Genomic DNA, 61,664 nt, shown 5'->3' with positions numbered 1-61,664 from the left:
AGTTCAATTTTACTGATTTCTAACACATAAATTATGTAAAATCAAATGAATCTTTCTCGTAAATTTTGTTTTCCAAAATTACCTTGGAAGTTAATAACATGTAACTAGGAAATTTATTCGAAAATATTAGAACAGCCTTTATTATGTCTATTTTCTAGACAGGGTGCGTAGCCAAATCTTTGAATCAAAAATAAGCACTTTTTAAAAACTTTTCTAGCACTTTACAAAAATTTTTAAGCACTCAAGAAATTCATATTCAATGATATTGAAAAACAAAAACTTTTTATAAACAGTTTCAGCGTTAAAAAAAAAACCAAAAAGAAACGGGCGTAAATCGAAACAATCAGTACTTTCCCACATCACCGAGTGAATTCAACTTGACCCTGAACTCAGAACAAAAGTACCCTTACCCCCTACGTCAAAAAAAGTAAGTAAAATAAACAAGAACAAAATTAAAAAGAAAAACATTTCATAAGGATCCGATATTTTCTATCCGAATTGGAGCACTCGGGTTTCAGTTTCAAGTATGCGCAAGTCATAACGTGGGTACGACATGAAGTTCGCGTGAATGATTACATAGCTAACTCTCCATTTTTCGTGAAATGCATGGGATCCACCAGATATCACTGAAGGGAAGGAAAAAAAATTATTCGGAAAAAAAAAGCACTTTTAAAAACGAAATTCCAAAAACACCTTTAAGTACTTCTTACAAACGTTACGCACCCTGCTAGACTATGGAGTTCAGCATTGATCGAAAGTACAGTTTCGATTTTTGTTCTTATTCACACAAAACTGAAAAATTACCTTAAAGGCTTCAGCACTCCTATTTTTTTTGTAATTGCATGATTTAGGGAAAGGAGGAAGATAATGTTTTTCTTATAAGCTGATAGTTTTTACGTTTTTAATTACAGATAAGATACATTTGTATTTTGCACATTTTTCATTCCCCCACAAATGTTACTTAAAAAATGACAAGCAAAATTGGTCATTCCTCTTGGAAGAAATGCAAATTTTCCCTCTTTGTATATTAAATCTGTTTAATTGGACCACCCAAGAAGGAATCTTTTCACTGAGCTTGTGGTTTTAACACTAGACCTAGACATTTCAGTTAATGACCATGAGCTATAAAAAATGAAACAAATTTTGAGTTAATTTTGTTTATTGCAAAAACATTGAATTAATACAATCTGACAGGTGGTCCCATTGTTGTCTTGACTGTAAGGGAGCGAATATTTTGCCAATTTTTCTTCAACAAGGAGACTAAGAAATTAATAGCCAAGTTCAAATTTTGGGCCAACTCCTCAGAAGTCATCTTAACGTGACCAATGGCAACAGCTAAACACAACACCTAGAAAAAGAAATATATATTTAGCCTATTTCAGACATTGCATTGAGTAGTAAAGTAGGTAGCAGAAATTAAATCCAGTAAATTCTAAAAATCAAAACCAAAGCTATTTCTATAATATTCAGAATTTCTGATCAAACGAGAGCCCAGTTGAGTTGACAGCATCAATACTCTAGGACTGTAACCAAAACTCTAAGAGTTACAATGGTAATTAATATAGGGATATATCCACAGTTCATTGCACACACAACACAATGACCTTGGTAAATATCCCAACATAAAAGTTTAGCTCATATATATTCTGACATCTCATGATAGAAACAGGCACTAGCTAACAAAAATAACACATGAATAATAAAACTATTCCTACAACATTTAAATATTAGTGTCAAACAGAGCTATAAATACTAACAACTCTTTTCTCAACACTTAAAATGGCGAATATAATGGGAGCTCAGAAACAGCCTCTAATTTTCTTCATGAAACTAAGACATTTAGAGATCATCACAGCAGCAAAATTGTTTTATTACACTAAAACAAGCTCAGAATATTTTTTCTCAACACTAAACTCAGACTATTGAGCATTCATCAGAGCCTTAATTAAACATTTTAAATAGAATCGTTAGTTAAGTGTCCTCAATCTGTCATATAAACTTGCTTACCATTCAGAAGAAATTAGCCAACTACACTCACACCTTGGATGATTAATATATTCTTTTAAATTGTCCTGTAGTTTGTTTGCCTACTGACTTAAATAATTTAAACAAGTGTATGCATTTAAAAATATTTTAGGCCCATTTAGGCAAAAAATGGTGCAAATGCACTATTTTATTATACCTCTTGGAATAACCTGCATACCCAGCATAAGGAGAGCAGGGAATAGAAGAGGAAAACAAATAAAAGTGAAACTAATTATGATAATTTTAAAATCAAATGCTCTCAGTAAAAGATAGCAATCATAACATATCAGATAATACATGCATTAAAACATCATAGAGCAAGTTCAGGACTAGAAGTTCAACATTTTAAATTGCATCTAAAAGAACAATTTAAATATTCAAAAATTCTGATACAATTGCAATATTATTATATGGATTGATAGCTTTGAAAAGTAGATAAAAAAAAAGCAAAACTACACAACTCCACCACTGCATACAAAAGCTGTTACTGCAAAAACACATTCCTAAAATCCTGATTAAGGGCTATTAAAATTAGCCGTAATAAATTAACTATATCCGTCAAATTACAGTACTTTTATTGTTGTTTTTTAGACTGATTAAAAATCCTAATGATTGATGATTTTTAATGCATCAATACTGCAAAAACTACTGCAAAATCAGGATAAAGCTAAAAATAACTATAAAACATTTTTATTCAAAAATATCAGGACACTTGTAACTTTTGAAATCTCTTGATTCTCAAGACACTCTTCAATTACAATGATAAAAGACCATGCCATAATTAATTATCAATGTAGATGAAATAATTATGAATATTGAAACAATTCAAATCCATATTCTTATTACAACAATTAATGTCCACAGTTAGGGAAGCCAAGCATGCCAAAAAAGGACAGGTTTGGAGCAAAACTGTGCCAATCTTCATGATACATAAAATAAATGCAAATTATAATTTTAAAAAAAGCGAAAACATACCTTCTTCATTTGGAACTTGATGGTAGCCTTAACTTCATCAATCTTAGCCATCATGGATTCATTGTGAGTAAGAAGGGAAGGAAACTTGCCAGCCTTGTTTAATCCAGGGCCCAAAAGCCTGGGGATCTGCTTGATCAAAGATTCAGAAGCAAGGAAAGCATCGTACTTCTTAGCTGCAAAAAGAGCACTAAATTTTAAAATCAACTCGCAAATATGATGAAATATTTATAGCAACATTCTCAGGGTTCATACAGAGATCAGAAGAAGAAATCCAAGGAGTTCAAAATTTGAAGGACTTAAAATTTTGACTTTGACAAACAACTTCATCAAGAAAAATTAATAAAGTTATCACTTTTTATCATATTTATCATATATATCATATATATCACAGTTATCATATAATTTAGTTTCTCTGATTGAATAGCAAAGTCATCAGCGTACTTAGTAAGTCCATCTATGCAACACAATAATCTAAGGAGTTTCAAAGGATTAATTTAGAAATCTAAGTAGTTCCGAGTACTCCTCAGAGACTTATTTCCAAGGAGTAAAAGGAGTCTGTACGCACCCTGCATTTTTGAACTTGTCTGGCAGTTAATTAGATATAGGAAGATGACACTACCTATACTACTCAAAATACCATGGTTTTTATTGTAGCACACTGCGGACATCAACACAATATCTATTATGCTGGAAATACTAACACAGGTGCAAACAGGATGAACTTCGAAGTTTTATTATTGAACAAATCAGTGATTTTAAATCCAACACAATGAAATAACATCAGTTCACCAAGGTGAAAGATAATGATACAGCACTTCATAATACAAATCACCATGGTAAGGTACAATGAAAACTGTGCAAGGAATCTTAGGAAATGAATGTGCCCATTATTAACATAGACAAAACAAATTACTTATCAGGGATCTGTCTAGGTTTTTCTGAGAGGTACCTATTTTGTGAAAATTTAAGACATAATTTGTGAAAATTAAAAATTATATTGAAAAATTCAACACAAAAATATGAATTTATCATTTCTTACGGGATACAAAAAAATAAAATTTAAGATAAAGTATTTTGTGAAAGTACCGCTAAATGTTAGTAAATTTGGTCTGGACAGACACCTGACTTTACAATACCTTTATATAGCAGTTAGAGCTGAATTCCCTATCTTTCCATATTCTCTTAGGTGCCACTGCCAAGCTACAATGCAATTAACTTTTGGCAGAATGTCCACAATTGCAGTGAATATTTATGTGCTTCTTACTACTCAAGTTTCAGAACTATAAATAAATATGTCAAGTAGATAACTAAGGTCAATTTTATTTAAAATCAATCTACTCAACCTACTTGTTATTATAGCACTCTGATGACCCATTTCATTATTAAATGATCTGGAGGGAATTCAGGTGCACTATTGTCGACAGCAATCGGGGAGCTTTAAAACTGACTTAATCCAAAATAGCCTTCATACAATTTCTATGATAATTGTCAGAATGAAATCCTTGAAAGATTTAAATTAAATCCCTCACTATCATTTTCATCTTACTTTAATATTGCACACAAATAGGAACTTACTTTTATATAAATATAAGTAAGAGGGTTCTGAGTGCCTACTTACTACAAAAAGCAATGGAAAACATTGAAACTGTATTTAAAGAAAAAAAAAATTTTTTAATACAACACAACAAGCGTAAGCAAAAATCAATTAAATAAAATCAATCCTTTTAAAAGGATAAGAGCAGCAATTTAACCTTACACAATCTTAAGAAATAAAACAAATCAAAAATTGTCAGGCAGATAACTAAGATTAGTTTCAGTAAAAATAAATCAACTCAACCTACCATTTTCTTATAGCACTCAGACGACCCATCTCATTACATAATGATTTGGAGGGAATTCCGTTGCATAGGAATACAATGTTCTTTTGATTAAAAAGAACTATTTTTTAAAAGTATAAGATATATAACCAATGTAACAAGGAAGTACAGCATGAAACTATTACAATATAAGCAGTACAAAAAATTTGCTTACAGGGCTCAGCACATGTCTGTCGAAAAATGTGTAGAAACTTCGATGAAGAAATCAAATACAACTTTATATTATCATTTTAATGATCTGCCATCGAAATTATGTATTTTAAAGATAGTGACATTAAGTGAGAAAAGCAACTCACGCCAAGACCTGCGCTTAGTGTAGCACTGTTTAAATACTTCCTGATATCATTCTTAACTATCACCTCAAAAAGTATGAGCAAAAAAAATTTAATAAATAAATTTGTAGGAAAGAATTTTATGAAAGTACAACTGTGATAGTTCACTATTATTAATCCTTTCCATCGATATTGCACTAGATTAGGAACCTACCAGTGTATAAAACACAAGCAGGAGGGTTCAAAGTGCTCGCTTAATTCAAATGTCTAAAAAAAAATCCAACCTACATAATTTTTTAACAAGCTTTTTATTCTTATTCAGCTTCTTTAAAGCTTCTGCGTCCATGCATTCAACATCATTTGCCTTTGCTTCATCACAATGTTGTTGATCACCAAGTACACACACCTTAAATTTAGGTCTTGGAATATTCTTTAGCCTAAAAAATAAAATTATCATTCGAGATTTTATATAAAAAGAATTACAGCTCAAACTATCAGTTTTCAAACTAAATTGAAGTGTATATTGGGATACTCACATTTGAGGATCAGGGTACATGTAATACATTAAACCAAGTAACAATATACATTATAACCACAACATTGTCTAATGTCCTATGTTTAAACACACTTGTCTCATGTTTTAACACACAATATTGTTTTACAACATTAAGTCGCAGTAATCGTCACACGAGTTAGGTTTTTAATTAATTAGAAGCAACCTTCCTATCTCGGATTTATGAGAAATTCGAATTATCTACTTCCAAACCTTCATCTATTTTTTTTCTAAAAATAAACAGCTTAAAAAACAAAGGTTACAATAGATATCATTAAAGTTAAGAGGCCTTATAGTTACATTATGTGTTTGCTTATATCAGTAACTTAATCTTAATTCAGATGCCTGAAATCTTTAATCACTATACTGGTATGCCGACTTATTTTGCAATGTATTGTACAGGTCTTAAGGTCAATTAAGTTATGTATGACTAAGGATAGTGTAAACAGAATAGTTTAACTAATTTTCATACATCAAATGGATAAAATACTTGAGAAATAAATTTCTTGGTGAATTAAACATCAAAACCATGATCTGGTTGAACTTTCCACAACCACAAGCATGCCCAGACATCTTCACTAAGGTTAACAATAATTAAATATCACAATTCAAAGTTTCAAAGGTTTTTGTACAAACCATATTAAGAACATTTACAAAATAGAAAATATCTAACTGGCTGCTATTCATTTCATAAGAATTCAGAATTATTCAGGGATGAAAGTACCAGTTAGCAAAAAAAAAAAAGCTGAATTCTACATAAACACAATCAAACACTATGAAATTAATAAATGTATGGAACTTAAAAAAGCTTTGAAAAAGATGAATTCAAAGTAAAAGCTTTTAAAAGAATTCTAAGTCTCTTTCAATAAGACAAAGTTAGATCAAGATTTAAGATTTATAAAATGGAGCAGAAGCATTTATTCAGTGAAATTTAAATTTTTCCTAATTATAATTTTAAACATTTTTGACCACTACTATATTAAAGAAAATTAAGCATTATCTAAGACCTAATAAACAATAAAATTGTAAATTCAGTACCATGTGGCAGAATCTCAGCGACTTTGTCACAAAACGTTACAGAATTTTTGCAGAAAGATTTTTTTTTTAAAAGTGAAGCTTTTCTACTGAAATTTAATCAAACAGGACAGGGTATCTGCTACATTTTAGATTTTCAAATTTATGACTTTCCATGACAAATTCCTAGAATTTTTCACAGCTTAACTAAGTTGCTATTTTCTCTGACAAAGGCACTAGAAATTTAAAAAAGCATTACAATAACATTCCTTGAAATGATAGGTATAACCAAAACTGTTATACTCTGCATCGTCATATAGATTTTAAATTTTAAAAACAGGGTAAAGAAAGAGTTGGAAGCAATAAAATAGCTGGAAAAAAAATACAAAAGCAAATAATTGTTTTCTTCAGAATTAGATTCTAAAGATACTTTTCTTGTTGATCCGACAGGAAAGAAATACCCCTAATTTTTCTGTTCTCATTTCGGAATTTAAAAAAATTCGCCAATAACTGGCTTGCTTCAGCTAAAATTTAAATTGATAAAATAAAATAAATAAATAACAAAAATTCTGAAACCACAGAGATAATTAGCTCTAGAAATGTTTTTTTCTCTCATTTTTTGAACACCATAACTTTTAAAGAACATGATAAAAACATTTTATAATTTAATAAAATGATTGAGTGGGGATTTTATATCACCATGAAATGGGAGGGGGATATTTTTAAATTGAAATTTAAAAATTAGATTTTTCAGCAACCTAAATTCATGATTTTCTTTAAAAAATAGCTAAGATCATGACATTTCATGACAAATTTTGTTAAACTCCAAAATTCATGTCTTTCCAGGTGCGGGGAATACTATGAACATAATATTTGAATCATGCATTTAGATTATCACATTCTGATGTTGAGCTCAATTTATGCAGATAATATTCGGCAGTTATTGATAATCATTTCCACATGGTTTTTAAATATCCAGAGATATTTCAAACATCTTACATTAGCGCTACAGAGTTTTGTTGCAGATAGCTTGAAAAAATGCTGCTAAAGGGATTCCGCGAAAGCACTAGCGTATTATTTTTCATATAGAAAGGGGAAATATATATCGTGCTCCCCTTGATCTTAAAAATTACAATCAATATAAATCTTTTTGAAAAGATTTTGTTTATTCTATTCAATAATCTCTCTCAGACATATGCAGGGGTCTGTCCAGACATTTTGTGAAAGGTCCGTTTTTCGTGAAATTGTAAAAAAATTACTCACTTTCTTTCAAACCGGGTCCGCTTTTATGAATTTGTGCAAATAGGGTCTGTTATTTAAACAACAAAAAAAAATTTCAAGGAGTTTTTCAATTGTAAAGACATACAAGATTATGCTCAACACTGTAAAATTATAATCAAAAAAATTAAATTTTAAAAAATAAACAATTGCTCCTTCTAAATTACAGATGCAACATACTAATATTTGGTATTTAGCCTATACTGCTGAACGCAGAATATTCATTTAGGACGAATAATGGAAGAATCGTCTGCCGAAGACAAAACTTAATTCGATTACATCCATCTTTCTTGTTTTCTGGCCTGGAAAGGGTTTATTCGATTAACAAAATAATAATGAAGATAAACAAATTTGTGAAGGGTCCGATTAAAAGAAAAATCATTTTGTGAAGGGTCCGTTTTTAAGTTAAAATATTTTGTGAAGGGTCCGTTTTTATGAAAAGATATTTTGTGAAGGGTCCGTTAACAGGCCCTAATTTCATCTAAACAGACCCCTGATATGACTAAACTATTTACAGGTAATTTTAAGGCCTTAGCATGGGCTCTGCATTTTAATTTAGAACAGTTAGCTTTCACCTTTATCTTCTGATTGTTACTAACAGTTTTAGTCAACAACTATTTTATTTAACTAAGAAAGCTCAAAAAAAAAAAAAAAAAATTCAGTAACATCGTCCATACATACTTTGTGTTCACAACGATCAAATGCGTGCATATACAAACATGGGAAAGACCAAAAATAAGAACTGGCAGAGTCAGGATATGAAATTATAATGCACGGTTGAACAAAATTAAACAAGCAAAGCACGAAAGAGGAGATCCACAGATCAATGTCTTTCTGCATAATTCATGAGGAATATCAACATGGAAAAGAAAAAATCTCATTATGGAAAGGAGAAAATTTAGCACTTTTAAAAACACCCAAACAAAAAAGCACCATTAAGAGTTTTTAAAAAATGAAAATTAAAAATAAACACCTTTAAGTACTTCTTAAAAAAGCTACACACCCTGAAAAATCATATGGATTTCAGTAGCAATAACTAGAAATTCTATTTTCAAAAAAAAAACAGCAATATTGTCATGTCAAGTGACTGATAAATTCAAACATTTACTATCTTTTTTTATAATAATGTAGTTAAACTTGAGATAACACAAACACTGAGAACTTAGAAAAAAGAATCAGCTGGTAAGAGTCAATAAATACCAAGATTTTGTGTAAATAAAATTAGAACTTTTGATTGGCAGAACTGCAAGAAAAGTTTGACTTAGTATAAACTAGCGGTTTCCAAAATTGCATGAATTAGCAAAAGAATCACATGCCTGATTAAAAAAGAGTAACAGCTTCCTCCTCTTTTATATCTTAATTAAAAATTTAAAATGAAACAAAGAAACAGGAATAATTGTGAGTCCTACTCAAAAATCCTGAAAATTTCCAGAGTAAAATCATAATTGGCGTATATTCCGAAAAATTCATATCTTCATAAATTTAAATTTTCAAAACTTATTAATATATTATAAGAAATTTTAAAATATATGCAGCGTAATTTAAATGAAAAAATGATTAATCACATTTACTATACTACCAGGAAAACTATTTACAAATGAAAGAGACGGCAAGCATAAATTAATCGCAGCTAGTGAAAAATATTGATTTTTCTGGAACACAATCTAAGATCTGAATTTACAATTTTATGATTCACCAACAATTTTTAAAACACAATAACAGAAAGCTTCGACACCAAATCAGTTCTCCAAGGTGAAAGATCATGAAGCATCACTTAAAATTTATTGATTCATCATTATGGTGTCACATTAACAAAACAATCGGAAAAGTCAAGGGCAAATCATAATAGGTCACTCAGCAATTAATTTATTCTATAACCAGGGGTCTGTCTAGGCTTTTCTGTCAGGTACCTATTTTGTGAAAATTTGGACATAATTTGTGAAAAATTAAAAATTATATTAATAAAATCAACAAAAAAATATGGATTTATCGTTTCTTAAGGGATACAAAAATGAAATTTTAAGAAAAAGTATTTTGTTAAACTACCGTTTTTCCTAAAATTGAATTTGTGAAGGTACCGCTAAGCAGTAGTAAATTTGGCCTGGACAGACCCCTGATAACAAAACATGCTATGTTTTCAAATTGCACCCATGGTTAAAATATTTCTAAGCATGAATTTTAATATCTTCACAAATGCAATAGCAGTTACAACTTAAGCTACTTTAATTCAGATTTAAATGAATCATCAAAGCTTAACAAAATTTTATTGTGAAGGCACTTGCCCAGGAACTGAGATACAAACATGCCAAACCACATTTCAATTAGAAACCAATAATATTTAGAGTAATTTTATAAACTTTACCAACCAAGAGAATAGTATAAAAAGATGATATTATGGCTGCATTCAAGGAAAAACTAGAAATTTCACAAGGGGAATCTTAATTATTTATGAGCCAAGAGGCTTGCCTAGGTTTGAGAAGTTGCAAAGAATATTGTTTTGCTACAGATCACACTTAAGAAGTTTTCGTGACAGGAAATTTTAATCAGTTTCAGTACCATAATTCAGTTCTCCAAGGTGAAAGATCAGTGTACATCACTAATGAGAAATTTTCATCATAAAGGTACAAGTGAAGCATTAAAAGTAAAATGTGATAATGAATAAACAATACCAGTGCTGGTTTAATGGGTCATAAATACACAATTATTTCGCACTTATTTCTGCAAAAATAAAAACACGTGTAATATTATTAAAATATAATTTTTAATCTAATATTTATGAAGTTGGATTTCTATTAAAAATGAAGTGCAAGTCGTAACTAGTTCTTAACATTGGTTAAACAAATATTCAAAGATTAGATAAATATCTACTTACCATCACTGGGATGCAGTTAGATATAATTAACGGAAGAAGCAGATAAAATCTACTAATTCCTCCCCAATATTTAAGACCCTGGGTGAGGGGTCCGCTAAGAGAATCTTAGCTTCCTGGATAAAATAGTCATGCTGATTTTAAAAATCTCAGTAATAAAGCATTAAACATACTATTTTTGGATATTTCAGACTTAATTACTTTAGAAATTTAGACGAAGTTAGACATGAAAATGCATTATCATTATCAGCAGGACTAATTTAAACAGGTAAATCAGAAAATTCTTCATACTTGACAGTTCCAGAGAAACGTTTGTCCTTTTGGGGATCATAATTCTTCAAAGCAATTTGGAGTTCTACTGTTTCAAGGAACTTTCTGGGCTTCTTTGTGGCATTATCTAGGCATGTGTTCACACACTCATAGAGTGTATCTCTGCTAATTTTTGAACTGAAAAATACATTAAAAAAATATCATAGAATTAAGAAATGAATTATATTCGAACAAAAAAACTATTATGATAAACTGGATTACAATTATAGATGATGATTAAATAAGATTGCCATACCTCATCCTCTACAACACACCGCGAACACAAATCAGAATGACACACTCCAGCCAGATATCCGATCGTAGTAATGAAATTTAACTGTGTTGCCACATTGACATACAAAGCTCAAACGAAAAGAGAGTTGAGTTGTGTGATGGAAATGCGCTTGTGCGTAAAAGGAACAGTTCTTGACGCAGCAAGTTCTACGGTTTTCCGTTTGCAACACAAGTGCAAACAGTGTTTCTTTCTTTGCTTGAATTCACGAATAGGATTTTTTTCAGAATCTTTACTTTAGTTTAATGAAATAAATAATCTCATCCTTTTCATGTTAAACAATGTTCTTTCGCTTCATTAATCATAATGTAAAATAAAAGCAGTAAGTAAGTTTTTAACATAAATTAAGAGGTATTATTAATTCATCTAGGGGAGAGAAATAATTATTTATTGGCGACGGTCTGGGAAACATCCCGGAGGATGATCCGAAGACATGCCATCACATTTTTGATCCTCTGCGGAGGGGATGACACCCCCGCTTCGGTAGCCCGACGACCTGCGCACGAAGTCGAGCACTTTACTGTAGCACAGTTTAACGAGGACCAATACCGCACACCCTCGGTTCCTACGCAGACTGAGCCATGTGGTCACCCACCCGCACACTGACCGTAGCTAGTGATGCTTGACTTCGGTGATCTGCTGGGAACCGTGGCTTAACGATCAGTCCACTGCGGGACCTCGAATAATGAACCTATGGACAGGAACCATCTATTGAGATGCTCGGCTCTGCGTGGGGACTCTGAGGTGAAGCGCTACTGGAGTGCCCGACATCTGTTAATGAGATAGTGACTTTTTCTCTTACTTGTTGTTCACCTTTTTGAAAGAGTTTGTCATTTTCTTTTGCCATTAGAAATAAAATTTAAAAAAAGTTTTCCCGGGAAGCTGGCAAAGCTGGACCAGATTTATAAACCATGATTTGAGGACAAATCAATGGTGCATCAACGAAAATAAAATAAATAAATAAACTTAATGAAATTTATATTTTAAATTGCTCAGTTGGTAATTGTAGTCAGTTAGATGCCACACAACTACATAAGCCTTGTTCATTCTAGGACTCCAGTTTAATCTGTGAATTGTTTAATAACTTTTATAAAGTTTTTTTGAAACGACATACTTTTCTGTGAAAGTTTTTATCTGAAAGAGTAAATGACACGAAATCTTGAAACATTAGTCTTTTAATTAATGAGTTACATTAAAGAAAATAACAACAATTCTGATTATATTTCTTAGATTGTTCAGCCCTGTCTTAATAATCACACAAAACATATATAGAACAGTTTAATAAATTTTTTAGTCACCTTACATGAACTATTTTTTTTTTTATCAAATCTGTTTAAAAAAAATAAGAGCCATTCTAAGATTCTGATTGTTAGCTGCGTCAACACAAAAATGACTGAATGTCAACAATAATACAAGCTTCCTATAAAACCGAAAGAAATTTAGAAAACTTCCGTTGTATCCCTTCGCTTATGTTATCATGCGACTTCATATTTTAGGAAGTTTTATTATTGTAATGTGTGTTTAAATTTACAAATTCTAACTGATTGTGAACCTAAAAACATTTAAGAAAATTAGTATCAAAACATAAATAAAGTGTAAGGTTTGGCATGTTTTGAGTGTTATCCTTTACTACTTGGTTTTATTTATTGTGTCACTTTGGGATATTACTCACTAGTTTATTATATTTCTTAATTATTTTGAACTAAAGCACCTAAAAGTTAATAACGAAAACGGACCTTTCCGCCATTTTTAGTTTTTTCGTATAAAAGATCATCGGTAATTTCTCTTTGTCTTTACAATCTCTTTTCTAAAAAAATATACAAGACTTTTTTCTCTTTTCAAATTGGAATTTATATCATTATTATGGCTTTTGCTTAGAGTTGATTTCTGCTTTTGTTTCACAACAAAACGTCTGTATTAACGAAAAAATTAAGCAATGAAATGAAAGTTTAGTTTTCCGGATACAGTTTTTATTTCAAATTTCAGGAAGAAATACAAATAACGTTATTTTTAGGAATTCATTACTCATGAATTCGTTGTTCTTTAGCCAAGAGAGCCATTTTCGGCTAGATAAGCTAAAATTAAAAGCGAAAAATTGCTATAAGCAGAATGCGATTTAATTGAGGTAAGTTAAAGGAAAATGAGAACTTGTTTAGAGAAAAAATAAAAATTTCGAAAATCACGGTCAACAAAAGTATAAAATAAAATTCTTCAAAATATAATGAAAGGAAAATCACAAATATGGATGAATGTAATATCCTTTTTTCCATTTGGAAGGAAAGGAGAAAATATTACAATTTGATAAACGAAGACATTATATTTGAAAATACGTTTATGCAGGTAACTACCATTTAAAAAAAAAATTTTTTTTTTAATTTATTCAATCAGAATTAACATAGAAATGAAATAAAGGAGATACCTGCATTTCATAAATTTTCTACATACTTAATTTAAAATTTTTTTCCGTTTAGTTGTCAAAAATTTAAAAAATTTCTTCAAAATATTAGTATATTTAACAAGTTATGTAATATCTATTTTTTTTTTTTTTAAACTGTAAAATCAATAATGGGGATTTTGAAAAAAGCCTTCGGATCAAAAATCAAAATGTACAAAATAGCAGGTTACAATGATTGACTTCCTTAATGTCTATTTTTAGAAGCCTTATTAAATATCAAATCAAAATTAATGATGTGTCGCGAAACATTTAAATACGTCTTCGAAACCTTACCGATCAGAATTAAGGAAAGAGAGATGAAAGAAAAAACTTTTTAAATGCAGGAGAAAACTGAGAGGTGATTATCTATCCCAAAATCAATCATGTTTTGATGTTTCTAATACCACCTCTATTGGTCACTCGTCAGATTTTGATATCGTTTTTATTTTAACCTCACTTAAATATTAATGTGCATCCCTAATGTGTGTATAACTTTTGAATTCCATTTTTGGCACGAATTGTAATATATATTAAGAAATGATTAACGAACATTCTGTAAATTTATTAAAAATTTTCTTACAAATATCTGATTGAAATTTGTATGAAAAAAAGAACTTATTATTTTCGGAAAAATGCCATTAAGCCCTTCTCTGTCAGCGTTCGACATTTTTATGACCGTATGGTCGCCGACGCATGACGAAGAGAAGAATTGCATCTTCGAAATTGAATTCGTCTCTTAAAATCCTGCGATTATTTTTGTATTTCTGAATATTGCTAAGAGATGGCGCCACTAGACCCACTTTCTTCACAATTTTCGCAGTGAAATTTACCGCCTTGAATTGAAATCAAAATCATTTTCTACTTTCTTTAATTTCACTTTCATTATAATGAACGGTAACACTATAGTGTTACCGTTGCATATAATCTGTAATAAAATGTTTCAGTTTTCTGATAAACGTGATTTTTACGCCCTGATGTCCAAGACTGATTGTAAAGCTGTTCTAATGGTTAGGGTTAGAAAATTATTTTCCAAAGTATCTTAAAGCAGTAGGGTAATAAATATGTGTGTTATTACAGGGTATTTTTATGATAAAACTTGTTTGCATTGCAGGGAAATGTGGAAATCAGTGGGCGTGACATCACATATTTCACCACCAATAGGTCAAGCAAAAAAACTGCTTGCGGGCAAAATTTTTTTGCACTTTAGGATTAATGTTCAGCATTAAAAAAATGCTTTTTATGGGTCGGAAATTCGAAAAAAAATCCGACAGAAACGGATTTAAAACCATTTAATAACAACTAATTAACCTAATAGTTAAGTAATTATATCATAAAAAAGTGTTTCTTCGGAATAATTAACACCTAAAGGTCAATAAAGTACCTTTCATACATAAAGAGCTTTTTACTTATGAACCATTCATTCTATTGACTCTTGTATAGCCTCATTCCATTCAATACGAAACAATTCCTCTCTTATATTTAGTTAGCCATCAGATGCGGAACAAATACAAATTTGTATTTTTTGTGTATAAAACAAGTATAACTTCTAAACTATTAGTCCAATCATTTCCTTCAGTTCAGGTTTAAAAAAAAAAAAAATGCGTGGTATATAATGCTTCACTTGAGGAAATTCAATTCTCCCCCACAAATAATCACTCCCATTTCCCTCAAGAAAAAAAAAAAAGGGGGGGGGATGCCCCAAGGAGAGTTTTCAGATACAATTTAAAATAACGTAACAAAGAATTCTATTCAAAAAAATCTTAGGTATTAATTTTTCGAAAATTTTACATTTACTGGACTATATAGATACTGTTTCTTTCCTTTTTTTTTTTTAGCAAACGAGCGGATACCGAAATTTGTGGAAAACTCAGATAGGTGAGAATAGACTAAATACCTCAGTTCTTCTTAAAAAGGATAAGAGGATTTAGAAAGAAAGGAAACGAAGTGGTGTTTAGTTAATCAGTGAATCTGTTTGTAAATAACTAAATAAAACTAACTTACAATTTATGAAACACAAAATTTTCTAAATGAAATTTTAATAATTTTCGTGTGATTATAAACGCTTGTTAGTCTGGAAAAACAGGATCTAGGTCTAAGATAAGGCCTCATTTAATTTTTTTTACGAGAAGTAAAAGTATTGCGTTACACAGTTTTTAATAAGTTAACTTCAGTGCTTAGTTTCGTTATTTACAATTATATATAGTCTATGTCCATGGAAAGAACTCCCCTCGCCATTCGTCTGGAGCAGTGGCTGTGACTATGGTTACGAGGTTTGACTATTTCACCTTGTGGTGTTGGATTAATATTTAAGACACATTTTGCTCGGGTCGGTGAGAGAAAGGGAATCAGGAGAGAGAGAAGCTCCACTTTTGACACGCGCTCTTTCTTGCTACAGACGGCCTAAGACTTTGTGGCGATGGGAGTTATTTCTATAGACAAACTTTAGTCAAATTTTTAAAGAGTAATAGTAATTTTGATTTGATTTGACACCATGAAATTCGCTTTGGTAAAAATATTTTGCATCCATGAAAGAATATTTAATGATAAAAAACCAAACTTTGCACTATAATTAAATTCATTCGCAAAAAATAATAAAAAATTTCATTCGAACTTAAAGCATAAAATACTCACAAAATAATACTCTTATTAGCAACATGTTTTCCAGTTTAAAAGAGATATTTACACTTTTAAACGGACACTTTCTACCACAGAATAATATACTTTTTACGTTCTGAAAATTTAAACTAACAGCAACGATAGTTTTAGTTTATTTATCACCATCCTACGTGAGCGAAATAAGAGCAGATATAGCACACATTTAGGGTGCAAAATCATATTTATAATTATAAGTTATTAACGTAAATGTAAAATTCAAAATCCATTAAATCGTTCTACAATAAATAAAAAATTCTCTTTTAAATTGCTTTTTAGGACTCACAAAAAACTACGTAGTATTTTTATACTGCGATATGAGTCAAGCTGATGATATTGCTGGTATTATAGAAAAGGAACGTAGACTATTAATTCATATGGCTGCAAGAAATCGCTTGTCTGTCAAAAAATATCCAAGAAAACGGTTAAAAATAATTTTTCCAAACAGTTGCTGCAATTTTTACAAATTATTGATATCGGAAAAATGTGGATCCTGTTGGAAAAATTGGCGAATGCAAGATGATAACCTGGTGAACAATACTCCAATGTACTATGTACCCGACCGCCATACCTTTATAATATTCACTGCATTAAACATGACTGTCCAAAGATACATAATTCGTGAAAACTTTCTGACTCAATATTATGATGTTTACGAAAAGAAAGAACCGTTGTGGTCCATGAAAGATGTCCCAATGGAACAAAGATTATTACTGGATGAACGAACGCTGGACCCACCACCAATGACTGTAAATAATAGAAAAATACTTAAGTTTCGGAGAAAGTGCGACACATTAGAATCGCCGTCTAATGAAAATGCTAGAGAAATAGATAAGTTTCGGAAACTGCATTACGAAACAAAAACACCAACTGTTGAAAATCATAGAGAAGGAGATCGGAGGAGACACGATACATTAGAATCGCCCATTATTGAAAGTGGTAGAAAAATACATAAGTTTCGGAGCAGGCATGACAAATTAGATAGATGGAATATAAGCCAAGATGAGCCACATGATGATTATTTAGAAGATATACCAAGCACTACATTCATAGCCGAAAGAAAAAAATCAATTATTTCTCACCAAACCACTAGTAAAAAGCAAGAAAATGAAAAACCTCAAAAGAAGCTTATTAACATAAATCGCTTTGGGGAAGGCATACCCGAAAATTGCATGTTTGGTTTATCATTGTGTAGAGAATCGTCGTCGGCTGCAAAGAATATGGAAAATTCAGAAACATTCGATAAGATTTCTGGTAAAAAATTTGCCCAGAAGAATCGAAGGAATGTACCACGACCATTTCCGAAACTTAAAATTTTAACTCTGTTAAAAAAACTTTTCTATTTACCGACTGTGTTTTCAACTTACTCTTTACCAAATAGCATTAGAAAAACTCAGTCGTTAAATTCCCTACTATTTATAAATACGCAACCAGAAAAAGCATTCTTGAAAATGACTTTTTCTCTTCCAAACTTAAATGAGATGTTGTTTGAGAAAAGAAGCAACAGACTTTCTTACGTCCCTGATTTCGTAGATGAACCAAGTAGCGTTTGCGAGGCCGATAGGGAAGCAGGCCGGCGGGGCCCAGTTTCCTTCTGGATAAAGGGCAACAACACGGGTGTATCGACTGAAGGTAGGATCACATCTACTTCTGCAGTTTCAAGAAAATTAAAAGCTTTTCAACATCTATCTTCGGCGTTTAAGTAAGTATCTTTTTTAAGCTATGTAAATAATGCATTAGTTGATGGTTTATGTATATATAAATATTATGTTTATGTTATATACATATATATATAAATTCTCTCATTTATACCTTTTATTGCGCGGCCACAAGAACTGTTCGATGTATGAAAAACATCTACATAAAAAAAGATAGTCTTTTTGTTTATACCACGTGGATATTTCTTTCTTCAGCTTTAAAATAAGCACTCTGCTTCAACTTCAGATCTAAATATACACATTAATTTTATTCCTGTATTACGGTGGGCAGAACTGTCTCATTTCTGCTAAATAAATCCTTTTAATGACAATTATGTGACTTCGTTTTTTCTTTTTTACCAAAAGAAACCGCCCTTTAAAAGAACAAATGATTTAATAAAAACTATAGCCTGATAACATTTTTACCTTGGCTCGCATAAAGATGAAAATTGGCTCCAAGATCCTGTACGAACATGCATCGAATTGAAATACTAAATTTTGCCCAATCTAACTTAAATAGGCTCCAACATTTATGTACAGAGCTGCCACTTTATTATGACTACCTCCTTAATTTCTTGCTTCGCCACCTTTTGCCATTGATATAGCCAGGTTTGATTCGTTTTGGAATGGGCTCAACGAAATGTTGATAGGTTATTTGTGGAACATTTGAGACTGTTTGCAGATTTAGATGACTCTCTTAACCCGAAAACGCTCAATAGGATCGTGATCTGACGATTGTGGGGGCCAATGCAATAAAGTTAAATCCTCAAATCAATCCTTTATAATGCCAGTTGTAAGACAGGACGCATTATTCAACTGAAATTATCTTTCGCCACTGGAATAAATCATCAGCATTAAAAGAATTACTTGATCAGCAACGACGCCATGATATGGTGTTTAATTTAGACTACGTTGCAAATTGAAATGAAATTCCCAAATTATAAATCAAGAAGGCTGAATATGGGCAAAATAATAGATGTAAATTATCGGATGAATAGCAGTGTCAAATATATCTAGGCAAAATATTGGTTTACAACAGTTCTTCTATTGTGTACTCAGTAGAGATTCATGAATATCGGTCTTATGATGGTCCGATTGCTTATGGGAAGACAGTGTTTTCTACAATATATGGCGTTGTACCTTATCCTACTGGGTCATTGCATCCGCTCTGTTGAATCGCTACATTTGACGTATTCCTTTTGTTGTTGATTTTACAATGTAGGTGTGCTTTAACAACTAAAAACTAACAATGAATATACAAACATGCTTATACAGAACACTTGCAGGGACAGGATATGAAACCCTATTACAAAAGAGTAAAGATTACACGTATGACACGAATTCAATAACGCCTAAATAACAAATTCCATCGAAATAATGTAAGCTTACTTATACGTGATTTTAATAGAAACTTTATTTTTATTTACAGAAAGACAAAAATACTAATGATAGAGTCTAAAATCCATTCTTATAAGATGTCAAAAAGACGCTGGGTTCACACAAACAGCAGCAACGAATTTCAATCTTTAGATTCTGTATTGCTGGATATACGAATTCAAAAGATTTCAAAGCGAGGTACAGTAATGTTGTTGAATTATGCGCAGATTCGTTTCTTTGAAATGGCCATTTTCAGGTTACTATTTTCATGTAATTTGGCTGTAAACAGAATGTGTTGGGGGATTTTTACCTACTGTAAAACATTCTGGTTGTTATGGCTTGATTTCATTTTTTTGTTCTGAATCAATGTAAATATGCCAAGGTCAACTTGATGCGTAATAATGAGCTTATTGCCATAGTTGCTGCAAATATTGGAGATTTTAATAAACGGAGTGTCGGACTTAGGTGTCCGAATACGGTGGTGGGACTAAAAACTAAAGCTTTGGGTGTAAGATGCATTTTGAGGGATTGAGAATCAGTACTGAGAGTTTCGTGCTCGGCTGACCACCCGATTAGAATACCTACTCCTGCTCTCCAGAGCTCAAAGTCAAGAAAACTGGGAAGAGCTTTGACCCTCCATGGGCTGTGACACCACTGAGTTTAATTTAAAATATGAATGATTTGCTAAAGTAACTAGAAAAGAAATGAAATATTGAAACGGAAAGTCCATACTTTTCAGTACAGCGAGCAATAAACAAGTCAAAAACAGAATTGCCAAATGAACAATCGTCTTTTTTAAAAATATGTCAATAACAAACTGATACAAATCTTCACTTCTTATTCACCAGTATTAATCAATGTCTTATGAAATAAAAAAGTTTTGAGTAAATAATTTTTTTTTTTTTTTAAGCTTAAAATAATTTTAAAATATCACCCTCTACAAAAACAGTAGTAAGAGGTTGCCAACGTTCTAACCGGAAATAGTTAAGATAAAAGAGAGAGGTTTGTTAGAGCTTACATTTCTATTGAAAACACTAAACCATCCATAGCTCCATTGACATATACCAGGGTTGACACACTCTTGAAAAAATTAAAAAACTGATGACAGAGATTTTCTAAGATTACCGTAAAGTTTACAGCTTTTAATTTCACATCAATTTTAAAAATTCAGTTGATCAGTTGTAACAGAAATATTTAATTTTCAAATACTTTTGATCAAATATTTTCGATGGTAATTAGTTAAAACATTTTGATTCCATGATATTTTATTACTAGTTTTTAAATTTTTCTGGAAAGTGACAACCCTGTGCACATAACATTAAAAAAGAATTTTATTTGAGGGTCCCTTAAAATTATCCTCTAAATTTGTTTATAAATTATATCTTATTTTCTAATTCAACAGTTTTTAATTTATAAGAAGTATTCTTGGGCAGGGCCTATGGAATAGATATGGAGAATGAAATGAGACCAATGCCTTCTTTTTTTGTTTTCTCTGTATGATAAATAAACGAGGTTTACATGTTTAATGCTAGGAAATAATTTTTTTAAAAAATGAAATCTTTATAAATATTAAAAAAAAAAAATCGAGTATCACAAGCGCGAGGCCCAGGTTAAAGTCCAGCTTGCCACCTCTTTACGAAGGCTATGCCTTAATAGTTTTTAAATAGGTTTTTCGAAGCAAACTTATTGCTACAATACCCTTAATTCGCAAAATATACCTTACTATGTGCAAAAATAGAAGAAAAAATTATGTTAATTTATTCGCAGCAAAGTTATTTTGTTTAGTTTTAAAAGAATTGGAAAATGAATATTCAGATCGCCACAAGTTGATTGATTCACCGGATAAAAATATGAACTTGAAGTCAAAAATGAAGACTAAGGAATTTAAAGATTTTATCCATTTGACACAAGTAGAACCAGTTGCATTTGTTCGGGAATTGAGGAGAATTCAGCAAGTTTTGTTTTGTGAAATAGAAAATGGGGAACTTGCTAGGCTAATTCTTAAGCCCCATACAATCACAGAGGTAAGATAATTTTTTAAATAAAACAAGTGGTCTATATAAGTAAAATCTGTTTCCTAAAAACTTGGGAATTTCCTTTCAGATCAACAGTCCACACCTTATAGGATACTTACACTTTTTTGAAAGAATAAAAGAGCTGACCATTCAAGAAATATTGGCTGAATCAGATAAGGAGCGTAGAGCATGTCTTCTAATATACTTCCTTCAGGTACACGTTTGACAGTCACTTGAACACTCTTAAATAAACACAGATTGGAACATCTAATAATTTCAGAGCCGTTTTTAAGGATGGGCCCAGTGGGCCCTGGCCCAGGGCCCCGAGTTCTGATGGGGCCCCCGACAAATCTAAAATCTCATTTCATAAATTGTTTTTTTTTTTTTTTAATTCCATCTCATTTATTATTTATAACTAAAGAAGGTCCTCAAATCTCACTTTTTTAAAGTTTTATTCAGAGCTGGGGCCCTCTGAAGCCCATAATATATATATTTTTTTTCTTTCTTAGTTTGTCGGATGCTTTTCAAAATCTAATCGAAGTGTTTACAATGTAAAATAATTGTTACTCTTCACTTTTCTAACCAAAAGAGCAATAAAACACTCCTTCCACTGATGAAAATATCCCCACTTTCGTAGCTACCACCCACTGAGTTGTCAAATAACTTTACAGTGTGAGAAAATGTTTTTAGCTTCTTTATATTGCCTAGGGCTCTTTTTTCCTAACTTCGGAAATATCAGATATCCACAGAAACACCCTTTTGTCTGATTTCTGGTCATAAATTTCTAGGAAGGAAACATTTCTAGGGCTGTAAATAGGGGGAGGGTCTTGTTAGAATTTCTTTGGGTTACTCACTCTTGAGATTGCCATAGCGCCTTTAAATTGGGCCTCCTTGAATTCTAAACTTTCTTTCTTAAAAAAATTAAATATTTTTTCTAATTTATTATAAAAGCTTTTTTTCCCTTTGATCATCCTAAATGTTTCAACTAGCTTAATAGTTTAATTTACTTAATTATTCTAGTTGATTTTGTTATTTTTCAAATTAATCGTAAGAGAATCCGTGAACTAGGAATTTCTATATCAAATTTTCGTAGGATATTAAGAAGACAAATCTTTCACGTTGGAGGTAAGCAAATGTTTTTATTAAATCAATTTTGGTTGTGGTTAGGGAAAACGTGAAAGGTTTGTACTGCTTTTTATATACTTTGTGATTTTTTTTGTTTATTTATTTAAATGGCGGGCCACTATTCAATTCCTTCTTTGACTGGCCTGTCTGCCAAAGCTCTTGATTTGATCTGTTCTGGATGAAATTGAGGTAACAGATGTAATTTTATTTTAATTTTACTTACTGCTAATAGACAGAAACAACATATGATTTTGTTTAATAGATCATTGAAATCAAATGCTCATCAGCTAAACAAATGTTTAAACATGAGAAAAAAATTGTTTAAAACTCCTGTATGACCAAATTTTCCATGTTTCCCCTAAATATGAAATATGTTTAATTTGTAATATTACATTTCGTGCACGAAATTAATTTATTTAATTAGCTTATGATTTTATTGTTTATTGATCATACTTGTTTCTATTTTTAACTCCTTGATTTTTGTTGTTATTATGTGTTTAAAGTTAATAATTTAGTCTTCTCAATTTTTTAATAATAAGGCTTTTGAATTTCCAAATCGAAGTCGAAACAATTTCTTAAAATTGTAAATCGAAACTATATATGAAATTTTGACAGCTTTGTTTTTATTTTAAACGCGTGCATTTAATTTAATAAAATAAAAAATAAAAAAAAAATGAAAAACTATAAGTAAAGGACTTAATTAAATAAAAAACTTCATTGTCATATCATCTTTTAAACAATTTGAGTATTAATAAATTATTTAAAAAAACGCAAATTTTTATTTTAAAAAGGTAAATAATTTTTTTCTTTGTTTAAAAGGTAATTATGCTCCATCATTCGATCAGGAGATTATTTAATATCTGTTCCTAAGGATCAGAATTCTTTTTTTTTTCACTTTATTGTAAAAATGATATATTAAATACTTTCATGTCATATGCTGCAGTTTTAAATACCTAAAAGATGACTGAAATTGTTAATTCAAAAAACAATTAATACTTTTGAACATGAATTTGAATTACTCCATAGGTTTTGCTTGGCTATCTCATTTAATATTATCGCAGTATTTAGAGTTGCTTGTGGGTGTTGATGATATAAGTAAAAGAAGCATACAAAAAAAAAAAATCAATTAATGCCCTCAATATTATATTTTCAAACTTCTCGCCAAAATGTAGTAAAAAAATAATTGTTGCAAACAAATCAATATTAAGTAAGAGCGAAACAAAAATGATATCAAAACATGCTGAATCACTAGTGAGACTAGGGGGGATCGAGACCAATGTGATTGAATAGTAAAACTAGAAGGTGTTTCTAAAATCCGGAAATCAATCAGGCTTCAATTTTTTTTTTGTCACGAAATTTATCAGGGGCTATTCGTTAGATTTCAATATGGGTTATGTTTTTTCTTTGATTAAATGTTAAACATTAACAAATATTTGTATTTTAAAACCTTTCATTCTATAATAAAAATAACTATTCTATAATTGTAATTCTAAAACTAATTTCTGATTTATATAAAGCTTTAGTGTGTTCCATTGATATATTAAATATATTAAATGCCGGCGGAACCCCGACATTAAGATTAAAGTTTATTAAGGTAATTACGAACATTATAACCTAAAAACAGACTATTTCTAAAATATTTAATTAGAGGAATGTAGATTTTTCATCGTTTTATTATTATCATTCTCAAATAAGGTTTTATATCCGACAGTTAAATTTGCAGTCCTTGTGTTATATCTAGTCCAGTTTTAAATTTATTTTTGGTGCATATACACAAGCTGAAAATGAATAAGATGAGTCGAATTATGGTTTACTTCTAAATGAATTGAAGATACTAGTTATAAACGTTAAAAATGGTAATTTGGAAAGCATTTTTCAAGTATGCAAATGACTTAATATATTAAATTTAAAAAAAAAATTCTAAATATCCGCAAGGCAGGTGTGTATATTTGAGGCAGATGATTATGAAATCTAACACAAAACTGTGAGATCGTGGTTTCTATTTCAACTGATAACAGTTTTTAATTATTATTTCTTAATACTGAAAAATGTTTTTCTTATTGTTTTTAAGTATGCATGTTAAAAACAAATAATTTCATAATTATTCAGAAAACTAGAAGGTTCCGCTCCCTGTTCATTTTGCTCACTAACCCTCGTGGTTGCCTCTGCATTCATTGCAGGTTAAGAGGGAAAACAGTTTATTTCCATTTTTTTTCTTCAAAAATTACTGAATTACCATTTGTATTTCGAAGCTGACTAAATTTAGGCAAATCAATGAAATTAGTACCAATCAATAAAATTGAAAAATTGGTACCTGGCGCAGAGTTATTACTCAATAAAGATGGACTCAAGGGATAGAGCATTCACCTCCGAATGAGGTGCACCGAGTTCGAATCCCAGTGATGGCTGGTCGATATGAATTCCTCACTCGGGCTTTATCGACCACAGTGCTAACGTAAAATATCCTCACAGGTAGGCTTATCATGGGTTAGAGTCCCTTTGCCGTCAGGCAAATCGTGGGAGGTACTCGTGTTCTTCCTCTCTATGTAACGCAAATGTGAGTTAGTTCCATCAAAACGTCCTCCATGAAGGCAAAATTTCTTCCAATACTTGATCCTGGTGTTCTCTTGTATGATGGATTGGATTCAAAATTACAAGGCTACGGAGTTGAACATTAGTAGTCGTAAACTCGAAACTGGGTGGGCTGTTCAATGACTGTTATAAAATAAACTAATAATGTGGCCACGATAACTTGGTTGGTAGGGCTATGGACTCCTGCTCGTGAGAATGGAAGTTCGAATTCAGCCGGAAGAATAATACCCATGCTTAAAATGCAGACTGGTGCATGTTAAATCTGTCGGGGTCATAAACTCCTCAAAGTTCTCATAACAATTCAATACCTCTGGGTATGGTACGGCTTTCAGGAGAAATCCTCTAGACACCCGTCTCGCGTCGTGGCGGATACTATGGTTACGAGGAAAGGTCACTTCGAATAGGGGTGTGGGGTGAATAGTTTTGTCTTAATCTTAGCGTAAGTCGTCGTAAGTAAACCAATCGACACCTTCTTTCCTCCATTTCACCCCCATTAGAAATGTGCTCTCGCTTGTTACCATAGCAGCAGACAGTCTCAGACTTTCAGTCTGGAAGAGTTCTTCTCAAAGCCGCACTATACTGATTCAGGAGTTTCCTTGTCTTCTATGTTGATTTTAAAATTTCAAGGCTAAGTAGTTAAACTCAGACTCAAAATTGAGTCAGTTTTTCAATGGCGATTTTATTAAAAAAAAACTAATAATCAAACCGTATTTCCATGTATTCTTTTTAACTCCTTGCATATTTTCTACACACCTTCATAATTTGATGTTTCTAAGTCTTACAGATTTTGAGCTGCAAAGCAAAATGTATGTCTTACAGGAAATTGATTTTGATGATGCGATAGAAAATTCGCCTCTCAAAAAGCGCGAAAAGTATTGTTACCTTAAATTTTCGATAAAAAATAATGTATATAAGCTTTTATAATTAATTTATATGTTTTTTACTCTTATTAAAATAAAATAATTTTTAAAAATTATTCAAAATTAAATTTTTTTCTCTATATTTACACATGAAGGGCCCCCAGATAATGACAGGCCCAGGGCCCCTATAAACATAAAAACGGCTCTGAATAATTTAAATAAAAAGTATGCATTTATAATAGTTACAAGCTAAGAAAGTGAAACTTTCTATTCATTTTCTTTCTTCCAATTCATTTAGTTGCACAGATACAATTATTATCGCCAATAAACTATAGTTTGCAAAAGTTTATAACAGAATATTCAACTTGAAAATTTATTCTAACAACACCATTTAGTTAAGCAACAATGAAGTAAAACAATTTGCGCCTGCAGTGTTTGGTAATTAAATAAGTAATTGAGGTTAGCAAAAGTAATATCTTGAAGCAAAAAAACTTTCACTCCTAAAGAAGTTGAATTTAATCTATAAATAGACTCGTAATATTATGTAACGATTATTTATCTTAGCTGGAGGTGTAAAGTATAAATTATATTCAGTTGGTAAGTTTCAAAGTGTAGTTTAGAATTAAAGTTTTTCTTTTTTCTTTCTTAAGGCAAGTTGTTCGACATCACTTAAATAATTAAGAATAATAACATCGTGATTTTTATTAAAAAGTTTAACTTCATAAAAACATTTTTTTTCAGGTGGCCTATTTAAGTTTCAAACTGGGAAATATACAGTCTGGAATATCAGTCCTCTCAGGATTGTGTTATCCTATGGTTTTCACAGATTCAGAAACATGGTCCATAATTAAAAATAAAAAAGATCTTGGGTAACATACACTTTTTAGAAACAAATATATTATAATACAAATCTTTGGTATTTGTGTTTTGATCCTCAAGAGCAATTAATTTCTGATTCATTTTGATAATGCCCCAATATGTAGTTAACTATTCAACAGAATGGACACACAGAAAATAAACTGCATGTGTTTGGGAATTAGGTTTAAATACTAGCTGACAAATTGCCTTGATGACCAAATTGATCACCTTTTAAAATTATCTTATACAACATATGAACTTTAATGATAACCAAGATGAATACCCAGCACAACTGGATTTAAATATTTTGATTCTGCAACCCATCTTAACAAATTTTTAACAATTATATGAACCCAAATTTTTCACCCTCTTTGATTTCAATTTTAACTATTTTTTAAAGATAGTCGAAAATCTTTAGGTATTGAATTTTAGCAATTATTAAAAATCTGTCTAGAGGATATCAAACTGTGAGTTCTTTACATTTCAGCTTAGCAGGCATTAGAAGTACTAAAACTATTTCCATCTCTGTTCTGAAATAAGAGAGAATCGCTTAATTATGTGTTGTACTATTTCCTCACACACCTCTCCAGCCATAATATATACATGCTATTGAGTGAAAAAAGCAAGCTCCGTCACCAATAATTTATTAGACAGTAGGCAGCAAAATAGTATTTCTCATGTTTAAAATTTCTACAGTTATTTTAGAAAGGATCAAAAATCAAACTAAATAATTACTTCCTAACTAAGTTTTTATTTTCCTAAAAATACAAAATTATTATAAATAAATACTTAACATATAACTATTTAAAACTACTAAAATTCAAAGCTACTAAGATAACCTAACAAATTGAATCTAAATAAATATTTAATTTATTAAATTATTTTTTAAATGTATGTAAATTATTACTTAAGACGATCTAATTTTTTTTAAATATATTTTAAAGGATTCTAAAGACATTAATAAAATATTTATAATGCAATTGGAGTAAACACTTTCTGTTGAAAATTTTTTAAAATAAGCTAGATTTCAAACTTGATATGGTTACTGACAAATTTGACTTTTTAAAAATGTATAATTATTCTATTTTAGATTTTTCATATGTTTTTATAATGGATTTAAATTGCAAGTTTGTTTTAAATGAAATAAAAATTTAAAAAAAAATGGCATTAGAAAATTAGTATTCAACGAAATGATTTGTTCCTTGATTTGGTGCATATTTCAATGAATATGATACCACTTTTTATAAAATTTCTATGCTTAGCTTAAAATGGGTTAAGGTTTGGTAATAATTACTATTTTAACCAGAAAACAAATAGAGATTCGTACAAAATCTGAAAAAGGTAGAAAACTTTTTGTAATTTTTTAAAATTATATCTTCATTTGCAAACCTTTGTTCGCAGTTTCTTTACTTCATTTTTTCAAAGAATTCTAAAAATATATATCAAAGGCATTCTTTACAAAATATCCTTGGCGATTCCCTTTTAAAATCAATGAATAGATTTTAAAAAAAATATCTTGTAAATAAATATTGATGCTTAAAATATCTCAGTACCAGACGTTAATACTTTAGATCAATTTAATTCGTAAAGATATCCAAGTAGAATTATAATTTTTGATTGTACTTGACATGGAATTGTCCTCTGCCTGTCAATATACTCCTTTAAAAAAAACAGCATTATTTAAAAAAAATTCCTTTCAGACAACTTCAAAATCATTTCTTTAACCTCTTGATTTCTTTTATTAAAATAAAAATAAAAAATAAAAATTTCACTCCAGGAAACTTTTTGCTTGTATGGAAAAATGCCTGAATAAACAGACTTTTTTAGGAACACACATACCAACATTCATGAACTTTCTGACAAAAATTTGTGATACTGTTATGGAAAGAGGTTCCAGTCAAAATTTTAATGTTGCCAAATCCAAAAGCATCTGGGAGAAAGTAGCAAGTAAGTTTAAATCATGGTTGTTATTATAAACGTTAATCCATTATAAAATAGAGTTTAAATACATCAATGATGTCCACTGTAAAAAAAAGTAATTTAATGTATAGTTTAAATTCATACGCTTTGAGCATTAGAGCTAAAAAGCTGCATTAATATTATTTTGCTCACAGAAATTGTTAATGAGGTATTTATATAAAGACTTAGAGCACTAGTACGTTGGATTTTTTTAAAAAACTTCTAATCAAATAAAGCAGACTTCCACAAACTATTAAATGATTTCCTTTCATACACGACAAAGTCTAAATTCAAAGAGCTACAAAACACAAAGCCTAAATTTAAAATTGAATCTTACAAGAAGTCAGTTACTAAATTAAAAAAAACTAATTATTCGATTTTTAAAAAAAATTAAAGTTAAAAATGAATTTTGATTAAACATAACATACCTCCAAATTAAAATATAAGGAAATATTACTTTTAAAAATTTTAATTGGACAACATAATATACAATTTAGTAAATAAATTCAATATTTCACAAACCTAACATTGTTGTGAGCTGGTAAGTTTTTGACAATTGACAGTTTTATCCGGTTTTAACCATCATATTAAAACCATTAACCATCATATCCAGTTTTAACAGTAAGGATAATTATTAACCATTAAAAGCATAAAGTATTTATAAAAAAAAACATACATATAAAATTACAAGTGATCAATCAATTATGTTCTTGAATTATTTTAATAATTAACTCTCCTTTTGCTTTGACAATTACAGTGAAAAACCCAAATTTTGGTGTAGAATATATTAAATAATAATAAATGAAAACGTGGAAAATTGCAATTCATCTAATTCACTAATTTTTAACATATTTTTTTAATAAGAAAAAATTTTGCAAAACGACACATTTTTTTAACATTAAAAATTTTTGTAAGAATTTGTTTAGACCAAAAATTTCTCCATGACTGTACGAATTTCCACCAAAATATCGTTTGCACAATCAAACACAATTTGTTCTCCTGTATATAAGTACACTGAAACGTCTCAGGAGCGACCATTCTCTGTTCCACAAAAAAAATGGTCATAAATGAATGTTAGTCGTTCTTATGTGTTACCTCCATTGACTTCAAAATGTTATCGAGGGTACACGATTTTTTACAAATAATTTTAATTTGTTGTCATTTTCACGGTGTCACTTTCGTTGGCATCAGGAGTTAAAATATTTAATACTGTATTAGAAATATCCAACATAAGACAAACATAAATTTAGACAAGATTTTAGAATGAAAAACTTTTTTTGAACAAAAATAAATAAATAAAATTAATAATATTTTTTTACAAATATTAATTTTTAAAATTATATATATATGGGTGATTCTCAGGAAATATGACAATTCACTGTCCCTTGCTCCAAGATTTAATACTATAATACTAAAAGAACTTTTTTTTGAAAAAATTAATAAATTGCATTGCTGTTAGCATTTTAAAATGACTTTGCACTAACATTGACTGTTTTGTATAGTTAAAAAATTTAATTGAACTTCAAAATGTCCCAAACACTGTTTCCAATAATAACTAGTTTCAAAACTTTCTATACATTTTTCAATGTCTAATTTTTTTTATCTCAGCTGGTGTAAGCATTTCTAGAATATACGCAGAGGTTATTATTTACAAAAACTTCGTTTAAAATAATTTTTTCTGTCAATAATTTGTTTGTCCCAAGAAAATCTGTCATTTTCCTGGCTACTTCTATTTAGTGGTTTATAACCAAAATTGATAGAGCCAGCAATCAATATCCTATGTTAATAGATTGATTAGATACCCTTTTATAAGAACATGTCTTGTTGCATGAATAAAGAACCAATTTTCTGGTTCAAAATCTATTTCAAAAAAATTCTCAAGATGAGTAGGTTTTTGTGTTGTCATTTTCCTGGTTTCTGGAAATCACTAATAACATAAACTACATAGATTTATCAGAGTTATTTTATAAATTCCTGTTGTTTTCTGCAGAATGTAAACGTTTTTGGGCAAAATATTAAATTAAAGTTATATGCTATAAAATGGAGAATTTGTCATTATCCTGGCTTATGAATTCCAGAACATTGAAGTGCTACCAAATTTTTTTTTAACTGCTAATACTGTAAAGGGGAAAAGCAAATATTTACCTAATATGAAACTTATGCATAATTGTAATATGGTTGGATGTAATCAAAGTTATTTATTTATTTAATGATTGATTATTATACACAATTTTATTCTGCACATATCAGCAACAAAAAGAAATTTGATTCTTTCTACAGTGGATAAAAAGAATTAATTTAAGCAATTTGTGGTTCATCTAACATAAACAGGGGTGATTATGAGCCCAAGTCAAAATTCTGGAAAATTTCTTGAGTTCTTTCTTTTGTTGAGAAAAAACAAAAACAGTTTAAATTGAAAAATTAGAAAAAAATTTAAACAAGGCTTTTTTTCCTTTTTACTATTTACACATACCTATGATGACCTGGAGAAGTAATTAAAATTTACAAATATGTCCTTCTTTCTTGAGTTTATGATTATAACAACTATTTACTGATAAAAAATGAATATTAATTATGAATATAAGCTTATAAAGTATCTCTCTGGCTCTCTCTTACAAACAAATAAAATAAACTGTGTTTTAAAGTTCTACCTTTGAAAATTTGATTTCTGGAAACTTCTGTGATTAATGTTTTTTTTTAAACGCCTGGACCTTCGACCTCCGGATCACTGTTAGCGAAATATCCAGATTTTTTCCGGAGCACAATCGGCACTGTTATTCTAATTTTGATACAATGCTGATTCGTTAAATTTAAAAAATAATTCAGTGTAATTTTCTCAATCAATCCCTCAAGAGCATCGGGTCTTTTAGAAAAGGATTTTACGAATATACATAGATATATTTAATAAACTTAGAAAATATAAGGGCTCACTTTCAGTAGAAAACAGGAATAGTTTATTACATGTTTGTATTCCTTTTCACCCAGCATCAGCTTAACAGTGTTTCGCCTGGAGCGATCATTCGACATCTCCTGTCTTATTTTAATTATTTTAAATACTAACTCTAGGTATGACCCCCAGGGGTTTCCAACTTACATGAGGCCGCGGGCCACAATTAAAAACACAAATCAAATGGCGGGCCACAACTTTATCAAAATTTTATGAAGGACTTTTTATGTTTGAAAGAACATTAAATATTACTGTCAGATTTTTAATAAGTTGTACAAAACAAAAGTATTGAATTCCAAATTAAAATAAGTAGATTTTTAAAAATATTTAATTGTTATTATTGATATTTTTAAAAATATTAAATAAATAATAAAAATTCGGGCTATAATAACTTTAATGTGCACCTATATATTAAACAATGATTTTTTTAAACGTCTGGACCTTGGATCTCCGGAAACTTCCGGATCACTGTTAGCAAAAATTCCGGAAATCCGGAATTTCCAGAGCACAATCAGCCCTGCATAAAGGCTTAAGTTGAGTTACTTACTATTAACTTAAAATGACTGTTTTTTGAACTTCTAAGTTAATATGTTATTTTCCTGGCATTCAAGATTTGGTGAATTTCTATTTTATTTTTTTTTCTCGAGCAAATGTCAATAAACTATACTGCTGTCTGTAAGATATTAATGAATGTAACTAAAGTATACAAAAATTTTTTTGACTATTTTAAAGACTTTAAATTTGAAGAAATCTTTTGGTTCGAATTGTCATGTTTGAAAAGAATCACCCATATATATATATATATGTATGTACTTAAAAATTTTAAAGCGAGCAACAACTTTTTTTTTTATTTATTATATCTATTTTAATAAAAAATTGAATACATAAAATCAAATGTAAAAAAATAATAATAATGGCAATTGTTACGCTTACATCTAACTTGTCAACAATGGTGTAGTGTGTATACCACTACAAAAATACAATTCCAATTTTCACTACTATATAAGACATGTTAACTAGATTCTATGACGGAGTACTATTCATAGATGATGGTTGACATTGTCAATAACTGCTATCCCCACAATGGCAAATCAATAAATAGGATGACAATAAAATCAATGTAATGGACTAGTCAAATTTACATTTTGTGACATACCTTAATTAACTATTAACCAAGCTAAAAGCCAAAACATCAATATTTTCCTCATTAGGACCTCAGCTTTGCTCTGAATAGAAACAAAAACGAGCTCTGAAGTTTGCAAAGAAGTTTTCTGAAACATACACAAAGGAGAATTTGTTACATAATAGAACTGATGAAACCTCTTTCATTGCTTTGGAGATCCTTTCTAATGAGGCAAAGAAAAACAATCAAACCAAAACAGTTAAGAGGTGGCTCCTTGTGTATTGCAGTACATTATGATTATGAGCTAGTATCGATTCTCATAGTGTGGCTGTCAATTGCATCGAATACAACAGTTTGTTCCTAAACCTAAACATATTTGTTAATCAATATATTGTAATAAAGATAAGCAGAAAGTAAAATTTTTAAAAAGAAAAAAATTTAAAAGTGATAAGTATCAAATAAAAGGTAAAAATAAAATATCCCTACATATTTCCTTTAAACTAAAAATTAAATCACTGTCATTTTTAAATTAATCATTTTGTATAAAAGCAACAATAAAATGTATTAAATGTGGGGAAAAAAATTCTTTAGGTTGTAAAACAAATTATATGTTTAGAAAGTTGATTTTAAAAACTAAAATTTATTTATAAAGGTTGGTTGATGTATGATGAAGAAAAGAAAGCAGAGAAACAAAGCGGAATTCAAAAAAGCCACCTGAATAATTTGTCCAAATCAATATGTGTTCAAGAAAACTTCCAGAAAAAGAGAAGTTATTACATGGTGGAACTGAAAGCAGCATCCCAACCCCAACATCTTCATGAAATCATGGACACCATCGATGATTTCAGAAAGCACTACAAGTTTAAAGAAACATCGTTTCCTGCAAATAAACAAGTACAAGACATCATATTGTTAAAACCCTATGCAAATAAATCTTTTACATAAAAGAAGATATTTTGACTGCACTTTTAAAGGAAAGGTAAGGGCTATAAGCCCGTCCAAATAAAACTACATTCTATGAAAGCAAGTAATTAAAATCCAATTTGAGTCTAAAAGATTTATCTCAGTGATCTAAATTCAAAATAAGTTCTTTTATAATTTAGACCTTATATTTGCTCACTGTGAGTTTAAGAAATTCACTCCCAATTAAATATTTTTATCAAAATAAAATTTAGTTTCTTATTCAGTTTTGTATTGAGAAACAAAATACATTTCAAAATAATCAATTCATCAAATGAAAACCTTTCATTAAAAAGGTTTTATTAATGTAAATGACTTTTTAAATATTGCAGTAAAAATGTTTTCTAATTGCAAAAGGCATATTTAAAAAGAAGTTATATTTTTTGTTTAATTGCACAAATTTACAACTTCATCTCTGAATAAGTAACTAAAAACAAATCAATCAATGAAATTTTTTACGCAACTGAAAAATATTTCAGCCTTTAACTGCATCACAATTCATAAGCGATTTATAATTAAAAAAAGTAAATGATTAAATGGTTGCAAATATTTTGCTTGTTGCATCAATTCACTTAAAGGAAACTTTTGATTTTTCAAAAACTTTAAGATAATTACTATCGAAATACTTAAATAGAGTGTTTAATTATTACTTAAAAAAAAACACCATTACATGATTATAAAGTAATATTAGAAGATACTAAGTAATATTTCAAATTTCTGTATAACATTATCATTCCTTATTGCTTAGTCATGGCATTAAATTTATTTATCGTTTAATCAATAAATACTCTCTTTTGGTGTATAACTTATTTAAGAATATTGATTACTTATTTCATTGCGTCAAGTTATTACAAACTAGAACTCAGATCTCCAAAGTGCATGCTGCCACATCACTTTGAAGTGAAACAAAGGGTGCTGCTGGGTAATCATAACTTCCAAGTTTTTAATAGTATATTACTATTCAAAAAGAAAAAAATATTCAAGCTAGAGTTGATATACATTTGAATATATGAATGATATGAGAATTATTTATCCTAAAAAAACTTCAAAAAGCTATATAAAGGTTCTCACTTTCGTTCTCATTTTCGACAGCTCTTTCAAAGAATACGTGCCATTGCAAAAAATATTGAAAAAAAAAATAGAAGCATTTATTTTGAGCTTTATTCATTGAAATGAAAAGTTACGTAATGAGCAACAAGTTTAATTATCAAAATTATATTTTCTCCTAATATTTTATTAACCTCTTAACTAGTGAAGTATAAAGAAATATTGAAAAAATATATATTATAGTTCCTACATTCAATTTTACTGTCAGGATAAGATAATAATAGGAACTATACTGCCAAGGAGCTAATAATTTTAGGTAAACATACGTGTACCACTGGTTTTAACTAAGTAAGAGAATTTAAATATTTCGATTATTAAATTGTACCTTAAGTAGGAACAAACATGCATACTGTTAGATTATGGTAATTTTAAATACAATAATGAATAGATTTAATAATTATTTAGAAAAAATTGAAATTTCAATAAATACAAAATAATTATTTTAATATTATAGTTCCAAAATTATTTTTGTTATGCAAACCACACAAAATAAATAACTATTGAAAATAATCTAACATTAATTTTTAAAAAATATCTAATTCTAATATCTAATCTTCACATCTTGAAATCCTCAGAAAGCTTAAACCTCCACAAATGTTTCAGTCAGGTTAGAACTATAAATTTTCTGACAGTGTGTTTATAGAAGCTAAGAAGTTCCACATATGAGGACTGAAGAGATTAATACTTATATTATTATTAATATCTTTTAACTTATTAAAATACTTGAGTGGATTTTAAATAAGAATTGTTTTCACTCACTTACATCCACAGTTTCTGTTTTGTGGGATTGCATGCGCGAAACATAGACTTTTTGTAAGAAACAAGCGTTATATGCTGCCATAAAACAATTCTGAATTTCATAAGGATGCTAAGACTAGTTATCATCGAGTAGTAGATAAAGAAATAAAATGAAGAAAGATCTCTTTTCGGAAGTATTTTATTTTGAAGTCATTAAAGAAAACAGCCCCAACAAAGTATCTAAAAAACAAATGAGAGAGTGGCAGTGATTGCTATCAGAATACAAATGCATTTCAGTCGTGGCACTTTGTGAATGAGAGACAAATATTGGTTAAATTATTTCTTTTTTCCCTTGCGAAGAGCTTTGACTTTTGCAGCTGAGGCAGACTGCTTAGAAGCTGTTAAACTTGAGCCTCCAGCTTTAGCCCGTAACTCATTTTCAACATTGGCTCTTATACTTGATTCTAAGGCCTGCAACAGAAAAAGTTTGTATCAAATGAAGCAGTTTGAAATTTTTTAATAGGAAAAAAGATAAGTAAATAAAAACCTTTTGTAGCTTTTTTCTTTCAGAGACACTCTTCTTAGGAGTCTTTTTGGTAACACTGCTACCTAAAATAGGAATAAATATATTTAAACTAAAAAAATATATATATGGAAATTAATATAAGGAAAAGTTTATTATGGATGACTTTAAACGGTTAGCGCCCAGCGTCAGGAAAACTATTTCTTCTTCTAAAAATATATATTGAGGTAGGACAATTATTTTAGTGTTATCATTTGTCTAGGAGAATCAAAACATTTTCACCTTCTAAGGTTGGGAAATATTATAATTTTTTTTTTTAAATTAAAAAAAAAAGAAATAAAAACTGATTTATTTTAATTGATTTGTTAAATTGATTTTTTTTTTATTTAAATCGTAATTTTTGTATTTTTTTTTTTTAAATTTTTATTTTTGCCAAAGCACCCAATAAAATATTTTGAGATTATTTAACATTATTTAAAAATAATGAATAATTCTTATTATAATGGCTAAAATAATTATTTAATTATTAAAAACAAATCATTGAATAAATAAAACCAATTCATGGTGAATAAATAAATTATATTTTTAAAGCTCAATTTGTTAATGAGTGTTAAAGATTAGGAGATTATTTGCCAATTATATATCTAATGAAGAGTAAATTAGTTTAGATCAGAAAGCATTACTGAAAAAAATTGTTCAAAGTTACTTTGGGTAGAACTAGTCTTAATAAACGCAAACTACATATACAAACCGCATTTAAATAAGCATAAAACTAAATGGATATAATTATAATACGTTTTTTGCCCACAAGTTATTTTATGCAGATTTAATGAAAAATCATAATTCAAAAGTTTAAGGCCACTCTTATCCCAGTTCAGTCCATTTTAAAACATAATAATTTACTTGTATATCTATTTCACTATTTTTCAGTAAAATACCAACATTATCACTGAAATCAGACTTTTTATTAAAAAAAAAAAACTCACAGCTGGAATGCATGTATTAATTCTAATGCATAAAAAATATTTAAAATTTCATTAATGGCTTTCAAAAAAATCTCAATAGATTTAATCAGTGATAAAAAATTAAGTGATAAAAAATTAAGTGATTTAAATCAAGTGTCATTCCAACGCTGCACCCAACATAATTTATTAATGATTCAGAGATGTGGGACAAGATATATGACTATAAGGAAATGGGAGCTAATAGTAGAAAATAACCATTTAGTTTAATATCATATTTTATACCACTTTTTTCGATGCGTAAAGGCACTTTTTGTATCACTTAACAATAAAAAGTACAAAGAAATGGGGATCGACAAGACTCTAAAACTAGAACAGAATTTAAAAAACTTTCAGTGTATCACTCCGCTTATGTTATATTTGTTAGAAGACAATGTGTGAACCGAACTGACTTAATATTCTAGGAAGTATTATTGTATTTAAATTTGCATGTAACTTCACCCTTCATAAGATTTTTCTGTATTTATTAAATTTTAAAAGATTAAGAGTCTTAAATCGATTAAAAGTAATTAATATTACACTATAAATAAAGTGCAAGGGTTGCCATTTTTTGAGTGTTATCTTCAGTTCTTTATGTTTTCAGCTGAATTAAATGGATTTAAAGTAGCACAATTCATGTTGTAAACAGTACAATAACATGATGAAAATATAAATTGGAAGTAGTGATCAGGAAGTCTGCAAAATTTGATCACTAATGCCACCTGTGCTTTGCTTTACAGGATGCGGCAAAAAAACTAGAAGTTAAGTCACTTCTTTTTCATTTGTGTGCTTATTTCTTCTGTCTGCTAATTTAATTAAAAAATATTTTATAATATATCTCCTAGCTTACTTATTGTTTTTTGACGTTTTTGCAATGTCAAGCAAAAGATCTACTATTTTAGAGCTATTTAAGTAAAAAAAAACAGAAGCGTGAAACTGTTAATTTGCTCCGTACACAAGTGTTAGGCCTTTCTAAAGCAATTGCTTAAGCAAAAATGGGATAGATTACAAGTAGAAGACTTGCGGTCCATTGCTGAAAATTTCAATAGGTGCCTGAACATCACTACTAAAGGTGGTCACTTTCAAACCAGTTAAATTTATTTATTAGTAAAATTCTACTCTTATTATTATTTGTCATACTTTGTTAATTTATTCCTTTTTAATAAAGTTAAATTAAAAATCGTTTGTCCAGTTTTTTTTGTCCCACCCTCTAGTACATGGGTTTCCATCTACAGAAGCGGTAGACATAATGCTCTGTTCAGTGATCCAAATTGAATGCAGTCCATTGTTGGTTGGAGATCACTAGAATAAGACACAAACCACCATCAAATAATTATCAGTATTCCTGTAGACTAGTTACTGATCTACACTGACAATCAATGGAAAGGTGATTTTTTTTTTTTTTTTTTTTAGACAAATGGAATAAGGAACAAAATTTGGTTTCGTCAGTCAAAAGAAGTTTGCTTTCATAGCTTCTGGCGAATTTTTAACTTTTTCGTGCAAAGGAAATAAATTAGAAAAAACAAACAAATAAGAATGCTGTATTAGTGACATCATTGTCAATTTAATGATCAAGATTTTTTTTAATCAAAGTTTCTGTTTCAATTTCAATGCACTGCCCACTTTTTAATTTTTGCTTAATACTTGTTCCATCTATGGTAAATATGAAAGATTCAATCTGCTTGTTAAAAGAAATATTAAATTTAATTTTTTAATTAATTTACAAAATTTAGATAGAGCTGAGTTTGCACCACTGACAATCCAACAATAAACATACTTCAAAAAAATTTTTTTTTAGTTATCAATAATATTTTATTTTAATAAGTTTTTTTCCAATATTCTATCTATATATATGTAACTTCAAATTAGTTTAACAAATCTAAATATTTTAATATTATCTTAATTTTTCTCGTTTCATAAATTTTCAAAAATCTAATAAGGGCAAGTAAAAGTGTCAATTTTTTTTTCAGGTGCCGAACCTTTTGACCCCTTCCTGCCATTAACTTCTCAATAGTCAACATTTTAATATTAAATTACCAAATTTAATTACTTCATTGGATTTTTTTTTTTTAAATAACGACAGGCACTGAACTTTCGTTCTTCGCCTTAGAAGATGCCGGAAGTGTTGCTCATTTATTGTTACCCAGTGGGCACCTGTGAACCAAAGTCACGGAGGTGAGCAACATTACCCACGCCACACTGCCACAAATACCCGTTTATAGGGTGGGCCACATTCATACATTCACATGTCAGAAGACAACAGAGAGAGAGAGAGAGACATCCATGCCCAGAGCGGGATTCGAACCCGCAGCCATTGGTTATGTAACACTGGGAATGAAACTGATAAACTAAACAAAAATTTAGATTTAGAAAAAAAACAAAAGGGTCAATTCTTGTTTTCATAGCAGCAGACAGCCTTAATTTGTGGCAGGGGAAGTTCTTACAACAGACAAACATAATTAACCCCTTGCTGAATCTATTTGTTCTGAAATATTAAATGAGAAAAGAAATACACTATGTAATATAACTTTGTCAGAACAAGTGATACCTTGATATGCTGTCAAATTTCCGAATTTTTATGAAATTATTCGATTAACGGCATGGGTACTAAGATTCATTAACAACTGTAGAAAAATGGTTAATGAAAGACAAAAAGGCGAATTGTCCATCACTGAGATAGAGAATGCTGAGATTCCTTTAATTCAATGAGTGCAATCCAAATTTTTTGAAGAGGTTAGTTCAATTCTCAATAGATGTGTCTTTAAAGATGAAAAAGGTATTTTTCGTATCAAGACAACCACGGAAAGAATCGATAAGTCAGCTTTCCGATCTCCTATTCTTCTACCTGATAAATGTTTATTCACCAAAAGACTTCTTCAACATTTTCATCAAAAATCCATCACGCAAGAAGTCAAATACTGCTCAACATATTTGGAGAAAAGTTTTGCATTTTAAGAGATAAAAAAACAGTGAGAAGTACTTTAAACTATTGTGTTGAATGTAAGCGTTTTAAGGCTAAAATTTTAGAGCTAAGCCTGTAGCTTTACCTTGTGACAGAACAGGATATTCAGAAATTTTTGAAATCGATCTGGCAGGCCCGCTTTATGTAAAGCAAGATGATAAAGTTTGGATTGTGCTGCTTGTTTACTTGCCCTCTTTTAAGAGTTTTTGAGATGGTTACTTCCTTAACAACAGAGTGGCCTTTGTTATGTTTTATGGCAAGAAAGGAAAGACCTAAAATAATTTATTCAGATAATGGGACTAACTTTAGAGGGGCATTTAATTTGTTATGTGAAATTGATTGGAACAAAGTAGTTAAAGAAAGAAAAATAGATAGAATTTCTGTTCTGTTGTCTCTTGAGGGACTAGTTTGAACTGTCAAGATCTTCTCAACAAAACACTAGGGAAAGCCATACTTACGTAGGAAAAATTGATAACAATTTTACATGAATGCAAAACACTTGTAACCTATTTATCGAAAGATGTGGAGGACTTAACACCTTTGTCGTTTTTATCAGATAGAAATAATTTTTAAGTGTCTGATATAGACACACTTTAAAAAAGAGTAAGATTTCATCTAAAGTTAAAAGAGAAACTGAGCACAATTCAGAAATGAATATTTAGGACTACTCATTCAAAAACAGCACAAAGACCCTCGTAATCGTAAGGTTAGGGTGGGTGAAATTGTCTTTATCGGAAATGTTAAAAAAGGGCAAAACTGGCCCTCAGACAGAGTAGTTGATTTAATTCATGGGAAGGGTGGAAAAGTGAGAGGGGTTAAATAAGAGACCAATGCATTAATATGTCCCATACAAAGAATTTTTCAATTAGAACTTTGGGAAGAAACTTTATCTTCCTGTAAAGGAACCAGTGTCGCCTGCTGAGCTGCAACATTACCTCAACTATAAAAAGACTCTTAATAGATGATCTATAAAAGTGCTAAAATATACTTGAGATGTGATAAATATTCTGAGTTAGTGTTAAAAGGGGGAGCGTGTGGAGAGTGGTTTCAAAGCGTATATGATTTGGTTGGATTGATCTGCATTAACCTTGAACCAGCAGATGGCTAAATGAATTCTGAGAGAAGAGCTCAAATTATTAACTGTAGTTTTGATTTTCTTTGTCTCTTTATATGTGTTCCTTAATAATGTGTTTGTATACATTCAGGATTTGTTTTATTTTTATTGACCTGCTATGAAACAAAGGATAGATGTTTACTCGTTTACCTATTCAGATAATTTAGAACTGGCCATATGCAACAATAAAAATTGTAGAAATTGAATTCATTTTTTATATTTTTATATAGCTTTATTTTAAAACCTTATACAGGCATATAAAACTACAGACTAGTAAAATATTTTGGTTACTAATCAATTAGGGCCAGTGCCAACATTTTCTTTTGTACCACTACCTTATCAATACCAAAAACCAAAGCTTCTCCCTTTTCAGAATGAAAGTGATGTACTATGTACATTTCAAAAAGAAACAAAACAGAATAATGTTGCAAAGATGCTGCAACAACAAAGATTTGTTTTAGAGGAAGAAAAAAATTGCTGAAAAATATACAGCAAAAAAAAAAATATGAAATGAAAAACATTATATTTATAACATGTAGAACACACACAAAAGTAGAAAAAAAACTAAACTCATGTGAAAACTTTGTATGTGTATGTACAAATCCTATAACTTCAGCTATATTATTTCTTGAAGTTTCATTGCTGATAAAAGTTAACCATATCGAAATTCTCATTTACCCTGTGTATTGTATTCATATGCATTTATAGATCAATGTAATAAAAATGGTGAAATATAAACAAAAGCAAAAACTTTTTTAAAACGAGAACACCATCTTTTACAACATACAAATACTAAACTACATTTCAACACTATTATTTTTCAGAAATTAATATGAATTATTTTTAAAATGACATGCATTCCACATTTTTTTTTTGCAAACAATCTGAATGGATTTAATAATCTAAGTGGATATGAATGTAATATAACCTTTCTTAGAAGCTTTAGTGATCTTGGGTTTCTTGGGATTACTTTTCCCGCCTTTCATATGAGATCCTTGAGGCATTTTAAAAGGTTTTCTAAATATAAATGGCTAGATTTAAAATGAAGTTTTTGAATTTTTTGTTTGTTTAGAAACGCTCTTAGCTGCCTATTTCTGCTATTCAAACAGTACACTACGCAACCCACTTTCTTAAATAAAAAGCTTGTAGTAGTAGTAGTAGTAGTTAATTTACGTCACACTAGAGCTGCACAATGGGCTATTGGCGACGGTCTGAGAAACATCCCTGAGGAAGATCCGAAGACAAGCCATCACAATTTTGATCCTCTGCAGAGGGGGTGGCACCCCTGTTTCGGTAGCCCAACGATCTGCACGTGGAGTCGAGCACTTTACGGTACAACAGTTTAACGAGGACCAATACCGCACACCCTCGGTCCCTAAGCAGAGTGATCCAAGTGGTCACCCACCCGCACACTGACTGCAGCCAGTGATGCTTGACTTCGGTGATCTGCTGGGAGGCGGGCACTTGGAACTATAGTCCATTGGCCACAGAAAGTGCCAGAACTGCTAACTCTCTTTTCGTTTCCCAGTGGGCACCTGTGGTGAAGCCACGGCTGTGGAGCAGCGTCGCCCACGTCGCACTACCACAACCCGTTTATAGGGCGGGTCACATTCGCACACAAAGGAGAAAGGACATAGAACACAGATTGAGAGAAAGAAACATCCATGCCTTGCCCGGGATTTGAACCCAGAACCTTTCTGATGCAAGGACAGTTCCCTGCCCCCTACACACGCCGGTCGGCCTTCCGAAAATTTAATAAATTAAAAATTAATTTTAGTCTCTCATGATCGTGCACATGATGCAGTGAATTGATAAACGTATTTCTTTTCATGTTAATGTTGTTCTTTAATGACTTCCAAATTATGATCAGTTCAATTCAATCAGAAAGTACTGATCAACTTTTAGCTATCATTCATACCGTATAGATAAATTCAAAATATAAATTACACTATATATTTGTTTAATTAAGTCAAATTTTATGATGCTTACTATTATAAAATCTGCATTTTGAGTTTAACATTTTAATTGTTTATTAATTTTCCTTGAAAATTGTCTTTATGCTGTATAAACAAATTTTAATTTGTAATTAATTATTGTAAATTAATTGTTGATCCTTAAATAACAAACTTAAAGCTTTTTCAAGTGAAAAGGTTTAATTGCCTAGCAACTATTAAATGTGATAAAATAAGTTAAACAATTTTTGAAATATTTTTGTAATTTTACAACCTTCAATTTACATAAGGTTATTATTGCAATAAGTTAATTATCACAATAAGTTAAATAATACAATAAGTTAATTCTTACAATAAGTTAACTAATACAGTAAGTTAATTATTACAATAAGTAAATTTTTACAATGTATATAAGTTATTGCAAATGTATTAAACGTCGTTTAATGGAAGAGCAATTGCTCTAATAGATTTTCGTTTGAGTGAATTAACTATATCTGATCAGTAACAATTAGATAAATTATAACTGTGCTTTATAATAATTGTCGAGGTGGAGATATTTCCTATCTGGTACCTGCTAACACTAACTACTTTTGTCAAGGTGCTAAAGGATCTTTTAACTAGTAAATATGTATATATTTTTATACATATAGTGATTTTTGAAATGGTAGCTACAAATTGATCACCGTCTGTTTTCTTTTCTTTTCTTACAAGCTACTGCCTGGTTGCTGCCAAAATTAAGCACTTTTTTGGCTTGGCACTGGTACCGATACAAAAATCTTTCCATAATTCTAATCTTTACTGGTAAAAACCTAATTTTTACCTAATGTTAAGTTATGGAACAGTAAACGATGTCAGAAACTTTTTCACAAATAACAACTTTGCCATTATGTACCCAAATATTTACATAATTGTTTTAATATATACTATCAAATGTAAATTACTTAAAGTTGTAATGCATATCTTTAAGTCTTGGCTTGTGATGAAACTAAAAAAACAAAATTTTGCACTTATGAAATATTAAAAATATGTTTAAAAAAACTTTGCGCCATACAGATTTGTACTTTTTTTTATTCTTATCCATTCAGCATCCATATTTTTTTCAATACACCTGGATACCTGTATATAATCTGGAGATATTTATAACTAAAGAAAAACTAATTGCTGAGCCACTATTTTATAAAACAATTATTTAATAGAAAAATCACATAAATGAGAAACCACAATTGTATTCAAAATGGCAATTTTAGTAATGAGGGTCATTGTGTCAAAGCCTGTGATGGCTAGTAACTAGCATGATACACTTTTGATTACCTAGCTTCTATAAATATATATTATCAAATTTTTATCCTTCATTTTAAGTCATATTTTGTAAAATATCTCATAACTTTTTTATCTTCTAAGATACACTTTTTAAATTTTAATTAGTTGAAATGAATTAAAATACAATGTCACCAAGATTTGGGTTTTTGACATGATGGTTCATGTGTCAGAAACTTGCCAACTCTGGTTTTGCAGCTTAAATTTCTCCAGATTTTCCCAGAATCTTCTTCCATTGGTTGGGGCCATTCTATGTATTCTTTTGTCCAATTCTTTGGTTTTTCTAAACTATTCTGATCTGATTGGGGAGACCACAGCATTATTTTGAGAATTCTTTTGCTGTTCTTTCGATTTTAAATAATTGGTACTAAATTTTGAAGTATGCTTTGGGTCATTATCTTGTTGAAAGATAAGCCTTTTGTAAACTTTTGAAAAACGTATACCAGATAGCACGATATGATGTACTAATATTATATGATAAACTTATTTATCCCATGTAATCTTCACTTTTCTGCCAACATTTTTTATACTATATAATGATTTATCAACTTTTAACCCTCAAAACCACTGTGTTATAAGCGCAAATTGCATTTTATTTGCATTCTTCAGTTTTATTAATAGTTAAGGATTAGAAGAATAATATTAAATGTAGAAATGAAATTTAATAATTAAAATCTATGTTATACATCAAATTTTAATTTCAATTTGATTGTTCAAGAAAGGAAAGAATTTACGCAATCTTACTTTAGTCTCTTTTTATGTGTAAATAATCATTAAAAATTCACACAAAAATATGGATATAACGAATAGTGATTTGGCCTAAGACTGAACATTCGGCTAAAATAAATAGCTGAATAGCAACATTAAAAAATTTTTAAAAAAATTCATGAATAAATATTATTTTATATAGAAATAAGTTTATAATAAAAGTACAGTTATTATATAGGATATTTTTTACAGTCATTATTGAAAAATAATTTAAACTTAGCCGTGTATTATTGGTACCGGTAAAAAGGGAAAAAGCAAGATATTGAGATGTAACTTAGATATAATTAAATACATATTATGATGATTGGAAACTTTAATATGACAAAACTGACTAACAGTTCTTACATTAAGTTGTATTTTTTTTTACAGACAAAAATTTACCTCTTAATTCTTGAAACAGAACTTCAATGCTAAAAATAATATATTTCCCGAAAACAAAATTATCCATAAAACATTAAAAGAGATAAAGTCTACTAGAAACACTTAAAAATGCAGCTCTATCATAAAAACGACTATAAAAATGAAAGATTATATGCAAAAGCAAAACAGAAAAAATATAAATCGATCTTAATTTTTGAAAGAAAATTTTGAAGCTAAACATTTCAGTTTTCAATCACCGTATTGTCAAGAAAAGTTGAAGATTTAAGCGTAATAGAAACTCTCTTATTTTCGCGTCATAATAGAAACGTCTATAAAAACAAGTTTTTTGAAAAAGAAAAACTAGGTAGAAACCAAAACAGAAATCGCTCCCAATGTTTAAACGAAAGATTTAACGTTAAAAATCTTAATTTAACTTTCTCACATTGCCGTATTTTTAGAAAAAAAAGTGACCATAAAAGATTAACGTTCATTGGAAACGCTCCTTAAAAAATGCTGTCATAATAAAAACGCTGATAGAAAAAAAAGTTAATAAAAAAAATCTAAGGAGAAACAGGAGGAAAAAAAAAGTTTTTGGTTCTGAAATATAGCTTAAACGTTGAGAATCACAGTTTCCCGTATTATTCTTACCAAACAAGAAGAAAGTGACAATAAAAGAATGAAATCTATTAGAAATTCACCATTAAAATGCTTCGCTTCAAATAAAACAGAAAAACAAGCAAAAATGAAATAAAGAAAAGATCTCAAATTTTGAAATATAAAGTGTTAAAAAACGATGAAACTGTCTTGCCTGAATATAATTTTTTTTAAAATCAACATTTCAAAATTTATGGTTTTGTATAAAGTAATCTAGTTTCCATTCTTCAAATTTCGCTATTCCATTGTCTTTCAGAACATAAATTAACAAATATTAGAACTTACTATGTGTAAAAACTATTTCTAATAATGTGTAGTAAAAACTAGTAAACTTTATCGTTTTCCAAATAATACTTAACCGAATATTTGGCCAAATATTCAACCAACCGAATATTTTGCAGAATAGCCGAATACCGAATAGTGGCCGAATATTCGTTACATCCCTAATAAAAAGTTGAAATAAATTACAGACGTGTACCTGTATTTTCTTAATGTTTAAAAGTATCACATGAAATAATGCAAAAATAAAATCGTTCTGTTATTTAAATAGGGGATGAAAAGGTATGCTTTTTTTCTTAATTTGAAATAATTGAAACCATTAGACTATGAATATATAGATGAGTTGGTTCCTAATGTCTGCTTAAATTGGCTGAACTATAATTTGACATCTCCTGTCTTATTTTAAATACTAACTCTAGGTATGACCCTAATGGGTTAGACGCTTTGTCTTACTACAAAAAATTACTTATAAGAAAGAGAAAAATAAAATTGTTCTGAGCAAAAGATTCCATAAATGCTTGAGTCCTGGTTTCGGAATCATTTTCTATATTTCAATTTGAAACTTTTGTTAAAGATTATAATTATTTTTTTTTGTAATAAATTATTCTATAGTTTCCGTAAGTTACGCGAAAGCTTATTTTAACATATTTCTTGTAGAAAATATGAATTCGCAATTTGATCGAAAATATCGGGTACACAAGTTTTTTAAGCACAGAAGACTCATTATTTTATTTCATTTTTTAAAATTCGCCGAATCTTAATAGCGCTAAGAATGTCCTAAATAAGGATTTGAATATTCCAAACCCTTGTAAAAATATGAAATGGAACTCTCTAGGACTACAATATCACCGAAACCGTTATAAATGCTTGTATTTCAAGACCATTTTTTTTTTTACATTGTTAATATTTTACTTAGTTTAAAATCTAATACACTTAGTTTAAAAATAAATTAGAAAAAAAAACGGCAAATTAATGTCCAAATTATGCAGTTAGAACTATTTAAAATTTCGAGGAATTGGATAATGATTGTATTAATCATTCAAATAACGCAGTTGAAGTAATTTGCCATGCCTTCGTTCGTGAATTTAAAACTTCAAGAACAAAAGACACCTAAAAATTTATTTTAATGATGATGCATAATTTTTTCATAACTATATAAATGAACCATCTAACACTTTCTGAACAATCAAGTTTGAGAAAGATTTTTATGTTGTGTTATTCCTCGAATAGTTTTCGAGAAATGACAATAGAAATCCTAATGATTTTTTTTTTAAAAAAAACATGTATACGCAATATTTTTATTTCTCGGGAATTATTATTCACCGATTTCTAAGAAATTTCGATTTCCTCATAAATATATAATCTAATATTGCGTAAAGAAAATATTTCTTTACACTTTTTTGATAAGAGATGTTTTTTTCTAAATTCTGTATGTATCTAAATTTTCTTCTTACCATTATTTCTCAACAGAAAACATAATTTTTGATATAACATCATTTTTTCGAAGGGTCGGTTTTTTTCCCTTTTGATCTTTGTAAAAAGTTAATTGAAAAAGTATTACAGAAATACAATTTTAAACACTCGGTACGCGTAACAAATGGTTAGAATTAAACAATCTACCACATTTATGTACACTTTAGTGTATTCCTCTTCTTTAATCGCCTTGCAGATTTGACATCAAGTGTGATCATTCTTTTCATTTTTTACTTATCTCTTCAAAAAACATGTATCGATTTTTTATAACGTTTTCCAAATGTGTCAGAGTTATGCATTTTCATCATGTAATTCATCAAATGACGATTCGATTCATCCATCATTATATTCATTACCGAATTCGAATCATCATTCGTCAATTTAATTTTACTCCAATTTTTAAAATTCGTAAAAATGGCATCATATTTTGGTCAATATATTTCTCCACTTTCATTTAACAATAATTTTGACCGGTTGTAGACTTTCTTAAAAAAAATTTCCTCGAGATAAAATAGGCCGCCTGATCATCTCCCTCCCCCCCCCTTTTTTTTACTACCTGCTCTGACAACACAGGTGTTAAATCTTGACAGAAGGCGGTATCAACTTCTGCTTATCACATCCTCTCTCTCTCTCTCTCTCTTTTTTTTTTTTAATATTTTTAATTGTGCTTCGTGACACTGGTTGGCAACTAATTGTGGTAAAAAAAAAAAAAAAAAAGAAGAAAGTGAACTTATGGACAAGATAAGTTCTACTCCTCCTTTTGGAATAATTTCACTGCCATGACTCAACAACGGGATCTTCGCCCACTCGTGATCCATGTGAGTCACACTCCTACCATGTCCTCCATGGACCTCCACTCACTCTCATGTCCGATCTTTTCGAACGGAAATGGAATTGAGTTCGTGTTGAGTCATCCTACACGTTCTGTTTTGCAGGGTTTGAACCGAATAAGGCAATTTATTTATTCTTACATTCAACCTAACCTCAATTTTTATGCGGTTTTGCCGATTATCTCTTTAAGTTCAAAGAATTAAATTAGGGGAAAATATAGCACTTGAATTAAAAAAAAAAGTTTTTGCCGACCTCTTATATTTTATCTACGGGCAAAGAAAGAGACAGGAAATATGAGAACACTTCCAGGTGAATTTCTCTTTAAAAGTTCATCTTGTGATAAATAGTTTAAATGTGTGAGAGAAAAAATTGAAAAACAAGTCTATGGAGAAAAAGAATTATGCAAATAATGACATTTATTAGCACTTTGAATCAGATGGGATACATATATATATTTCTGACCCTCTAAATACAATCAAAACTATATTTTGGTATTTTTTACTAAAAAAAATCTGTTGGATTATTGAAATTACATTTGTACTAAAATATAAAATACGAAAAAGTAATTAGAAATATTTTTTTTCATTATATTCAAAAATTTATCAATTATTTATTTTGTAAATTAAAGAAATTTTAATGATGAATAACTGTTTCTCTTAGATACAGCAAATGTGAAAATTTTTTTTGGAAATGAAAAATGTTTTAAAGTTTTTATCCAAAAAGACACGGATGTTTCATGCTGTATTTCATAACCATAAATTATAAAAGGCTAAATATAAGATTTTTTTTTACTTATTTTGACCTAAATTAATTAAAAATAAAGAAAATGTATAAAATACATGTTTAGTAAAAATTCTGCGTCGAAGGGGAATCAGCCGCTTTAGATCGGCACATGAATACTTGCCTGTGGAGAGCATTACATGGCATACCAACATTTGCATTACATTGAGAAGAAAATGGTTGGTCCGACGACTTATTTTAACGAAGCCTTAGGACGACGTAGTGTACATATTTTTTTGCATTCCAGAAAATGGAGAATATTTTGTAGGAAATGATTAATGTATGTAAAAACAATTTCAGTATGAATTTACCTAGAAATTATTTTAAAATATAGATTGGAATTTTCTCGAATAAATTTAGTTCAATATATATAAATAATATATATATATATATATATATATATATATATATATATATATATATATATAACCGGCGTCCGACTCAATTCTGAGTATGACTATCAAGTATCAACATTCAACACAATTTATTTGCAATTTTGAGCCCGACCCAGAAGACATGGTAACCTCTGGATCAAGCATTGGGACAAACTAGACGTCGTGGAGGACTTTTACCAACATTTGCATTACATGGAGAAGAAAACCACGGTTAGTCCGACCGCAAGGCGATTCTAACCCGTGATCCGTCTACCTACCACTAAAGACATTTTACGTCAGCACTATGGTGTCGGGGGGAGCAGGTTGCAAAATTCGTGTCAACCAGCCATCGCTGGGATACAGATCTGGGTTATCTCATTGGGAGGCGAACTCTCTATTCCCTGAGCCACTTCAGCTCCTCCAATAGGGTTGATTTGCGCCTTCACAGATTACGTAACGGAACAAAACGGAACAAAAAACAGAACAGATGAATTGATATGGTTCAGAAAATATAACAGATCCGAGGCGTTTACAGTGTGTTCTATAACCACCATCCTTAATAAGTAAATATATATAAAAGTTTAAAAAAAGTAAGCATTTTAGAGGCCGCAAATTGATATTTTTGCGAGGACGAAACGAAAATGCAAGCGAAATCTAACGAATCACTACTAAGGAAGGGGGCTAAAAGCATCAAAACATGTTTTATTGTCGGAAGAAATAAAGAAACAGAGAGGAATGCAAAAGTTATAATTAGAAACTTCTCCCAATTTCATCTGGCAATCAAACATACTCTGATGCTTTTCATTCCACCTTCTTCACTAGTCATTCGACAGCGTTTTTGTTTTATTCTCAAATAAATATTAGTCAATGATCCTTTATTTGTGTACGTCCTTGACTTGACTTTCGATGAGGACTTTTAAAATATATATTGAGGGCAGATGTTGCGGAACACCGTACTTTCGATTTTGAGAATTGGATTTAGAAACGTGAATCTTGTGATACGCTATAAAAAAAAGATTTGTGTCGTTGTTCTGTGATGAATTTCAAAAACGTCATGTTAAGATTGCTATTTTATTTTTATGAAAAAAAAGCAATTAGAAAGTTTTGTCTCAAATTTATTATAATTTTAGTCTAAAAATCATTACCCAATACAGGGTGCTCCGTAAAAACTACCCGTACTACGTAATTTTAGAAGCCGTATCAAAAATGAAAAGATACCCACGTTCCGAGTCGCACATTATTATTATTTAAAACAAAAATGTTCTCTTAACTCCTAAACATGATCGTTGCAGGAAGGCGAACGTAATAAACATCAAAACAGATTCATTTGAAGGTATTTCCGTTTCGAATAATCATTTTCCTCTCTTATTTATTCTTCACTCAGTCTATTTATCTGGATTTATCCATAACTATGTCGTCACTTTTGCTACTGCTGTTTTTCTAAGTCAAATTGAATATTACTCTCTTTACAACCAAACTGATAATAATGGCGTTTTATTTCTTTCTAGAACTTTCTGAAATTGCTTAAAGGAAAATTCCTTCATTTATAAACGTTTTTGTTTTGACAGTTCCAACAAAAACACCGCTCGAAGTTGATAGGCATATTATTTAAAGAGAGATGATGTAATTGGGAAGACAGCATGATACCCGTTTAAGCGATTCAGTGCAAACGGATTTTTTTTTAAGCGAAAACCAATTTAAGCTATTCTTTGTTGTGAGATTTTCTTTTCATTATTTTTCCAGTTGATTCCATGATATTTATTATCACTACACAAAATGGTAATGAATATTGGAGCGTTGGTCATACATTTCAACAACAGTTTTTGCCAAGGGTCCTTAAAGAAATATCCTCGAAGGGGGGGGGGAATAACGTGCGCTTTAAAAATGTATGAAACTTGATTGTTCAGAAAGTGTAAGATGGTTCATTTAAAACTACTGAGTCAACGATTTTTGACAAAAAATGTACATTTTCAACAACATTTACATTTTAAAACATGGAAAAATTTAATGCAATTTATTCCTAATTTAAATTTTTTAAATTGAATGCTGTTAAAGCTGAAAAGAAAGGAAAAAAAACTATTCGGAAACAAGAAACTATAGGTAGCAAACAATGGATTGCAACAATATCTCTACATTACGTTTTTTCTTTCCATTTATTTAGATCGCTTACTAAATGGGAAGTTTACCATTAACAAACTTTTATGTTTCACTTCATCCAAACCACCGACGATTTTTTTAGATATTTAACTTAACATTTTGTTTTCCACAGGAATGTACAATGGAATAAAAAAATTCAACATCCGACAACTAGTTCAAGAATTGTTAACTGTTGAACTCGAAGTAAGAAATACTATACACCGTTTTTTCTTCTTCAAAATTCTGATTTGTTCTAAAATTACTACAATTTTAAATTTTTTTTCAGCTAATTTTTTTTTCATTTCTCTCTTTTTTTACGTTACATTTTGTTTTGTTGCGCAAAAACTTTAAGACTTGATAGTACGAAGGTGTGTCGGAAATGTACTAGGAGTACGATGGAATAAAAAAAGTTTTTAAATTCGATTACCAACTATTACATTTTTAGCATCACTTGGGCCCATCTCCAACCCGTTGAAATGCAACTACAGAGTTAAAATTCGCATACTAAAAGGGCCATTTCATTTCCACACGCGAGTTTTTTTTTTTTTTTTCCTTCCAAATTTCAATTTGTTCGAAAACTATTTCAATTTTAAGAGCTTTTCTCGCGAATATCCCTCTTTTTTTTAAAACTTGAATAATAATAATTGATTCATCGTTGCAAAAATGTTTATTTATCTCTCCGTCAAGAACTTCATTTTTATAAGTTCCCTTGATTTACTTTAAAAATAAAGTAAGAGAGACGAGATATAAATTTTTATTGAAAGTTTTGAAATGCCAGTAACTTAAGAGATACAAGAACCGTTTATTTGATATGGTTATCGTCGTTATGTATTGTTAAACGAGCAAAAATATTTCCCCTTTTTACTGTGACACACGTTCTGCAATCCCAAGTTCTGTATTTTTTTAAGAATAAAACCTGTTTTTTCCCTTCGTCTTTTATTAAGTTTAGTATTTAATTCAATATTATATTTCAAAGTTTAGTATTCAATTTAATATTATTTTTTCAAGTACAGTTGATTATTTTTGAAATCCAGTTAACTGTTCATTTGGGGACTCCTAAGATATAATAACACATTTTTATATAAAATTACAATTACTATACATTCTATAACAAAACCATCTTCTTCTTTTTTTTTCCTTGAAAAAATTGCCTTTAAAGGGGGAAAAAATGATGAATGAAATGTAGCCTTAGGCTTCTAGCATATAAAAAAAAAAGTAACGTGACATTGTATAATATATAGCACACTCGGCATATTGCACGCGTGAGATTTCGATGTTATTGCTTATCTAACATTCACAGATTTCAATAACACTGACGCACATAAAATTAAATATTTAAAAAAAAAATAAAAGTGCGGCATACTGATTTATTGCTAAATTTTCTTAGTGACCCGTTGAACTCGCTGAAGCAAAGATGAATTTTCCCCCCCTCCATTTCTGAAGAAGGCGGAAGAACTATTGATCGGCAACACCATCCCGAACACGATACACATATTTAATGAGCTGTCTTCCCGGTATCATCACTTACCACTTCTTTGCAAATGATCTTAAAGTAACTCACCCCCCCCCCAAGTCCCACGGGGTCACTGTAACTGCATACACGTGATAACACGCGCGCCGAAGACCGCCACTTAGACCCTTAATGACCACAAAGAACTCATTTTCCCTGAGGAGAAATATCTCGAATTCAGGATCTCGCAAATTCACCGAGTTTGGAACAGTCCAGAAGGTCTTCAATGGGTCATTAACAAATTACCGGATGTGTGTGTCAGGTGAAATAAATAAATTAAAAAAGGGTGAAAATTTTTCTTACCCAGTTAGCCATATTTTATGCAAATCGAGAGGTTATTCAGTTTATTAGCAATATACTTCTCAAGTCGCAGATTTAAAAAAACAACGTAATTTTCCATCAGGTTATTTCGGAGAATACATATCGAAATGAACTATGTAACTGTAACGTGCGATAATGTGGTGGACCGAAGAATATTGGGCAGTTTCAGATTTTGCAATTCTGTTTTTTATTTTTTACAAAGTACTACTCTGACTTTTTACGGTAATTTTCTGACTCTAATGGGAGGTTTCCTTTAAGTATTGAATTTCTTCTTCCTCGAAGTGGAGGTGTAATTTATAAACATGTATATCGATAGTCATTCCGATAACGAGCATTCCAGAAAGCCTCCAAAATAATATTAGAATTTTTTGCTTATTTATAAACGGTGTTCTGCCCAAGGCTTTCAATAACTTACTTTTCTAAGGATATTAATTTTTTCAAAAAATCTTCTCAAATACAATTATACTTTCTTGTAATACTTTGTAATTATTGCCCAATTTTTACCATCCTTATTACCATAATAATAAACGAATAATTTATCGTACATTAATAGTACTTAAATGATCTACAGATGTGCGCCTCTCTTGCATAAAAAACCATAGCTTAAAGCTTGTATCGAAATACATTATGTATCACACGTTAATTTTAAATAATATTTTCTCATCTTACTGCTATCAGCCTATTTTTATTTATTTAAAAAAAAGCTTAATTTTAGGTGTAGTAAGAAGAAAAGTAAAATATAATTGTTTTTGAACTATAATTTTCAGTAGTTTCTTTTAACGTGCATCAAAAATAAATACTGAAAACAATTCCGAACAACATTAAATATTGGAAGGGATATTTCAACTTATATTGATTGAATTTGCTCTTAATAGTATTTCCTTCTTTCTTACTTCCCCGTTTAAAATTTTCCCTTTGGTGACTTGTTTAGCCATTTATGTTGTTGTTTCTAATGCCACTTGCTAATACCAGCAAGCCTGCTTGTTGAGACCGAGCGCATTTAAGGCAGAGGATGCGTTTCTTGTTTTTTGGTGGTACCATTTATGGTCAAGTATGCGATTTCAGCCACACACACGTCACTGCCCGTTTATGGAGTGGACCCATCCTTACATTCATTCATCCTTAGATCGTGTTTTTGACCTGAACCAGAGAACGATGAATCTCCAATTCAAGTACCCTTTGAGGCATGATTTGTTATGGGAGCATGGAGGACTTTGTGACAGATTTAACTTGCACAAGTGACCATTTACTAGCCGGTTGAATTGAACTTACGACCTCTTGGACATAGACCCTACAAACCAGGCTATCCCGACACCTTTATTCCGTGATAAATGTTCTTAGTTAATGTTTGAAAGGAAAGAGGGTATCTAATCAAGATTTGAGAGAATTTTAACTCTTAAAGTGGTACATTTCTGAGCATTTAGATGGTACAAGAAGAAGATAGGAGTCGTTGACTTGCATACAAACAACAACTAAATTATCCTAAAATTATTGATACGACTATTGCTCAAAACAACAATTTATTTTTTGAAGTTTGTTTCCAGATAACGAAATATCTTTATAGGTCTGCACTACAATTTGATTTCTATTGAAGATACATTTCTATTGAAAGGACGCCATACCGCGGGAGATACTTTGCACTTTACGAATTAAAGTAGAGAAAAAGTGAGTTCAGGCAAACCTAGGATAAACCCATAAAGTTTCGAACTCTGAAGAAAAAAGAAATTGAAAATATCAAAACGCAAACAAATTATTGAAAGAAAACTTTCCCCATATCTTATTACTAAGTTATCTTCCCATAAAGTTTATTTTCATTTTGATAGCTTTAAAATTTCTTTTCAGTATGTAAAACTTCATGACTTACTTTAGGTTTGTCTGAACTCACTTTTTCTATACTTTAAATTTTAAAATACTTATGGAGAGGTGAAAGAGAATTTGCGATGCAAAGTTTCTCCCGTGTTATGGCGTCCTCTCTTATGATTCTATTCTGCTAATCGTGAATTTCTTTCTTTCTTTCTTTTTTCTCTCGAGGTGAATCATTCATTTCAGGAGTCCCCTGTTGATTGCGTGTTCAAAATGAATCACTTTCGTAATATCTTCTAAAAAGCGATTAAAGAATATTCCCACGCTTCAACAGGTATCACTCACCATAAAACGCAAGGTCAGAATTCAACAACCTCCTTTTGTTTCTAAAACAGACGGCGTTCCCTTTGATGACACTGAAAATTGTCCCAGACTTATGATGAGTCAAACAATGGGATGACGTCGCCCTCGTTTTGTTCCATCCTCCCTCGAACACGAGGAATCACAATGCACGCAGAAAAACACGCGGTAGAATACTCTGCAAAAAATAAATAAATGAAGCTCATTTCAGATCTCCTCAACCGTAACTGTTCTAGGGTGGTGGAAGAGCGGAGTGAAGTGTCAGAGAGAAACAGGAACATGAACCACAGACAGGAAAAATACGCACCACTGCTTGCGTAATGATGCGCTCCGAAATGCACGCTAGCGTACCTTTCTGCATAAAGATATCACGTTGTTATCTTTAGTTTACAGCTCACACTGGAAAACGAGGAAAAACAATGATAAATATGTTGGAAGACCAACAGAATGAATAAACGAACTGTAACTAATTAGCCGAAGGAATCTAATATTAGCGCATTTAGAAAATTGTGAAGATGTTTACTGAGTAAAAAGAAACCAACGGACAAAAATTAGATTCTTCGTTAAGCATTTGGGGAAATTGCATTAAACTATTCAATTTAAAAAATTTTATAGCAGTTGTAATAGAAAAATTTCAACAAATTTTCTTTGGAAAAAAAATCAATAAGTAGTTTAAAGTTCGTTAAAATAATAGCCTATTTTCTTCTTCTTTCGAAATGCACTTTCGAAGAAAAGGGTTACCCATAAGCTTGTGCCCAGGGCCTCGTCATATGTGAATGGGTGTCTAAATTTTCTTCCTTATACACAACTTCCCCATTGAACAATATTAAGAAACTGGTTTGTTTTGTCACAGTGACTAAATGGTGAAAATTTTCCATTCTCAGAGGTTTATTATAATATACAAATTCAAAAGGCGAACAAATTTGGAATTTCGTAAAATCTGTTAAGAGCCTGATGTCGTGAAATGCTTGAAAATCCAAAGGATAAAATGTTTTGGACATCTGGTTAGAATACAGGAAGATCGAAACTGCAGAAAACTATTTCTAGCCAAGCCTATAGGAACTAGAAAAAAAGGTAGATCTCGCCTTAGATGGATTGACTGTCTTGAAAAATACATGAATATTCTGCAAACGAAACATTGGAATAGAGACGCTTAACAGAGAGACGCCTGGGAAAGACCTCTGGAGCAGGGCTGTCGTGCCACTGAAGAAGAAATTTTCCCATCAGGACGAGGGTCATAAGCGTAATAAATTTTAGTTACTAAGTTATAAGCTTGAAACTAACAGTGACTTATAATTATATCGAAACTAAGTGATGGAAACGTTTTGAATTTATACGTGCGAAGTTGATGAAGGCTAAAATATTCAATTTCTTTCGTTGACTTTTTTAATAGTGTTAAATTAAAAATATTGAAATGAAGCAGGGAGATTATATACGGTTAATACTTTAAAGTAGGGGTGCACAACCTTTTTCAGTAAAGGGCCACATGCACAGCAGATTGACCAATGAAGGGCCGCATGCCAAAGTGTTTAGACCGACATATTGAAAGCAATTGTTGGTGGTGATTGTTATATAAGCATCATTGTTTATATAACACTAAATTCTTTTTGTCGGTTAACCTTGTAATCTCTTTGCAGAAAATACAATACTTTAAAACGTTTAAAATTAGAAAATGCGAAACTGATTACTTAAGAAGGAAAACAGAATTCGAAAATTAGAATCAATTTATCGGAAAAAAATTACATAAATTGAAATAATTAAAAAACTATGGAAAAATTGAAATTTTTTTTATCACATTACAAAATACAAAAGTCCATTTAAACATACATTTTAACGTTAATTTTTTTTCATAGAATTAAATTTCAAATAAATAAATATTCTAGTCATTAATATAAATTCAAGTTAAATACTTTGATTTAAAGAAAGTTTATAGGGTTAAAAATGATTAAAACTAAAACTAAACCCCTTAAGTGTAAAATAAGACTTAGCATTTATTAGGGAATGTACTTTATCTTACAGACATTTTTATTTTAAATTAATAATAAGAGGCTAAGAGAGGGAAGAAAAAGAAAGAAGAAAAAACATTAAATTTTAAGGAACTATATTCCTTAATAATAAAAAACTATTAAGATACTTGTTTACAACTTTTTATGACGAATATATTTTTAACATGACACTTACAATTTACAATTAATACACAATCAATTAACAATCAATAAAATTTACATTACTTTTCGAAACTTATCTTGATTAAATTTTTTATACAGTTAAAATTTAATGATATACAAATCATTTCCCAGCATATAATCATAAATGATATAAAATGCTCCAAGAAGATAGAAAATGGTTTAAAAAATTTCTTAATGGTTACACTGTAATTTGCAAAATTTTTGAATATTGTGATAATTTTATATACTTGATCATGTGATATTTTTTGAGCCATTAAATGAAAATGTAATGATTGTATTTAAAGACTACTCTGTAATTTTGAACAGGCCAAATTCATTCTGGAAAACAGTCTTTCGACAAAAGCTGTTGTTGTGGGTAGTATTAAACTTAGAGCAAATAACATAATCAGTTTTGGAATTTGTCCTAGATGGTGTTCTTCCTTTCTGGGTTTTTAAATCGCGGAAATACAAATAGCGATGTGTTATTTTTTAATTGCTTGAATACGAATTGCCATGTGTGATTTTTAAATTGCGTAAATAATAAACTCGATGCTTGTTTTTTCAAATCGCGTGAATACGAATCGTGTGGCTTTTAAATTGCGAAAGGACTACTCACAACACTTGATTTTTAAAATGCATGAATATGAATCGCGATATATGGTTTTTAAAACGCGTGCGAGAAAAGTAGCAACGGATGATATTTTAAACGCCAGAACACGAATCGCGATATGTGATTTTAAATCCCGTAAATACGAAACGCGATGGATTATTTTTAAATCTCGTTAATGTTAATACGAAATGCGATGCGCAATTTTCAGATAGCGTAAATACAAATTACGATGTATGACTTTTAAATTACATGTGACAACAAAAAGAATAGGTTCGATGTGTGTTGTTAAACTTGCACGTGTTCATGGGACTAAAGAATTATGCCGTTTTTTGAATTTTTTTTTTTTTTTTTTTGCAAAACGGACCGCGTTTAATATAAACACATCTCGGTTTTTTTTCCTGGGAAGGTGTTGATTTGGCTAAGATACGTAATTACTTTTTAAGTTACGAAAAAAATTAAAGCTGAATCGAATTTCACGAGTTGTAATATTGTGTGAAAATATCAGGTATATTCTAAATCACAAATAAAAATGCAGCAATAACGGGAAAGAAGAAAAAACACTTCGAAAAACCTCTTAAAAAATTCGTGTTAAAATCGGTACAACGCAAATGATAAAATCGGCACAAACAGAGCTCGTAAAAAATAATTATTTTAATGCGCGATTCAAAACTCGCTTGCTGTCAAAGTATTAAAAATATCATAATCTTTTTAAATAACGGGGAAAACGTAATAACTACTTAAACAATAACCAAAATGCTTTAATATTTTAGATGAAATTGGAGTAAATAAAGTTCATCAAAATTTTATGTAATTTAAATGCGAGATTTGAAATTAAAATGTCGCAATAGCGTATAAAAAATATCGGTACTTTCAAAACCTTGTAGAAATGTGTAGCAATAGTTTCTAAAATAACGATTGAAAAATAATTTGATTTGCGATAAAATCGTTACAAATAAGCCATGTCAAAAAATGGTTATCTAAATGAGCGATTCTTTACTCGCGATTCGTAATAATATCATGCTAAAATATCGAAGTTTTAAAAACCGGGCGGAAATGTGCAGCAATAACTGTTGAAGAAAGGATCTGAAGTCATTTAGATTTTCCATGAGGTTGGCACAAATAAAGCGTTTCATAACTTTCAAAAATCGCTATTTCAGAAACTACTTGAAAATGGGTTGCAATAACTACCTAAAAGTCATTGGAATCGGCACATACGAAAAGCGTCAAAAGTGGTAATTAAAATTCGTAAATCGTAATAATGATGTATTAAAAATATTGGGATTTTTAAAACTATGCTGAAATCCGTAGCGTTAACCATCGAAAAACTACATTGATTGAGATTGGGTGCATCAAAAACTTAAAAGTATAAATTTAAATTACCAAATTTTTTTTATTATTTTTCAAAAACAAATATTTAATTTTTTTTTTTTCATTTTGTTCAGATTGCGGCCGCGGGCCGCACATCGAGGGTTGGCGGGCCACATTTGGCCCGCGGGCCGCAGGTTGAGCACCCCTACTTTAAAGTGTTGAAATACGAAAACTCGTACAAAAGCTTGAGACGAAGTTAAATTTAGCTACAGCAGTAAGCAGTCTTCTTATTCTCCAGAAGTTCTAAGAAAGCTCATTACTCATTCGGCACATCTTACTTTCTATTGTAATATTGTTTAAAAAAAATAACTAATTCCCAATTCCGTACCTCAATTGATTCTTTATTTGAAAGTTTCAATCTTAATCCTAGCTCAAATATTATTCGAGAAAATAAAATAGTTTCATTTAATGTTTTACGAAAAGTTTTTAAGCAAAAAAAGTTTTGTAATCATTGATCTGTAGCGTCTAACCCAAATTTACGTAAAATTAAAAAAAAAAAAAAAAAAAATTAGTAACCTCGGCAACGTATAAAGAGTGACCTTCTTTAAGAAAGCGGATTTTCCACACTTGTAAAGTTTTCTGGCTTGTGGGTGGGACGGTCATTTTTCAGTTTATTCTTCCCTTGTTTACATTTTTACTTTTACGTCTTATTTTAAACTTGTCAATAAGTGGTGTAAGTATTAAGGTCATACTTTCATATGAGTGAGTATTTAATTTTGGAAATCCTCTTTTGATAGGATTGGCACGCTACTTTCAGAGAAGAAATAAGTTTTCAAGACATATAAATCGTATTATCTTTGATATGTGTAAAATCAAAACTACAAGTCTTTTTCTTATTCTTTAAATTGTAATCCCTATAAAAATAGTGATACAATACTTTGATAAGCCTTGTTTTGTGAAATGTCAGTGCTTTAACATAAGAGGGTAGCTAACCTGGTGACTGATGAGGCTGTAGTTCCCCACCGGACACGCAAACCTCTGATATTCTGTAAACTTACATTAAACTAGATTTGTGTCTATTTTAAGTATAATCTAAGAAAAAACATCACTTTCTAATTGCACGTTTCTTTTTTAAACGCAATTTCTTTCTAA

The 61,664-nt window shown here is 30.1% G+C and overlaps 3 protein-coding genes across 3 annotated transcripts; 1 reads left to right on the top strand and 2 right to left on the bottom strand.

Annotated features, from left to right (window-relative positions):
* Positions 1 to 1,141: 1,141 nt before the first annotated feature.
* RpL10Ab (ribosomal protein L10Ab) lies at positions 1,142 to 11,487 on the bottom strand. Its single transcript, XM_043041915.3, has 5 exons — positions 11,429 to 11,487; positions 11,155 to 11,310; positions 5,438 to 5,586; positions 3,001 to 3,173; positions 1,142 to 1,348 (listed from the first exon to the last, which is right to left on the bottom strand). Exons 1-5 carry the CDS (start codon positions 11,431 to 11,433, stop codon positions 1,178 to 1,180), a joined length of 654 nt encoding a protein of 217 aa, XP_042897849.1. The 5' UTR covers positions 11,434 to 11,487; the 3' UTR covers positions 1,142 to 1,177.
* Positions 11,488 to 17,921: 6,434 nt separating this feature from the next.
* On the top strand, positions 17,922 to 34,122 carry LOC139425412 (uncharacterized). Its single transcript, XM_071180245.2, has 7 exons — positions 17,922 to 18,252; positions 19,677 to 19,822; positions 21,410 to 21,648; positions 21,728 to 21,853; positions 26,958 to 27,085; positions 28,852 to 29,021; positions 33,756 to 34,122. Exons 1-7 carry the CDS (start codon positions 18,002 to 18,004, stop codon positions 34,046 to 34,048), a joined length of 1,353 nt encoding a protein of 450 aa, XP_071036346.2. The 5' UTR covers positions 17,922 to 18,001; the 3' UTR covers positions 34,049 to 34,122.
* Positions 34,123 to 36,091: 1,969 nt separating this feature from the next.
* On the bottom strand, positions 36,092 to 42,621 carry LOC110282023 (uncharacterized). The gene is made up of 3 exons (XM_021144548.4): positions 42,437 to 42,621; positions 36,456 to 36,517; positions 36,092 to 36,379 (listed from the first exon to the last, which is right to left on the bottom strand). Exons 1-3 carry the CDS (start codon positions 42,510 to 42,512, stop codon positions 36,245 to 36,247), a joined length of 273 nt encoding a protein of 90 aa, XP_021000207.1. The 5' UTR covers positions 42,513 to 42,621; the 3' UTR covers positions 36,092 to 36,244.
* Between the last annotated feature and the right edge of the window lie 19,043 nt (positions 42,622 to 61,664).

This window comes from Parasteatoda tepidariorum, chromosome 1 (assembly GCF_982258835.1).
Source record: "Parasteatoda tepidariorum strain Cologne lab strain chromosome 1, Ptep-v5.0, whole genome shotgun sequence".
NCBI classification, from domain to species: domain Eukaryota; kingdom Metazoa; phylum Arthropoda; class Arachnida; order Araneae; family Theridiidae; genus Parasteatoda; species Parasteatoda tepidariorum.
Note: the sequence above shows the minus strand (reverse complement) of the source record. Positions and strands in the feature narration are given on the sequence as shown.

What these genes read in the sequence shown, in the direction of transcription:
- LOC110282023 (XM_021144548.4), bottom strand. Translation starts at nt 42,512, where the DNA reads ATGCCTCAAGGATCTCATATGAAAGGCGGGAAAAGTAATCCCAAGAAA. An exon ending in CACTAAAGCTTCTAAGAAAG is followed by an intron (nt 36,518 to 42,436) that starts GTTATATTACAT and finishes TTCCTATTTTAG; the next exon opens with GTAGCAGTGTTACCAAAAAG. An exon ending in AAAGAAAAAAGCTACAAAAG is followed by an intron (nt 36,380 to 36,455) that starts GTTTTTATTTAC and finishes TTTCTGTTGCAG; the next exon opens with GCCTTAGAATCAAGTATAAG.
- RpL10Ab (XM_043041915.3), bottom strand. An exon ending in CGTTTCTCTGGAACTGTCAA is followed by an intron (nt 5,587 to 11,154) that starts GTATGAAGAATT and finishes TTTATTTTTTAG; the next exon opens with GCTAAAGAATATTCCAAGAC. An exon ending in AAAGCTTGTTAAAAAATTAT is followed by an intron (nt 3,174 to 5,437) that starts GTAGGTTGGATT and finishes CTCTTTTTGCAG; the next exon opens with CTAAGAAGTACGATGCTTTC.
- LOC139425412 (XM_071180245.2), top strand. Translation starts at nt 18,002, where the DNA reads ATGACTTTTTCTCTTCCAAACTTAAATGAGATGTTGTTTGAGAAAAGA. An exon ending in CATCTATCTTCGGCGTTTAA is followed by an intron (nt 18,253 to 19,676) that starts GTAAGTATCTTT and finishes TTTTATTTACAG; the next exon opens with AAAGACAAAAATACTAATGA. An exon ending in TTCTAATATACTTCCTTCAG is followed by an intron (nt 21,854 to 26,957) that starts GTACACGTTTGA and finishes ATTTTTTTTCAG; the next exon opens with GTGGCCTATTTAAGTTTCAA.